This window comes from Cydia amplana, chromosome 17, assembly GCF_948474715.1.
Source record: "Cydia amplana chromosome 17, ilCydAmpl1.1, whole genome shotgun sequence".
Taxonomy (NCBI): domain Eukaryota; kingdom Metazoa; phylum Arthropoda; class Insecta; order Lepidoptera; family Tortricidae; genus Cydia; species Cydia amplana.
In genome coordinates this window covers 13057575-13119994 of record NC_086085.1, presented here as the reverse complement: position 1 = coordinate 13119994, position 62420 = coordinate 13057575, and the positions used below count along the sequence as shown (strand labels likewise).

At 39.5% G+C, this 62420-nt stretch overlaps 3 protein-coding genes across 3 annotated transcripts; 1 reads left to right on the top strand and 2 right to left on the bottom strand.

The window, feature by feature from the left end:
* Positions 1-8359: 8359 nt before the first annotated feature.
* LOC134655845 (dihydroxyacetone phosphate acyltransferase) lies at positions 8360-22782 on the bottom strand. Its single transcript, XM_063511336.1, has 11 exons — positions 22447-22782; positions 21548-21724; positions 20362-20491; positions 17767-17970; positions 16193-16344; positions 12620-13109; positions 11402-11539; positions 10666-10745; positions 10194-10358; positions 9383-9531; positions 8360-8522 (listed from the first exon to the last, which is right to left on the bottom strand). The coding sequence occupies exons 1-11, from the start codon at positions 22627-22629 to the stop codon at positions 8378-8380; spliced, it is 2013 nt and encodes a 670-aa protein (XP_063367406.1). The 5' UTR covers positions 22630-22782; the 3' UTR covers positions 8360-8377.
* Positions 22783-26782: 4000 nt separating this feature from the next.
* LOC134655855 (putative helicase MOV-10) lies at positions 26783-59814 on the bottom strand. Its single transcript, XM_063511346.1, has 19 exons — positions 59643-59814; positions 54967-55081; positions 53972-54134; positions 53298-53425; positions 50878-50984; positions 42646-42765; positions 41114-41210; positions 40424-40526; positions 40058-40163; positions 39239-39409; positions 36395-36542; positions 34915-35060; positions 34240-34374; positions 33210-33574; positions 32471-32625; positions 31299-31417; positions 29706-29817; positions 29081-29254; positions 26783-27018 (listed from the first exon to the last, which is right to left on the bottom strand). Exons 1-19 carry the CDS (start codon positions 59747-59749, stop codon positions 26791-26793), a joined length of 2799 nt encoding a protein of 932 aa, XP_063367416.1. The 5' UTR covers positions 59750-59814; the 3' UTR covers positions 26783-26790.
* On the top strand, positions 47705-49257 carry LOC134656138 (uncharacterized). Its single transcript, XM_063511659.1, has one exon. It carries the CDS (start codon positions 48016-48018, stop codon positions 49228-49230), a length of 1215 nt encoding a protein of 404 aa, XP_063367729.1. The 5' UTR covers positions 47705-48015; the 3' UTR covers positions 49231-49257.
* Positions 59815-62420: the final 2606 nt, after the last annotated feature.

The window sequence follows — 62420 nt, the reverse complement described above, 5'->3', positions numbered from 1 at the left end:
TCTGAGTAGAAATAACATAAAAAAATCCCAAGTTTGAAAAAAAAGTGTAGGGGACAACTTAAAAAAAAAAACGCCCTGAAATGTACAGAGTAGAAAAAGTGCTGTCGGAAAAATGCAAGAAATTAACTTAAGAATACGGATTATTATCAATCATAGTAGGACTAGGAAGATAATTAACGAGTCGAAAATTATTTCCATCAACATTGTCGTGATATTTTTGAAACGATGTTCACAACATCGTTTGCAATAATAGATGGAAATAATTTTCGACTCGTTAACTGCATTTGTTACCTTCAAACATTTCTACATTCTGTGACAACACAACGTTACGTAGTTTGGGTACAGCGACATCTAACGGCATGTTGGGACAACCATATTACTAAAAATACCACCATATTACAGAACTTATTAGAAGTACACAGTTAACGATAGTATAAGACCTAAGCAATTGTTTTTATTTATGTACTTCTGTCATTAGCAAATTGATATACCTATAACTTATATTACTTCTAAGTAGTTTCGATTAATTCTCGTTCACTTCTTTCGTCAGAATTTAAAGACGTTTTCCGACCATCTCGTATTGTTACAACAATTTTCTGTATCAGAACGTCCTTAAATTCTGACGAAACAACAATACTGTCAATTCGGATGCAAATCAGCCGAACAATTAATGTAATGGCGATGTTTCCCCTCATACTTATACCCGGTCATGCCTGCCTATGAAGCCGACGGTCCTGGGTTCGAATCCCGATAAGGCATTTAACCTTTTCGACGTCGTGTCAAACACAAAAGCTGTCACGCTGACGCCACGTCACCGAAGTGTCAAAACTGAAATTGAACTGTATGCATGCACGTAGGTCTATGTTGCTCTGTGATATGTGACCGATTAATCGGTCTTTGGCGTTGAACCTACGGTGCGGATATATCGGTCATTGGCGTCCAAAAGGTTAAGGCCTGTACACCAGGTGCATGGGCGTAGACGTGACTAAAGTTGTGCACGTTTCAAAACATTTTCAAAATAAGATGTAAACTGTCAAGAAACTAGATTTTTTCTGGTTCTGGTTTTGTAAAGACTAATAACGTTATACATACTGTAGTTTTAAGTAGTTTTTCTTTACGAATCTTATGTATTTTTTATTGTTGAAAATTTCTATTATATGTATTAAAATAACATACCTATAAACCCGTAAGCGGCACTTGCACCATCCCACTAACCCGGGGTTAACCAGTTAAACCGTTAACCCAGTGTCAAATTGTACTGGTAACCATGGTAACTCCAGGTTTAAACGGTTAACCCTAGGTTAGTGAATGGTGCAAGTGGCCCTAAGTGTACGGCAAATTGTCTGTGTCAGATGTCACAGGGGCTGATTATTCCATGTGGAAAGTTTGGAAATGTTGGCAGGCCGGCACATTAGTAGTTAAGCTCTTGGGCGTGTACATGGTATAATAATATACTCCGCCTGGTACTCTCTTCCGACCACGTGACTGACACAAGCCTACGTCATCATGCGACAGCGCTATACAGGCTGCTTCCTGTAACAGGAGCAATAAATTAAACCAAAGGCTGTACTCCTCAAACTGACCAACATTTGTTCAGCAACTTTTAAAAATTATGAATCCTTTAGACTTCCACTTTTTCATACAAAATAAATATTGCCTTCAATGTACGCTGACATCAGTGTGTTTAACGTTGCTTGTCACGCTTTAAACATAACAAAATTTGCAATAAATGTATTGCAAATTTTCAATTTGCAATGGCGTCTTAGAATAAACTTTAAAGTGTAATAAAAATCAAAACATGAGTTATTTTGAAAAGTTGCTGAACAAATGTTGGTCAGTTTGAGGAGTACAACCTACGGTTTAATTTATTGCTCCTGTTACAGGAAGCACCCTGTATAATAAAATGCAATAGCGCTATATAAAGTGGCAATGTTATTGTGACGTAGGCTTGTGTCACTCTGGGAAGAGAAGACCATGTTTTATTAGACTGGGCGTGTATATTATCTGTGTGATGCTTGTATTTTGTTTGTTTTTAGTGTTTACTTTTAGGGTGGGAAAAATTTATTTGTTGGAAATATATGTGCGGGGGGGGGGGATAAAGCCCTTTACCGGCAGCACTAATATATACAGCACATATTGTGGAATTGTTAAAATAACACTTGTATAGTATGTGCTATCAAAATCGCTGCCGTGTTAGCTTGGCCTGACTCTAAAATAGAAGGCATATTTAACCTCGTGTCGCCCACCATACAAAATTATAGCCAAGGAAGTTAGAATCTTGTTGTATTTTCAATTAGGTTGAATTTCATTTGCTCGAAAATTTTACGAGACAAATGAAATTCTACCTACTTTGTTTTTAATTAAGGTTGAGATTCCATGGAAACTAAGTGTACATTCTAATGTACATTGGGCGGCACGAGGTTAAAATAACTAAGCATTTTAATAAACGAAGTCCAATCTCATTTGGACTTTAATTAGTAAGTAGGTAATACTAATGAAATCTCGTTTAAATGTTTGAGATGAATAAATAGTTATGCATGGAAAGGGGTTAAAATAAAATAGCATAAGTGGCAACTGTTAGACCCCTTTTCATATATAAAGGCACATATTTGTCCATTAGGTTAAAATATGAATTAATAGTTTTCTGATTTAAATAATTTTGTATTTGAAAATTATCCCACAAACATGTAAAGATGTATAAAATGTATTTATATTATAGTGAGAAACGATCTCAGCAATCTTTAGTAATAATCGTGTAATAAATTTCCTATAGATGAAATTATATTAATAGCTGGATTTTAATAATCATATATCCATCCAGATAACTTTGTTTGTTTATCGTACATATTATAAAATAAAATGTTTTAAGTCTGCTTTCTCCTATTATTGTAAAATAATAATCATACTTTTATATTTAAATCAATTATCTTTGTTCATGTAAATATAACGTCTAAAATTATTATTTAGTTTTATTGGCACATCAACTACATTTTAGAAAGCTTAAACTAAACCCCTTGAGTTACACAATTAAAATTAGATTCCAGATTTCGTTTTTTTGGTTGGCAAATTGAGACCCTTGGGACTCCAAGGGCTTATTATAGTTTTTTTTGCATTAAAAAGAAAGTAAGCGATCTTGACATGTCTTTTTAATATACCCTAAATACCAAATTAATAACCACTGCTTAGTGTAAGGCCTGAGTGGACGCTCAAAGCGGGGCGTTCGGCGGGGCATGCAGCGTGGCGTCGAGCTCCCAAGTGATGATCTAAGACACGTTCGTCAGATTCCTTTTTCGTCAGAATAAATTATAGCCTATTTTTTTTCGGACGTAAACGGACTTTTGGTCAGATTCTGCATTTGTCAGAATTTTCTGTTCCAAAAACATTTCCTTCACAACTTAACCAGACGGGCTTGGCATCCTATTTTTGGGCGGTTTGCTCTTCGGGCGTCTGAAGCTACCTAACGAACCTAACCTACCAAAGAAGTCCAAAGAGTATTTCCGTTTTCGTCCGAAAAAAAACAGGCTATAATTTATCCTGACGAAAAAGGAATCTGACGAATGTCTTAGATCCAAGTGAGTTTGAGCAGCGTGCACTAAGGCCGCTCCTATACGTTTGCATTTGTTTAACATGCACGCCGCACGCCCTGCCCCGCTGCACGCCCAACTCGAGCGTCCACTCAGGCCTACACTTATGCAGGACTTTCACTTTTGCAGGACGCACCAATAATTGGCTGGGTGATATATTGAGAAAATTAAAACCTCACAAATTGCTTGAGAAAAGTTTAATTAAATTATAAATTATCAACACCGTTATATTTAAAACAACATAAACCGATAAATACAGGCATTACGTGACTAGGCAAGTTGTCATAGTAACAAAGCACTATGTTGGTAACAGATCAAATCTTAAATAATAACAAATGTCTGTCCGTGAGAACATTATCGTTTCTATTACAATTATGCATAATCTGGCATCAATTTATCACAAAATACTGATTTATATTTATTAAATAAAATGTTGACCGCCACAACATAATTATGGTACAGACAAAGAATTTAATTCCTTTACCATTTCGTACCTATGTCACAGTGACAATCAATATGAAAGTCGCTAGGGACCTCATACTATTGTCACGTGACAAGGTACGAAATGGTATTAAAATTAATTTCCATGACCGTGCCAATAAATTATCGTAATAGTAAACTATTGGAATTGAAGAAAGGTGCCTACATTTTAAATAGTAAGCGTTGTCATGTTCGGTGGCGGTCAAAAGGAGGTAGTAGGACAAACTACCACCTACAAAATTCCAAATTTCCATTTGTCGCGTTACAGGGCGATCGAAAATTTATCATTGTTATTATTTAAATCGTAAATATGTTACATAAGTTATTCTCGCAATTTTGGTCGAGATTTCAGTCTGTGGTGAAAATTTATAATATTCCGAGCGAAAGTAGACTTAAATTACGTGAATATGCACCAATGCCCCGTTATCAACGTATAACCGGCCAAAGACGTAAACTGACGGGCGCGGCTACAGCCTAATGTCAACCTTCGTGCATTCCGATAAGGTTTACGTTCGCGTGCGCGCAGCACACGATATGTAAGCGTGGCGTAGACTTCAAAGGGATAGACACAAAAAAACTATACTCATCCTTTTCTTTTGGGTCCTAGTACTAGTGTAAGACAAAGATAGCATCATTATCTATGTCTATGTTTGAAATGAAACAGTCCTTTGACAAACTATATTTAGTTGAAAGTTCAAATTAAATCAGTCTGACAAGTCACGCGTTGGAATGAATATTCTTCAAAGACCAAAGCTAGCGTGAATGGAATGAACTGAAATAATGACATAGATTTTGCCGAATACACATATACACTTTCTGACACTAATAAATAAAATTATGCTTCGACGAGTCGCCCTGTCAATTAAATATAAAACTTGTACTATTAATACTCACATCACAAATCATTCACAATACTTTGTCTATAAACATAATACGGCAACTCACTTTTACAATGACGTTTAAAGCTATTACTTAAAAAATATCACCAATATTTTCGTTGAGCCTTAACTTTGGAGCGAATATAGCTCACTTTACATCAAAAACAGAAAAACATTAATTACCTCTATACTCTACAAAAAGCATTTATAAAAATGAAATACATACACAGAAAAAAAAGTTTCTTTTCCTGAAAATTAAGGAGAGTCCATCACTTCCATCAGTAATATTTACGGGCCCAAGTGGCCCTTAAAGTAGTTTTTACTGTATCAAAATTGCGAGCAGTTGTGTCACTAATGCTCTTAATTAGGAATAAATGTTTCCCTAACTGAATTCTTGTATTTTTTTCCTATGAATTAAAAAACCCGTATAAATTAACCTTTTCCACGCCGTGTCAAACACAAAAGCGTGTCACTCAGACGCCACATCATTGAAGTGTCAAAACTGAAGTTGAACTTTATGTATATGCACTTGGATAGTCCTTTGACAAACTACAGCTATGAATCGTTTGTCTTTATACTCATTTTAACTTATGTGTTTGTAAGAAAGGGGTAAAACATAATTTAACTAAATCAGGCCAGTAAAGTTTTATGAATAAGGGGTTATACCGCTACAATGCACTAGATGGCACAGTTACGGCACGATACATTTATACACATTTGGTTGTTAACATTTCGTCTGTTTTATAAGGAACTTGACCGAATTTTTCGGTCATTTATTTATTCGAGAACGGTTCTTTCTACTCTATATGGCACGATCGAGGTGTGAACGATTTTAGACCATCACACATATGTCTATCACTTCGTCTATTAGTTGAGTTGTACTTGTGAGTAAACAGGCTTAGGCGAAATATAAGAGATAGTACCCTTCGGCCGTGTACGTAACCGACCTTTCGTAACTGGTAACGAAGGAAGAAAAAATGATCTTTGTACGATACTGGTTTCGAATAAAGATCATTTTTTTCTCGTACGTAATCAGTCACCATCTTTCGAAGGTGGTTCGTAACCAGTTACATAGTAAGAATTAATTTTCTTAATACGATCCTTCGCCTAGACTAAGTAAGGACTAGATTACATAACGACTATGTGAGCAAAACCAACTTAATTTCATCAGGTCTTGGTTGTAAAATGTCTAATTTTGTAAACCGTCTTAATCGATATATTCCTGAGTTGAAGATTAGACTTAACTAGCTCTTTTGTATGTATAACACCATTTAATATGTCTGTGGGGCATTGCTTAGAAATTTTACGTTTTAATTAGGTACATATTATAACACATGTAATTTTTTTCATTTCCTTACCTTTAGTTTAAAGTTATACTTGTAGACTACTATTTTGATGCTGATTGTACCATTAATTATTCCATCGCCGATTTTCAATATAAATATATACCTAAAAGAAGAAACTGACTGACTGACTGACATATGAACGCACAGCCCAAACCGCTAGTTCTAGAGATTCCAAATTTGGCACGTAGGTTCCTTATAAGGTCTAGGGGTGCACTAAGAAAGGATGTTTCAAAATTCACCCCCTAAGGGGGTAAAATGGAGGTTCAAAGTTTGTTTGGGGAAAACCTCATTTTTTAGTAGTCTTAGTACGCCGGCGAAGCCGCGGGAAAAAGCTAGTTAATTACAAAGAAAGGCTTAATAGATCTATATTATCATTTAATTATAATTTGGTGCACCTAGTACACTAGCAACTGTATAATGAATTAAAATAATTGCTTGGCGCATAATGTAATGATCCGTTTAAGGGCATAATTTAGTATCGTATTCCCAATTTAGGATCAACTCGTCACACCAAAATTTTGTTCTAACCGGTCATACTGCAGAAAGCAATAATATTTGTTTCAACCCGTCACAAGTAAATTTAGTTCTATTAAGTCACATACTAATTTTGTAGCTATTGGTCACACTGAAAATCTGTTCCTATTCGTCATCCCGTCAATAAGTTCTAACTGGTCACAAGGAGGATACAGAATATAGAGTCTTCTTTTGAAACTCATTCATGGATATAACAGTTAGTCTAGTCTATAACAGTAAGGAGTTTGAAGAGGTTTCATATCAGTATGTTACCTACGCTCAATGATGATTAAAACATTTTGACTCAGTTACGTATGAGGAATAGATAGTCTTTTTTCGTAATTTCAAATAGAAAATTTCTTCTCTCGTAACTATGGTTACGTACGAAGAAAAAATAATCTTTATTCGAAACCAGTATCGTACAAAGATCATTTTTTCTTCCTTCGTTACCAGTTACGAAAGGTCGGTTACGTACACGGCCGAAGGGGATAGTAGGGCTTTTTTTTTGTTGTCCACTTTTTTTTTCAAATTTGGGATTTTTTATGCTATTTCTACTCAGAATCACGAGCTCTTTCTATCCTAATAGGAGAAAAAAAGTGTCCCAAAATTTCCATACATTTTTCGATCTTTCCATTCCGCGACCGCCATACAAAGTCTATGAAAAATAGTGACGTAATGGCACTGACAATCCAACCTCTAGACTGAGCTTAGGCCAATTCTTTCATGAAACCGATGCTGTCAAAAATACGGGGGTGCGGTGGGACGAGGTGAGCGAATCCCGTGCCGTGATTGGTCCGTTCAAAGACACGGACCAATCACGGCACGGGATTGACTCGAAGATGGAGTAACGCTACCGTATGTGTGGCAGAGAGCGCAACTATGCTACGTCTAGAGGTTGGATTGCCTGTGCGTAATGGAAATAAAAACCTTAGGACACTTTTCGCGCCCAGTAACAATTCTTCAACGAAGGATGTAACCGCTTACAAGGCGAACTGTATGATAGTTTGCCACCGACCTATTGCAACTTAAACGACACACTACAGGGGGTAATCATTACATAGTGTTTACATGCGATTATTCCGTAAATATGTATACAAAATATCTTAAAACTTTCAACTGATATCGAAAGTAAACATCAAACATCAACACTTATTCAGCAAATAGGCCACAAGGGCACTTTTACACGTCAACATGGATGTTAAATACAGCAAAAAAAAATAACATCAACAATTATAAAATACAACTAAGCCGAAAATATCAAATCAAACTAAAGTATTACATAGAGATGTATAAAGTCTCTAAATGTCGAATTACAAAAAACCTATAATAATAGTATTGAAAAAAAAACACAAAGACACAAAAACTATATGTTACCCAATGAGTAAAATTACATCAATTACTTTTTTAAATATAACTTGAAATATGTTAAACGCCCCCATGCCTTAAGTATGACGTAAACACTTAACGATTACAACCTGTATAGTCTATAACAGGGGCCTTTACATGGCCGTAGTTTGGAAACCGGTCTAAAAGAATCATTCATGATTGTTGCAACCAAAACAACAATTAAATCAATCTATAGTCTAGAAGCGAGTTTCTGGTCCAAGATGACGGGGTTTGTTGCGGTGAAGTCGACTTCGAACTCGGGTAGTACGGAGCTGACGAGGCGGCGGCATTCGGACAATACGGCTGGTGATACGATGTATGTTTGTTCCGTGGCACTGGAAGGAATATGTTCGTGTGAATATTACTTTTGGATACTGAGAGTTGTATAAAAATGTGGTTGCAAACACTTAGCAACCCCACAACTCTATTTTTAGTAGGATTTAAACCCTATTACAATCGTACTATCATTATGTAATTTATAGCTAGTCAACTATTAAACGAATAGCCTTGGTCGCCTATTCTTGCTCGTTTAACAAGTTTTCGCTGACCTACCTAAGCTAGACTTTTGGACTTCGGTGTATGAAGTTCCCCGTCCGCCTTAAGTCGTATTATATATTATTATATCCTATCCTTGAGGATCCTGATTGATCAGGTAAAAAACTTTTCTACTTAACACACGATCTCCTATTTTTTTACCCTCAAGGACTTTAGCTTCGATGTATCACAAGTCTCCAAACTTTTTTAAACAAGGAACACTCGCTTTCTTTTCGCAACCCAGCTATTCTAGCCTCCTACGGCCCAGCCATACAAACGAAACATCCAAAATTTGCAATTGAAATTTGAACCTAAACTGTAGGAAATAGAGTTGATTTTGCTTTGTTTGAAAATTTAATGAGACAAAGCAAAAGCGACTCTATTCCAATTGAACATGGTTTAAATCACGAACTGAATAGGTACTATAGGTAGGACCTTGGACCTTAGAAGAGTAGAGTTTAGTTTGAACTGTCAACAGTGGCGACTGACCTCTTGTCCCTGAGTGCGGCCCCGGCCAGCAGCAGGCCGCTGCAGCAGCTGGCGCCGGCATCGAGGCTGAGGCAGTAGGGGTGCCGCCGCTGCGCCTCGGCCGCCGCTTGCACCAGCCTGAGGGCTTGCTCGTGTGTGCAGCTTGGTTGAACTGTCAACAGTGGCTACTGACCTCTTGTCCCTGAGTGCGGCCCCGGCCAGCAGCAGGCCGCTGCAGCAGCTGGCGCCGGCGTCGAGGCTGAGGCAGTAGGGGTGCCGCCGCTGCGCCTCGGCCGCCGCTTGCACCAGCCTGAGAACTTGCTTGTGTGTGCAGCTTGTTTGCTGTAACATAGAAACATTTTGAGGGTTAGATTAACAAACAGATGTATTGCATAATTCTTTTCCGTCGTATTTTCACGGAAACGTACGAAAGTGTCTTGCAATTTCATTCAGTATCGGTACAAAAAGTACTAACGTTGACTGAAGTAGCATGATAAATACGAATGGCTCCTAGAAAATACGATGGAAAACAATTATGCACTACATATCGCCGCTATACTTACTCAACCTCGTATCTGCAACACTCATTTGATGACAAAAACACCCGTATTCCGAATGAAAGAAAAGCGACATTTCCATCAAATGATTGTTGCAGATATGAGGTTGAGTAAGTATAGCGACGATATTGTGCGCTATACTATAAAAAAACGGTGTGACGATTCCATTCAAATTCATTATATTATAACAAATTCTTCGAAAATATAATTGCTATAGAAACTTCTCTAATTGATACCCTTCGTGAGACAAAAACTCGTTAACACGACTTCTTTAACGTTTCCCTTGAGATTATATAAGTTCCAATGTACTTTTAACTCTTGGAACACCACGCCTATCGTGTGCGGCGCGTTATTGTGAACCTTATCGGAATGCACAAAGGTCGAAATTGGGTTGTAGCTGCGCGCGTCATTTGACGTCTTTGGCGGTCAACTGGTTAATGAATTTACCTGTGTCATGACGTCAGCACAGATGAGCAGCGTGGAGAGAGCGGGCCAAATAGCCCATTTGAGCAAATACGACAATTTCCCGTCCGAGCCTGGTGTGAAGGTTAGGTCGTCTTCTGTGTGGAGTACTCCATTTTGCAGGCAGTATTCTAGGGCTTGCGAGAAAGTCTGAAATTAGAGTAAAACTACCGTTAGGTGGCGAACTGTGGAAGTAGGCTAAGAATGATAATTAAATTTACAGAATGACAATTCATGTTTTATAGTAAGACAAAGACGACTAATGTAGTGCATAATAATTATTATAGCTTAGCTGCCGATGCCATTCGTTTTATGGTAACTGAATTGTCAAAAAATGCTTGAGTATGTGCGAAATATCTTAGTTGCAATAGTTGTATCTGGCCATTGCGATTGATAGACATAGTAACCAAATATTATTGCATATAAAATTGAGAATTTTGGTTACAACTCAACTTACCTCGGCTTCAGTCTTCTCGAGGTGGAAAAATTCGTGTCTAAGCATCGTCCTGATGCGGTTGTAGTCTGCCGCCAACTGTTCTGTGAAATAAAATACATTTAACCCTTATATTCTATATAATGTACCTAGTTAATTACTCGAGGAAACCTCTGACTTAGACTCTAATTTCTGACTATTTTAGATAGATAGAATACCTACTCTTTATTGACACCCCTTAGTAAAACATACAGGTTAAAGATAAACAATTGATTAAAGATAGAGGCACCGACGGAGCTCTCGCTAAAAAGCGATCTCTTTCAGGCAACCTTTGGGTAGCGGAAACAAATCATGTTATCAAAAAGAGTTGGTGTTACAAAAACGTTTTTATTGGTAACGTCCAATTTACTTTTCGCAATCCCCTGATCTATTGGTTGTATTGTAGTTTTTCACAGGTTGTGTTGTTTTTTAGGGTTCCGTACCTCAAAAGGAAAGACGGAACTTGTGCGTCTGTCTGTCCGACCACTCCCCCCCTTTATCTCCGAAACTACGGAGTCTAAACTTTTGAATAAAATACACAAAGTAGTTCTTTACCTATAGATGATAGGAAAACCTATTAGCAATGCAGTCAAGTGTGAGTCGGACTTAATGTACGGAACCCTTGGAACCACCGAGACCGACTCGCATTTGGCCGGTTTTTTTGGATTCTTGAGCTCACGTGAGCCCATTATAGAGGCAAAAGTTATCACTGTGAAATTACCTCTACTAGTTGGTCCCCTAGCAACAATGACGCACAATACGGCGGGCGGCACGAGGTAGTGTAGGACCGGGTTCACGTATAGTTGGAGCTGGATTATAGGCACGGCGTTCACCATCGTCTCCGCTTTCATTATGTGGCCTGAAAGGAAAATTATAATAAAATATAAGCTTACAATGTTAGTCTTCATACAATCTAATGGAGTCGATACCTGTTTTGTTCTACCTATGGTAATGGAAAGCACTGAGGTGAGTAGAATCTATGGCTCGCTGCTATGTCCGAAATGTTAAAGTCACGGCCACGGTTTAATATAGTTTTATTATAGTTTAGTTTTAATTTTAATGTTTAAGTTTATGTATTCAAATTTTAAGTTACAATTTAAAATAAATATGTTAACATAAAAATAGGTACTATAGAAATATGTACGTAAACAAGATTGTTAATAAAGGCTTTTATTATTATTATTATTCAAATTTTAAGTAACTTATATAGGTACCTAAGTGAAATAGAGCTAGTTAACAGTATATCATAATACGTACTGTTATTTCTTTACGTATCTAAAAACTGTACCTAATCTCAACTATTTTTACCATTTTATAACACATACATCAGCCCAATGAAATCAAACAGTCAAAAAGCGGCCAAGTGCGAGTCGGACTCGCCCATGAAGGGTTCCGTATTTAGGCGATTTATGACGTATTAAAAAAAAACTACTTACTAGATCTCGTTCAAACCAATTTTCGGTGGAAGTTTACATGGTAATGTACATCGTATGTTTTTTTTAGTTTTATCATTCTCTTATTTTAGAAGTTACAGGGGGGGGGACACACATTTTACCACTTTGGAAGTGTCTCTCGCGCAAACTATTCAGTTTAGAAAAAAATGATATTAGAAACCTCAATATCATTTTTGAAGACCTATCCATAGATACCCCACACGTATGGGTTTGATGAAAAAAAAAAATTTTGAGTTTCAGTTCGAAGTATGGGGAACCCCAAAAAATTATTGTTTTTTTATATTTTTGTGTGAAAATCTTAATGCGGTTCACAGAATACATCTACTTACCAAGTTTCAACAGTATAGATCTTATAGTTTCGGAGAAAAGTGGCTGTGACATACGGACGGACAGACAGACGGACAGACGGACAGACAGACAGACATGACGAATCTATAAGGGTTCCGTTTTTGCCATTTGGCTACGGAACCCTAAAAACAACCCACCTTTCATCTTCTTCTGCACATCCGCCGACACCTCCATGACCTCACCAGACACCAGCCTGAGTCTCCCATGCTGGTCCACTCTCATCATGCTCCTATGAACCACCAGCACTCTCTCCACGCTACTCTTTACGTCATTCTCAAACACCGACGCGCCTAGTTGCCTCAGCACTGCCACCATCCATTCAACTTCACTATAAACTTGTGAGATACTTAATACCTCACTTTTCATTAAGCTCTGCATGAGGACTAAAGCTAGTAAATTCGAGATAGTCGCTACAGTATTTTCCTGTTGCAATGTTATGACGTAATTGGCTAAGTCTTGGACGTTTTGGAACTGTGCTGGAGTGAGTTGCTGGAGGTGTACGGGTTTGAGGCGCTCGGCGCTTTCGGTGGGGGCGTGGAGGTACTCGCGGACGGAGAGGGGGGACCCCAGGTTGATGTAGATGTTGCCGAAGTGGTCGTTTAGGCGGTGGAGGGACCTCAGCAGACCCTGGAAGGAGATGGTAAATGTTAGAAGTATTTTAATAGTTCAATAACAAAAAAGATTCCCATAAATTAGGAACCTCCACTTTTTTAAAACCACGTGATTGCCATTCCGTCGTTTCGATACATTATATGTATACAGGGCAGGGATCGGATACCGGTATTTTTTGTATGGGAACGGAAACGGTATTTTTTCGTTCTTTGCTAATTACTTCATTTCTAATTGGGCCATCTAATAATACGAAGTCGTTACCTAAAAACACAACTGAGTGCTACATTTCAAGTATAAAATAATTCGAAAAATATGGTTATTTCTATGTTTTTGCAAAAAACCGGTTCCGATCCCTGATACAGGGTGTCCCTAGCCATTGGACAGAGCCAAAATGTACAGATGCATTAGGGTATTTAGAACCAGTATATAAAGTATCATAACAATCGGTGTAGCGGTTATATATGAATTATATCATTGTTCGAATATCGAACGACCAAGTCACATGTGTATTTATTTTGCGTTATTTTAAGACCTCAATGGTAAAATTATTGTAAGTACATATAATGTGGTTGACATTTCACCTTTTACTTTATACAGAAGATAAAGCTTTGTTACTTAGAGTACGAATATTTATTGATTTAGTGCTGGCAACGTTCAAAAGTTCAAAGTATCAACTATTCAAATCGAGGATAATTTTTGTATATAACCTTTTTTTACCTTAAACATTGTTTAATATATTCTTACAACTTCATACTTAAATATGTACCTAATTCATCAAACAGCCTTTTATCATCAGCTATAGGTACCTATATACCTATATAGGTACACGTATTTTTCTAATTGTTAAAGAGGTAGGTAGTATCTCCGGCGACATATAGTCGCGGCGCACTCCGATTATGCCTCGTGTGCAGTGTAAATAGCGTTTGAGAGTGAGGTATGTTTACATCGCGTATACTTATCACATGCGCGCGAAAACGGAGGTCAACACGCGAGTTATTGTTTACTATGTTACATCAGCGTGTAACAAACAAGGCAAAAACATGTTAATAATAGTAACTTGTCAATCAGTTATTGTCGGCATTTCGTGCAGAAATACTTATAACACACGTAATATAAAAAATAATAATGTTTGTGAGTTCTTTGTATTCATTTTGAGTGTGGGCTTCGAAATTATCCAGATAATTATAGTCTTTAATTATCAGGCATAAAAATCACGATAATTATCGAGATAACTATCATTGATAATTATCCTTTCGAACCCTGGTTGGCAGTTAAGAGTTCTCAATTCCTCCGCTTTCCCCTAGAACCGGCGTAATAGTACTAGAGTTAGACCAAGCTTAGTTAGCAGACAGTACAATTGTCATTTTAAACGTCAAACTTCTATGAGATTATGACGTTTAAATTTTTAGCGTGGTGGTTTGGTTTCATACTTTTCTCTAGCGGGTCACACGTTTATAGCATCTGTGTTTGTTACTTGAAGTAGTTAAAGCCGTACTTTTTAATCGAATGCTTGGACCTATTAAATCTAAAGCCACGGCAGTTTCTTGATAACGTGTAGGTATTATTACATTTTGCATAACATACTTAGATCTGATTGCTGATAAAAATTGGTCTTTGATCACATCTAAATCGTATGATTTAGTAGGTATCTACTTAATGGCTTATCGGCTTACAATCTATTCTCAAATATAAGACAAGATTATTTATGAATAACTAGAATTCAGTCGCTAAGCATATACCATTAGACAGGGTGGATGATGATGAGGGTGGATTTGTAAATGGGGCACTGAAGGTAGGTGCTAGATCCAGTGCTGCTACGCCAAAATGGTCTTAGGAGACCTTCCGTATATTTTTAATAACGGCTATTAAATTAACATTTGCAGATTTTGGAAAAAAAATACATAAGTAGGTACAGTGAGATGCCAATCGATTCTATTTCCATCCAGGATCAAAAGCTTCTTTGAGACTAACCTAGGTTTACCCTTATATTGAAGGGGACGATTGTGATGTCGCTCACTTCACGAACCACGACCTTAGCTCATTGTAATACGGACTATAATCGTACTCACCCCGGTGGATTCTTTAGGTTTGGGCACGCCCAGATGCTCGTAGGCAAACAGCCCGTGTTCCATGAGACGGTCGTAACTGATGTTGATCGGGACGATCGTGATGTCGCTCACTTCACGAACCACGACCTTAGCTCATTGTAATACGGACTATAATCGTACTCACCCCGGTGGATTCTTTAGGTTTCGGCACGCCCAGATGCTCGTAGGCAAACAGCCCGTGTTCCATGAGACGGTCGTAACTGATGTTGATGGTAACGATTGTGATGTCGCTCACTTCACGAACCACGACCTTAGCTCATTGTAATACGGACTATAATCGTACTCACCCCGGTGGATTCTTTAGGTTTGGGCACGCCCAGATGCTCGTAGGCGAACAGCTTATGATGGGTTCGATTGTGATGTCACTCACTTCACGAACCACGACCTTAGCTCATTGTAATACGGACTATAATCGTACTCACCCCGGTGGATTCTTTAGGTTTGGGCACGCCCAGATGCTCGTAGGCGAACAGCTTATGATGGGTTCGATTGTGATGTCACTCACTTCACGAACCACGACCTTAGCTCATTGTAATACGGACTATAATCGTACTCACCCCGGTGGATTCTTTAGGTTTCGGCACGCCCAGATGCTCGTAGGCAAACAGTCCGTGTTCCATGAGACGGTCGTAACTGATGTTGATGGTAACGATTGTGATGTCGCTCACTTCACGAACCACGACCTTAGCTCATTGTAATACGGACTATAATCGTACTCACCCCGGTGGATTCTTTAGGTTTGGGCACGCCCAGATGCTCGTAGGCGAACAGCTTATGATGGGTTCGATTGTGATGTCACTCACTTCACGAACCACGACCTTAGCTCATTGTAATACGGACTATAATCGTACTCACCCCGGTGGATTCTTTAGGTTTGGGCACGCCCAGATGCTCGTAGGCGAACAGCTTATGATGGGTTCGATTGTGATGTCACTCACTTCACGAACCACGACCTTAGCTCATTGTAATACGGACTATAATCGTACTCACCCCGGTGGATTCTTTAGGTTTCGGCACACCCAGGTGCTCGTAAGCGAACAGTCCGTGTTCCATGAGACGGTCGTAACTGATATTGATCGGGACGATCGTGATGTCGCTCACTTCACGCGCAAACCATGGCACCAGACTCATTGAGAGCATACCTGATGAAATATATTTATCATTATTACCTAATAAACGTGTAATTCATTTTGATTGATATTTTGGTATCGTCTTGGGTCGTCCCATTCGTTTTTCGTCAAGTTCTGAAATTAGTCCTATTCTGCTTTCGTCACCCATTCTACATTCGTCACAATCGTTGGTGGCTTTCAATGTAGAATGAGTGACGAAAGCAGAATAGGACTAATTTAAGAACTTGACAAAAAACGAATGGGACGACCCAAGACGATACCGATATTTTGATTTGATTCATTATAATTGATCATATAGGCTATGGCAATGGGTTTAGATACAAAATGTGACGCTCCACGGGTAGAGGTACCTTATGGTGCTCGGCCCTTACCTCGCGCAGTACCGCATTACTATTGATTGTAACCTCGTTTATAATAGCGTAAGCGCCAACTGTCATAAGGTGGCTTTACCTAGATTTCCATCTCTGGATCTAAAGTGTCATTCAATAGAACTTGCTAACTATGTAAACAAACCGCCATACTAAAATTGACACTGAATGTCAATTTACTAGTAACTTTTGTTTACATAGTTAGCAAGTTCTATTGAATGACACTTTAGTGGCTATTATTGAGAGCAAAAGCATACTCAATAGGGATGATGACACATGTTGAATTTATAACAAAATCTAGTAAAATCGATAGCAACTGAGCAATTTATCACCCTAATGTGGATATTAAAATAATATATGGAAATTATACAAAAACACTCTCTCAGTGACAGTGACGTCACGTTCACATATCAATTTGTTAGGAGCGTTTCACGAGTGAAGTACAACTATCGGACTTTGTCTATCATTTCTGACGTTTGTATTGCTTTTAATGCAGTGGGTCCCATATAGACATTTGATCCCAAAAACAAACCTGATCGATTGATACCATTAAGGCGTCACACATGCGCGTTTTCCGGGCGGGGCGTGAGCGTGGCGCGCCGCTTTTACATAAAAACCGGCCAAGTACGAGTCGGACTCGCGCACGGAGGGTTCCGCACCATCAACAAAAAATACAGCAAAACAAAAAAAACAAGCAAAAAAACGGTCACCCATCCAAGTACTGACCCCGCCCGACGTTGCTTAACTTCGGTCAAAAATCACGTTTGTTGTATGGGAGCCCCACTTAAATCTTTATTTTATTCTGTTTTTAGTATTTGTTGTTATAGCGGCAACAGAAATACATCATCTGTGAAAATTTCAACTGTCTAGCTATCACGCTTCGTGAGATACAGCCTGGTGACAAACGGACGGACGGACGGACGGACGGACAGCGGAGTCTTAGTAATAGGGTCCCGTTTGTACCCTTTGGGTACGGAACCCTAATAAAACGCCCACGCCGCGCCCGGAAAACGCGCCTGTGTGACGAAACCTTTAATAAAAATGTGTCATGTAGCCTATTCCTCACCATATTTAGGAGGCAGGCTTTTATTGCTCCTGCTTCTGGTCCCTTCGAGGAAGAACTCGACGGGCGAGCAGTGTTTGGCCACCAGCGTCCGCACGTACTGCTTGAGCGTGGCGGCGTAGAGGGGAGCCCCCACCAGCGTGCGGCGAATGTAGAACGCGCACGTCTCGCGCATGCGTCGCCCAACCACCGCCATGGAGTAGAAGTCTGCTCAGCAGTCATTAAAATTAATAAATATGACGGGGAGTACATAAATTAAAGATACTCCATGAACGCACAGCTAAAACGACAGAACTCATAAAATTATAAATTATGGGAATGTAGTGAGGTTGGCTGCGACTCTTTCCTATTCAAATCTGACTGACGGTTCCACTCAGGACGCCATCTCATTTCGGGCTGTCCTCAGAATCAGCCAGGAACCAATCCGTTAAAGCAGCTGTTCGGGTCATTCAAATAAAAGTCACTGCATCGCAGTCAAACACACTTAGCGCTAGCGGTTCGCCAAAAAACGCTCAAGCTATTTCAATACTTGACATTCCATTAAACGCAGCCGTCATAAATTCATAATAGACGGCCTGCGACAAATATATAGTTGTTTCAATGAATAGAATCTGTGCGGAAAGAGAAGAGTCGTGAAATGTATGGGATCTAATACATTCTACGACTCTTCTCTTTCCGCACAAACTCTATGAATGAATCATAAGGGTATTTGGCATTAACATAGTTATGTAATGCGTGAGTGCGATGTCATTGTTTCATTTATTATATTAACTTGTCATAGTCAAGGTTAACCGGTGAATTTTAAACGCATATAATTTTTGAAGTACAAATGGTACTTGCCATTTATTGACCTGTTTATCTTTGTTCAACCTTGTATTCAACCTGTTATTTCTTACAAATATATTCTTTTTTTTTTCACAGCGGTAAATAATTTACCTAACGTGAAAAATATAATAAAAGTACCTTTATATTGAGTGTAGTTTTTTTGACGTTAGTTACCTAACGTTTCTGCGGGCTCAGCACGGTTCCATTTTTATCGACTATCACTATGCCCGTCACTTTCGCACTTACATACTTGTTAGAACGTGACAGGCATGGTGATAAACGATAAAAATGCGACCGTGCTACTAGGGCTGTTTACCTAAATAAAATGTTTGCGTCAAGCGAATAGGTATGTACGTCAAACCTACATCAACCTTTACTTTGTTTAGTTTGATAGCTATATATAGCTGGCCTTTGCCAGAAGTCAAACTGACAAGGAAACATCAAGCTAAAAACACAATTTAAAATATGTATATAGATTAAGTTTAAATGTCAGAAATAAAGGCTAAGGTTTATTCGGGTAATTCCGGAAATCGGGTAATTCCGAAAATCATTGTAAAATCACTCATATTCCGTTGTAGTAAGAGTCAGCTTTCGGAATTATCCGCCACTTTCGTTCATTCGGAAATACCTGAATACACCTTATATTATTATTATTAGCTATATATATATTGTAGACAAGTCTGTACGCTGTACTCGCTGATGGTACAAAATTAAGCTTTAATTGCGAGATATAAGTTTCAATTTACTATACATATATTGATCACCTTGCCTCTTGCTTTGAACCTGAGAATCTACCGCGAGCATCGAAATTGTCGTCGTTAGCGTGCTTCTCTCTCACTATTGTATATTCGAGCGAAGGAGAGGCAAATACATAAACGAATGAAGTATTTTGCGGTTATAATAGCTCAGGCGTTTAAAATACTACAATGTCAGCCTTGATGCGCGTACGCAACGCAGTTGTTTACAAGGCTACATTACGCGTAAACATTTACTTTGCTCTGCTGTGTCGTAATTCTTATGGTGTATCGTACTTCGGACTATACGCTCCGTGCATGACTATATAAGCGCAGCCCTAGTGGGTGAGGTACATTGCTTATTTGACAGCTGCCAAGCAATATGAAGAATTGAAGATGTCGTCCCATGAAAGCAGTCGGGAGACACTCCTGACTTCGGGAAAACTCGGCTCCGTTCGGCTCAGCATTGCTCCGAGCAATTATTAGGGTTGACACAACTTGACGTGTCTTTGCGTGCACTAGATAATGACTTGAATTTTGACAACCCTAAATAGCCGAAAGCATAGAGAAAAAAATACATAGAGTGCTCACTCCATACATCAGTTTTAGTACCAAAAAGACTATTAGCATCTAGCATCGAGTAGCGGAACTATCATTACTGCTACTTGACAATAGATGTAGCACCGATCGGAAAGTCTTATGCTGTTGAGATAAGACTTTCCGGTCGGTGCTACATCTATTGTCAAGTAGCAGTACTGATAGTTCCGCTACTCGATGCTAGATGTAGACATTGAAATTAATAGTCTGAACTGATGTATGGAGTGAGCACTCTATGTATTTTTTTCTCTATGCCGAAAGGGATTGTGCCATAAGTTAGAAAGGGATCATGATTCGACCCTGAATCGCTGTCATAGTTCGGTTTTCTAGGAACTTAGGAAGTGTCCTTTCTGTACGGTAGTACTATTACTTATTCTGTGATGAAAGTTCATATTTTCACCACGTGGTGGTGTGACCAACTAGGTATTTTAATAAGACTTACCCATTCCAGCAGCGACGGCCGGAAAGTCTATATCATAGTGGTAGCACAGGTACGTCATGACACAGAAGTCTGCATAGCTGCGGTGTGTGGGCAGGAAGAGCACTGGGTTTGATCCCATCACGTCTTTCAGCTGAAATTAATGTCACAGTCAGTTACTGCTGTCAAAAAATAAATTCTAGACCAAAATAGCCATGATAAGTTTTAGTATAGGGATGAAGAACACATGTTGAATTTTATAATAAAATCTAGTAAAATAGATAGCAAACGAGCAATTTATCACAATAATGTGGATATTAAAATAAAATATTGAAACATTAAAAAAGTTTCGATTTTTTTTTTAACTTCCAAAAACGATTAAAGTAAGGGTACCTACCATTCGATTCCTTACATTTCATCCAAAAAAATATTGTATAGCAACTATATACATAAACGTAATATTTCACCGACAAAAACGCAATTTTCTTGCTTTGTCCATACTAGAAGATGGGCTCCCAGAGACCTTGACGTCACGTTCCCTTATCGTTTTGTTTAGGGCGTTTCGCGAGTGAAGTGCGACTATTGGCATTTGACTACAATTTCTGACTTTTGAGTTACTTTAATGCAATGGGTCCCATATAAACATTTGATCCTAAAAACAAACCCGATTGATTGATACCATAAATGAAAATTAGTCAAGTAGCCTATTCCTTGGTTTTTTGCATACATGAGAAAATCGCGAATATCGCGATCCCAAAAGAGTCTTTCACTGGATGGAAAAATCTTTAAAAAAATTACAGTATCTTTGAAACTAGGTTAAATCCAGAAAACTTTACACAGTATTAAAATCTCAGAATAAACTGTATTCCTATGAGGTATGACAAAGAACAACAAAACAAACAATAACTTGAATAAGCAATTATTTTAGTATTAGTATGTAAATATAATTAGGAATAAATTGTTTGAATGCTTTGGTTTATTTATTTAATTATTTATGATATAGGAGGTAAACAATCAGAAAAATGGTAAGCGTTACCGTACAGATTACCGTCGCCCATGGACACCTGCAACACCAGAGGGGTTGTAGTGTTACCGGCCTTTAATATGGGTTGCTTGCAAGTACCTTTTATGGTTAACTCACCTTTTTTAAATGTTTAATATTTATGTTGTAAATGTATGTAGTTCAATAATAAATATCATAAACACTCACCTTTAATACTGCCGGTTCATTGACATAAATCCCGATCTTCATCATGAAGGCGATCTTGAGGAATACGATCCCCATCCATCGGATCACGTGCAGCTTCTTTTCCAGCCCCATCTCTTCCAGGTATTGCTGTACTTCTTCTTTTAACTTCTCTTTTGAGACACCCGTTCTTAGACTTTCCTGGAATAAAAAATAATATATAATTTGGGGATAATCTTACACAGATCGTCCTAGCCCCAAACTAAGCAAAGCTTGTACTATGGGTACTAGACGACAATATACATAGTAATATAGATAAATACATACTTAGATACATAGAAAACACCCATCACTCGGAAACAAATATTTGTGATAAACAGACAAAAATAAATGCCCTGACCAGGATTTGAACCCAGGACCTCTTGCTTTATAGATTGGGACACTACCAACTAAGCTAGGAGCACAAGAATGCCATTGGAATTGAAATCTTATAGAGAAAGTCTTCCAATTGGTATGGTAGCCAGATTTACCCAGACTTATCCATGAGTTTTGAATAAGAACCATTCCATAAAAAAAATGGATTGAAAATGCCTTTTAAGGGGTTGAGGTGCATGAAGAATTAACTCCTGTACTTAATTTTTTTTTTCAATGTATGACAATCCTTCTTAAACTGAAATAGATACCAAGTTGGAATCCTTCTTAGTTGATATTTATACAAAGAATGCCTTAGTTATCCTGTAAATCCTGTTCTTTCTGAATTCTGTGTCAATTTCATACAAAATATTTAAAGAAATATGTCAATATTTTTTATGTAACATAACCCTGATATCAGCATGTAGCACCTACAAAAATTACTAGCCGGTTTTATATAAAAAAAAATACAGGCTGATATTAATTTACAAATATAATTCTTAAATTCTTACCGCCTCAATCACAGTTTCTAAGAAGACCGAATTTGCAGCCGCATCCTTCAGATCCTGAGGGCTCAGGTACTTTTCCATCACCAGGGTCCTCTGCGGGTACCAGGCCCGCGACATGAACCTGAATATCCCACTCTCAGTCCTCCGCGGCTCCATAATATCTTTAAAACTCACGTTATCACTCATTTTTATATTCTTTTCACAAATACCTTTAATAAATGAAAATTAGAAATCTTCTTACGTTAAACACATGTCACATCAGTTTTTAATATATTCATTATATAATTATCAATTCTTTTATTTTATTAACAGCGGAGCGCATTGAACAAACGCCGTACGAAAAGCACGACCTGCAGACCTGCAAGACTCGTTGACAACTGCCTGGCTGGTTGACAGTTGACACTTAACTGACTACACAGTGACAGCTGAACTTTGACAGCATTTTTTTTTCTTTGCAAAATGCTACATCGAGCCTTTTAGTCGATTTTTAGGGTTCCGTAGCCAAATGGCAAAAAACGGAACCCTTATAGATTCGTCATGTCTGTCTGTCTGTCCGTCTGTCCGTCCGTATGTCACAGCCACTTTTCTCCGAAACTATAAGAACTATACTGTTGAAACTTGGTAAGTAGATGTATTCTGTGAACCGCATTAAGATTTTCACACAAAAATAGAAAAAAAACAATAAATTTTTGGGGTTCCCCATACTTCGAACTGAAACTCAAAAATTTTTTTTTCATCAAACCTATACGTGTGGGGTATCTATGGATAGGTCTTCAAAAATGATATTGAGGTTTCTAATATCATTTTTTTCTAAACTGAATAGTTTGCGCGAGAGACACTTCCAAAGTGGTAAAATGTGTGTCCCCCCCCCCGTAACTTCTAAAATAAGAGAATGATAAAACTAAAAAAAATATATGATGTACATTACCATGTAAACTTCCACCGAAAATTGGTTTGAACGAGATCTAGTAAGTAGTTTTTTTTTTATACGTCTTAAATCGCCTAAATACGGAACCCTTCATGGGCGAGTCCGACTCGCACTTGGCCGCTTTTTTCCTTGTCGACCGCCATCTTGGTCACATCGGGTCGTGATTAATTTCTTTGTTTTTGCCCATTAATGTTGTTTAAAGTGTAATACTGATAGCTTATTATACAGTAAACTAATATGGAAGTGTGCGGATAATGAAGAATTAATCTTGATACGAGTTTAATCGCCATTCTGGCGTCAACGCCAGGTAGCCCCACGTGGCCCTTGTAAAGTCCAGCTATCGCCTTACAAGAGCTCATAATACAACCGAACAACGTCGTGCTCTACGAGCATTTGGTATTTCTACCTCTAACCGTGGCTGGCTAGAGCCCTAGAGGCCATAATTTTATAATTTTATATACCGTACACTGGCTGAAGTTTATTTATTACAAATAATATTAATTCGATCCCACGAGGGATCCACTTCGACGTTGGCGAAATCATCGACAGTATCGATGGAGCCATATTACCCAAAGATTGATTGATTGAGCCTTTTAGTCAAGGGCTTCACGTACGCGCGGTTAATCACAGAGCGAAGACTTCGCATACGCACCAAACTTGGTTCCAAGACTTGACCCACTCAAAAAATATAGTTTGGTAAGCCATTTTCGCCAGTAGAAGAATTTAAAAACAGTAGGTGCGTTGGGTTGCCTATAGAAAATTTGAATTTTGCGCCTTTTATTACTGACAAAGTGGGTTTGCCAGAAAACTAGGTACAGAAGATTCAGCCTCACAAAACGCGTCTGTTACGATTACAACAGATATGACCGCTAGGTGGCGCAAGCGCCACGCGCGTCCTATGTCTAGCCACCAATGGTGGGGGACGGATGTACTTGTAGGTACTTGTTCAACTTGTTGCGACGCGACGAAATCGCGGAGCGAGCCACGCCTGATACAACGGAATGTGTTATCTGCTGAATAACACAAAAAATATAAAAACACAGAATTATCAAAAAAATATACTTTATTGTAATACAAAATTTCTAGTAGGTACACGTAGTAGTCTACAGTCCGACCAATTGACCTTGCAAGACATACATTGTCACTGCGAAGAGTGTCACAGTCGGTGCAAACTATGATCCAACTAGTCTAGCCAAACGTTTTAAGTTTAAAGCTCCCTGCCCAGAAATATTTTATTTTTATTTTATTGGCAACACTGATGCCCATGATGGGGGAAATACTTAAAATAAAGACTTGGCTTAAAGGTCTCGTAGCCAGGCCATAGAATAAAAAAATGGGAAATATAAAAAAAATAACAATTCTTTCCTTATAAATACAGCTTACATTACTTTAACGATATTTAATATACAGTGAAACCTGGATAAGTGAGACTTCAAGGGTCGAGCAGATTTGTCTCACTTAAAGAGGTATTCCACTTACCCAGGCTCTCAGTTAGCCAGGTACAAATAAATTTCTGTCTCATTTACAGAGGGTCCCATTAATAGAGGTGAGAATAGAGGATATATTTCAGTTATAGAGGTGGTTATAAGGTATTTTGTAATTATCTTGTTGTTGTCCCTAAATATTTTCTAAGTTTGTTTAAATATTTCTTTGGATTTATTTTGAATGATTCTCCAAAGGATATATTTTTTCAATTAAATTCGATATGGACTTCATTGTGTCTTAGAAATCTATTAAAAGAAAATTTATTTATTTGTGTTACTTATCAAGATTTCAGCTTTCGTTTCGATAGTTTCGATAGTTTTAACTACATAAAGTAAGTAGTAAGTATACGGAAATTGATTAATAAAGTCCAAGTTAGAGAGGTCATAGATTGACGTTATCTCAGATACAGAGATCAATTCCTATAAAATTCTAAAAAAACAATTAGGAAAATGTAATCTTATAAATAGTCTCAGTAAAAGAGGTAAAATACACTCTCTGTCTCAATTATAGAGGTAAATGTGACTATAAAATCACAATAACTAATCCCAGTTACAGAGGTTCGTTTTATCTCACTAACAGAGGTAATTCAGTGCTAAAGTGTCGGGACCGCACCATGAGTCCCAGCTATAGAGGTTTCTCACTTATCCAGGTCCCACTTAACCAGGTTTCACACTAGAGAATCTTACTAACAAAAACAATCATTAATCTTTTTGATTCTTAAAGGCTCTATAATTCTATAATACCTACAAACAAATTTAAAAAAAGTGATCATAGTAACAGGTTTGTTGATAGGTGGGTACTTTGTTTGTTACAATACATACTTTTAATTAACCTATTTGTTTAAAAAATTGCCGTATCAAAAGCAACATAATTACAGTATATCTGTTTACAAAAATGTAGCTATTTTAGTATGTTCAAATAATAGTTATAAAAAACTGATTTGTTGCAAAAGTGTCAAAGCTAACATCAAATAGTCAACTCAACAATAATATTTCAATGTTTTTTAAGTAAGTACAATGACTACCTAAATATTTAGATTATATTGATGTGCTCAAGAAAGTATAGGTAATAATGTATTTAACAAAAACACAACAATATAGCCGTACACGGCGGGAAGAAGTTGATAACTCGCGGGAAAAAATGGAAGAAATTTGAACCTTGTGCAATTTAATTTTAAGTTCAAATTTCTTCAATAAAATATCTCGAGTTATCAACTTCTTCCCGCCGTGTACCGATTAGCATAGAGAAAAAAATACATAGAGTGCTCACTCCATACATCAGTTCAGACTATTAATTTCAGTGTCTACATCTAGCATCGAGTAGCGGAACTATCAGCATAAGACTTTCCGGTCGGTGGCTACATCTATTGTCAAGTAGCAGTACTGATAGTTCCGCTACTCGATGCTAGATGCTAATAGTTTTTTGGTACTAAAACTGATGTATGGAGTGAGCACTCTATGTATTTTTTCCTCTATGACCGAAGATACTACAGCTAACCAAAATAGGATAAAGCTTCAGTCAAGTGCGATAACCTCATTTTTATTTTAAACTTAGCGATTTGTTAGTGTCATTTCCGATTTATTCCGGCCTAAATTTTATCACGGTCTCAATAATGCGTTTTGTCAACTATACACAACTACGTGCAAGAATTGCTTTAACCAAGTTATTTACCTATCGTGAAACAACCCAACTATAGCCCATAGAATGTAATATCATAGTTCGTTCAGGTGTGATTATAGTTGGGTGGTATTACTGTAACTGCCTTGAATACAATATAAAGTTTGGCAAGCCATTTCCGTCAGTAGAAAAAGACTTTGAAAAATGAGAGAGTTTGAAAAATGTAGGCGCGAACCATACATAATTTTAATTTCGCGCATTTTCCTACTGACAAAGTGGGTTTGCCAGAGTACCTATATGGGCTATATGTTCTGTATTCACACCCTCATATTCTCCAGCGCCTTAGTCAGCCGCAGAATCTGCGTGATCTGGTCTATAGCCTCAGTTTCCCCTGCGCCCGTCTCGCCCAAGTCGAAGCCGCAGTAGGTGCCGAGCTCGCGGCACTTGGTTATGTAGCGGTGCCACTTGGCGTCTTTCTGGAGGCAGGCGGGGTTGCCGATGACGATCAGTTTCGCTTTGGCGCGAGTTAGGGCGACGTTGAAGCGCTGGAAAAAGAGTTCATCAGATATTATTAGGGTCTGTAGAGCCCATGGTATAATAATATACTCCGCCTGGTACTCTCTTCCGAGATTCGCGAATGACCTAACTGTCACTTGCCTACGTCATCATGCTGTTTACAGGTTCTCAAACTTTAAAATGTGGGAGAATTTTAACCAACGGTGAAAATTCTTTTAACGGCATTAATTTTAAGTTATTCATGTAGAAACATAGTAAAATAAAACAAATCTATACTGCACTTTTCACTCCTACTCTTACAGTTCCGAATAGAGCAGCCAACCATTTTCGTAACAAAACATTAATTACCAAGCTTACGACGTGAAAAGTTTGGAAAACACTGCGACTGCTGACACTGAGCGAGAAGGAAATAACAATTAACACGCGTTCGACAAGGACGGTCGGTCAGGGACAAAATGGCGGATTGTCAAATGTGACAGCGCTATCCTGTGTTGCCAATAGTGTAAACAGAATTACCAGAACGTCGTAATTTCTTTCGTGAATCGGAAGATATTGCTAACGAATAATTAAAAATGACGTGTTATTGTAAAATTTAAGATAAAATACATATAAATGAAAATTATTAAATTATAAAGAAATAAATTAACTTATTAACCATAGATATAATGTACCCATGTAACATGTTATGTTGAAATAAAGTGGCAATGTTATTGTGACGTAGGCAAGTGACACTCTGGGAAGAGAAGACCATGTTTTATTAGACCATGGTAGAGCCTCTAGCGGTAGGCGGTCTTCACACTGCCATAGCAACAGAATGCGACGACGCCAGTGTGAGTGTGAGGTCGCACCGGGTAGTGATTAGGGCTTCCAAATACCGGACTTCTCACAATACCGGTATTAATACCGAAACTGTCTTCATCAATACCGGGATCCCGGTATTGGATATAAATCGCTTAAAAATATATAGTTTTCTTAAAAAGGTGAATTAGACTGGCTCACTGGAATAACAGATATGTCCTAAAAGCTATTACAACAATGAACAATCAATGCCGCCATCTGCAATAATTTTATTTCACACTCCAGGTTGGCAATAATTTTATCCAATTTGTTGACTTCACCTCACCAGTCACATTTGTAGTCCAACTTAACCAACCAGACAACATTTTTTCAAATTTCCGTCAAAATTGGTTTGCCATTATTACAATTATCCTTGCTCTTTCGTTTTATTTTTTGATAAAATTATCAGAACTAATTATGTTAATGTTTATGTCACTATCATCATATTCATCACTCACATAAGTTCAGGATTCATCCACCACCAACCACCAAATATTTATCTGACGCACTAGGCAACGATCTTGTTTCAATAATAAAATGCGGGCTAGAGACCAGTTAGAGTTAGACCAAGTAAAGTCTGCAACGATTTTGATAGCATACGCAGTACGCAGTGCAAGTATTATTTGTACGTCATAATTTCATAGAAGTTTGACGTTTAATATAACACTTGCACTGCGCGTGCTATCATAAACGTTGCAGACTTTTCTTGCTCTAACTCTAGATGCGTCTGACCTTTAGTAAGCTTTTTGATACAGCCGGATATAATGGATTTAAAGGGTTTATACTGCGCATTTCCCTAATTTTTTTAAATACCGGGATCCCGGTATTGCCTTTAAAAATACCGGTATTGAAAAATGCGTTTAAAAAGACGGGATCCCGGGATCCCGAAATACCGGGATCCCGGTATTGGAAGCCCTAGTAGTGATGAGTTTCTCGGTTCGAATTTCGTACTAAGCAGAATTAGTCTGCTAACGAAATCACAAAGTTTGAAACAAGGAATCTGTCACCAGGCTGTATCTCATGAACCGTGATAGCTAGACAGTTGAAATTTTCACAGATGATATATTTCTGTTGCCGCTATAACAAATACTAAAAATTAAATTTGTAGGAACGTTCGGTGGGCGAGTCCTACTCGCAATTTTCCGGTTTTTTAACGTAATGGAGTCGGCAATCTTTTCTTGTTTTTGCTATTCTCCAACATTATTTGCAGAAAATGTCCCGCGAAAACATAAATGTATACATATACGGAATTACCTTGGCGTCGACAAGGAACCCCAGCCGGAACTTGGCATCGTGTGCCAGCAGCTCGCACCTGGCCCGCACAGTGGACACGAGGATGACGCGCTTCTCCTTGCCTTGGAAGCCTTCCACGGTGCCCACTTCGATGTTCAACTCACGTTCTTTGAGCCACTGCTTCATTTTATACACCTGTGAAAAGTCAAGTAGAAAATATAGTTTAAAATCGATAGTAATTCAGGCTGGCAGATGTATAAAAAAAATTTTGAATTGAGAACCTCCTTCTTTTGAATTTTGAAGTTATTTGGGTTTAAAGATTTTATTTCTCATAATCATAAATCATAAAGAACAAAAGTTCACTTACAATGAGCTTAAACTATTAAACAATTTCATGCGTGATTTACAGCGTGATTTATATTTAAAAATAGTATTACTTAAGTATAAACTTTGATTTAAAGCATTACAATCAATTCTAAAAATATGAAAATATCTTCCTTTAGTTTTTAGTCACTTCCTTGGGTTATTGAACTTGTAGGATATCCATCTGTGGTTCAGTCTTAAAAAATAGCCACAAAACTCTGCAGAGTTATTTCTAACGCAAAAAAACAATGTACTTATAATGGGTAAAATGTATTACAAGTACCTGGCGAATATAGGGCGTGACCACGCCTATATCCTCCTGAGCCACGCGGTGCACCTCTAGCAGCGCTGTAACATGTCTTTGTACGACTTCCAGCTCAGAGTCGTTGTAGAAGCTGCAACAAAACCGGCCAAGTGCGAGTCGGACTCGCGCACGGAGGATTCCGCACCATCAACAAAAAACAGAGCAAAACAAGCAAAAAAACGGTCATCCATCCAAGTACTGACCCCGCCCGACGTTGCTTAACTTCGGCCAAAAATCACGTTTGTTGTATGAGAGCCCCACTTAAATCTTTATTTTATTCTGTTTTTAGTATTTGTTGTTATAGCGGCAACAGAAATACATCATCTGTGAAAATTTCAACTGTCTAGCTATCACGGTTCATGAGATACAGCCTGGTGACAGACGGACGGACGGACGGACGGACGGACAGCGGAGTCTTAGTAATAGGGTCCCGTTTTTACCCTTTGGGTACGGAACCCTAAAAATGGCGTACCGTAACATCAAAGATAATTTGAAATAGAGGCGGATTGTCAAAGTAAATTATGCAGCCACAGTAAATTTACTGCCATCTTTCGGCAGAAGATTAAAACTGTTAGAACGCCATTTGACTTTGATCCTTATTCTTTCACTGATATGTGTCAATTTGTTATATGTCAAAAATTAACACCATCTATTCGACAGTAGGCCAAAGGTACGGTGCAATCTTTTCGAGCGGTGGCGCCATACCTTTGGCCTACTGTCGAGTAGATGGCGTTAATTTTTGACATATAACAAATTGACACATATTGTTGCAAAAATAGGGATCAAAGTCAAATGGCGTTCTAACAGTTTTAATTCTGTCGAAAGATGGCAGTAAATGTACCGTGGCTACAATTCACCATGACAGTAACAATAAACTCCATTATCTTTGGTAACATGAAAACGTTCAAAGCCTTGGATGTACCTACAGTAGGTTATGGGTGTAAAGGCTGGCTGCAAAGCGAGACCATAGCATAGAGAAATATAAGTAAGACAAGAGTGCTCACTCCATACATCAGTTTTGATACCAAAAAGACTATTAATTTCAGTGTCTACATCAAGACTTTCCGGTCGGTGCTACATCCATTGTCAAGTAGCAGTACTGATAGTTCCGCTACTCGATGCTAGATGTAGACACTGAAATTAATAGTCTTTTTGGTATCAAAAGTGATGTATGGAGTGAGCAATCTATGTATTTTTTTCTCTATGACTATAGTGTATAGTTTGTAGCTTTCTAGTAGAACCCGAAGGCTTATCCTAATGTCTATTGTTCAGTAAAACCGCACGTGCTACTTACCTGCAAAAAAGGGTCCTAATTATTCTATTTGGCACCTGAGCGCGGGCTAGTCTAACGCTCAAAAAACCAGTGTAGGTGCGCTCTCCGATAACGCGCCTTTGTTACGCATCTCGATGACACATTTTAGACTGGTTCTGTAGCGTTCGACTCGCCGGCACTCAGTAACCGAAGTACCGATTTTTTATGCAGGTGGTTGTGGCACGTGGCACGAGCGGTTTTACTGAACAATAGACAATAGGATTAGCCTTCGGGCTCTATTAGAAAGCTACAAACTATACCTGGGTGACTTCCCGATCCTCTGTTCCTGGGCCGGTACGCCGTAGAACACGATGGCGCGGCTGGACGTCCTATCTCCTAGGATGTCCACGCCGCTGATGTAGTCCACAGGCGCCATGGCCTGAGAAACACACGATTTCTTGGATAAAAGGCACAAAACAGTTGAACAGTAAATATGAGATCGCTCTTAAGCGATAAGACTGCCTGTTGTTACCTCTATTGTATTTGTTTATGTTACTGTACATTTATTGTTTCACGAGTTTGATGAGGTGTGCAAGGTATTGTATTGTATACGAAAAATGTTGCGAGGAAGGGGAAACAGCAACGGTCGATGCCAAGCGGCTGGTGAAACATGGCTTGGGCCTTGGCCATACGTTATTTTAGACCCCGGATTCTTGTCGCGATCACGTGACAAAAGGGTGATTTGGGGAGTAAATGGAATGGTAGAACAAGATAATACTTAAATTATAAGATAACTATTATCATTGATAATAGTTAATTCTAATATATACACATATTATATATACCATTTCCTGAATGGAACTGTGGGACGAAATAATTGTATACCAAAAAAATATGACGTACTTTTTTATGTTATCTTATAATTTAAGTATTATCTTGTTCTACCATTCCATTTACTCCCCAAATCACCCTTTTGTCACGTGATCGCGACAAGAATCCGGGGTCTATATTATCATTGTCAAGACTAGAGACTAAACCTTTTTAGGATACATGGGCTAGCACTTGATCTTGACAGTATCTCGCGGTGAGATAGAGGCGTCCCTCTTTAATTAATACAGTTAGAAAAAGACGGGTATTCTATCTCGCGGCGAGATACTGTCGCGCCAATCATATGCTAGGCCTACTGTTGTAATTTTTATGTACTGCTTTCGAACATTTCGGTTTGAGGGGTCGCCTACCTCCACACTGATTTAAACTTTCACGATTTTTACACATTACGCCCGCATACGCATTACGCGATTAAGTCCCGTTGTACAATTTAACACATTCATTGCCACCCAACCAAACAAGACATCCGCGCCAGGCCACAAAAATTTCGTCATATAAAGCTGTAGTGCCACGATCCCGACTATCGGGTCGACCGGCCTGGGAACGAAATCATAAAATACCCGAGTCGGGTTTTCGGCACTGAATGTGTTAATAATGCGCCTACCTCCAGTTGTCCGTGATAGAACAGCTCGTCGGGGATGCTGAGGATGTCGCGGTGCGATCGGAAGTTCTTCTTGAGCATCATGATGTAGTTCGGGTCTCGTCGCTCGTCGCTGTAGAGGGCGCAGTTGCGCTTCAGCCGCTCCATCAGGGAGATACCTGTTGATAATTAATCAAAGTGAACCAAGAACCAAAATAAGTTTTTCGCAAAAATTTCATTTTTGGTACACGCTTTTAAAGCTATTAAAACCTTATTGGTAAGAGCGGCCAATTACTATGTAATGGCCCATAACTATAGCAGTCACCCTATTTACTCCCAAAAAATATACAGGAAACAATTCAGACTCACTAGAAAAAGTTGCAATGATCAACATATTTTTCGAGACTTTAATGGTGACCTTGAAGCCGTTTTTTGAGTTCTGCAAATGCAAGAAGTACCAGGGTGATAGAGAGTAGAAGGGCTCATTTAGACGGCGCGCGAACTCGTATACGATTTTAGTTACATTGCGGACTATTGAGGTTACATCAATTCAGCCGACCGATCAAATGACGCAATGTAATGAAACTCGCATGCGAGTTCTCGCAGCGTCTAAATGAGCCCGTAGATGGTACACTCACCGAGGCCCAGCTTGCTGGCCTCCCGGGAGATCCGCCCGGCTGCAGGAGGCCGCAGAGCGGGATGAGGCTGGCCGGCTCGCTGGCCTGCGCGGCCTCGTCGATGAACACGTGGGTGGTACACTCACCGAGGCCCAGCTTGCTGGCCTCCCGGGAGATGACGACGGGCCCCAGCTGCTGCGGGTCCCCGGCCAGGAGCAGCGCGCCGCCCGGCTGCAGGAGGCCGCACAGCGGGATGAGGCTGGCCGGCTCGCTGGCCTGCGCGGCCTCGTCGATGAACACGTGGGTGGTACACTCACCGAGGCCCAGCTTGCTGGCCTCCCGGGAGATGACGACGGGCCCCAGCTGCTGCGGGTCCCCGGCCAGGAGCAGCGCGCCGCCCGGCTGCAGGAGGCCGCACAGCGGGATGAGGCTGGCCGGCTCGCTGGCCTGCGCGGCCTCGTCAATGAACACGTGGGTGGTCACGCGTTCGTGTTTCTTCTGCTTTAACTCCCTGGTTATGATGGTAAGAAAAAAGGTGGTGAGACAATATATTGTGTTCATTTATTTAAAATTTTATTTAATTTAAGTACATGTAAAACCAACAGCGCTATATATATATATATATATCCAAAAATTACAATAGAATCACAGAGCCAATTATAGGTTCTCACTTATAAAAATGAAACGAATGACTAATGAACGACACGATGAAGAATCACATGCACAATTTTCGAATACATTAAATCTAATAGTACTACGAAACGATCCATTATAGATTTCTATTATATTATTTCACTCCTATCTATATTTTTCTTCGACATACGTGTCTTACTGTCGGGCTAACTGCCTTTACTGTAAATAAGTGATGATGATTTCGAAAATCTAATTTGTGCCCAAATTTGCCGAATGAGAGATATAGCTGGTCAACCAAATCTTGTCAGTAAAAAAAGGCGCGAAATTCAAATTTTCTATGGGACGATATCCCTTCGCGCCTACATTTTTCAAATTTGCCGCCTTTTTCTACTGTCAAGATCTGGTTGACCAAGTATGGTTACCCCTTGCGCGGTGCACAACATACTACTAAAACGGATTTAGTGCAAGTGCGAGCAGTTGGCAATCCTCTCGCAAAAGGGTCGGCAGCGATTCGCCAGATCACGATAACAATTTTATACTCACTTGGCAAACTTAGCGGCGTGGACGAGCGTGGTGATGACGATGCTATATCTCATGAACTTGGCGATGGTTACCCTGCTCCAGGACTCCCGGCTCGTGCCGTTAGAGTAGGGCCCCAGGATCGCTGGCATTGTTTCCCTGAAAATGTTTCAAATTAGAGAAACTGTTGATACTTCGGGTTGCTGAAGTTGCTGGTGCGCTGAGGGTAAGACCTTCCGCCGGGAGCTGGGTCGTCGCCTGATTGAAAGGGGCCTTAACCCCTGCTCCGGGTTTTTCCCGATGCAATGGCTGGCCATCGCCATCCAACGCGGCAACGCAGCGAGCGTGATGGGTACCTTTGCGTTGGGGGCGGCCCGGGACGGGTTTTAGTAGGTATTTATTTTTTATACATATAGTTTGTATTTATATTTAAGTTTCTTTGAATAAATTACTATTTTATCTATATTTAAAAAAAATACAATAATAATAGCTACATCCAGCGGGTCAGAACTTTCTACGCACCAGCATCGGAGGATCGGATCGGTTAGATCGTCGTTCGGATTTCAGAAATAAGTTTCACTACATAAAACCACGAGGACAGTGGACCGGCCGAGGCCGGGTTTGACAATAAAAAAAAGCCAGTACAATTATATCTGACTATGCTCCATTGACAAGCGACTCTTGCCTAACTATACTAACCAAACCCTGAACTCGGAGTTGGCGCGAAGCAGGAACTCCTCCTCCGGAAACTTGTCCGCGTACTTGATGAGCAACGTGGCCACGTGGTCGGCCGCCATGTTGGAGTCCGTGCACACCAATATCCGGTTGGTGCGGGTCTTGGCCAGCTGGAAAAAAAAAACATTCTAACCGTGCGGTCTGACCGTTCATTCGTCATTCGTTCCATGCGCCTGTCTTCAAATCATCAGTACTTTCAGATATGAGGATTCAACATAGCAGAAGAATAAGAAAGTGCGAGCTATTTACATAGGACTGTGCTACTACTCGAATTTCTAACTGAAGTAACTATGTAGTACAGTCACCACACGGGATTGTCAACGCCATTTAGGGTCCTAGCTAAATTGGGTATACCATACTTACGCTATGGAATGTCTAATTTAGCTAGAGCCCTCAATGGCGTAACAATCACGGGGCGTGACTGTACCTATAATATAATAAAAGCCTCTACCAACTCTACGATGCACATCATTGACGTATATCTCAGGATGGGCCTTAAGCTTTGGATTCCTCCGAAAACGGTGCCGTCATATTACGGCCGTAATATAGCGGTGAATGACGTCACTAGAACGTTGTCTATGTAAACAAGATGGCGCGGTTTCCTAGACGGAGTTGATTGTCAACGTAACGTAATAAAGCGGTGCCGTCATTTGGATGACGGCCGCCATGACCTTGTCAATAGTTTCGTGAACGTTTTATTAGATAGCGGTGACGCCATTTTGAATAAATGACACGAGATTTGAATAAATGATTCCGTACTACGATTATTTTCCTCTTCTGATGATATTTCATCCTCCAAGTAAATTATAGATGGTCAAGCAAATCTTGTCAGTAGAAAAAGGCGCGAAATTAAAATTTTCTATGGGACTATATCCCTTCGCGCCTACATTTTTCAAATTTGCCGCTTTGACCTTGGTGGTTGAAGGTGTGTTATGACGCCGTGGTACTTTCCACATGTCGTCACCGTAAAGACGGCCGTCTTTTGCTGCCGCTATATGACGGCCGTCATATGACGGCACCGTTTTCGGAGGAATCCAAAGCTTTACAGGCACTAAAAATAGTACTAGTTCAGCGGTGTCACTCACGAATTCGAGCCAATCGTGCAGTCTAACGTACCTAGTTGCGACCAATCGCGCGCGTGATGCGAACTCATCAAACAATCGTGTTATAGCGGTGTCACACCGCTGTGCTGGCCCCAATCATGCCCCATTCTTAATGCCCGTACGGCCCGTCCTGAGATATACGTCAATGATGTACATAAGTTATTCCACAAATCTCAGAGGTAGAAATTACATGTACCTCAAATCTTATGAAATTCTGCAAATTTATTTTCTCATTGGGGACATACATTTAGTCAAGGCAGCTGAAGTGTGATCAAGGCTAAAGCACAATACCTATCGCTATCATTCGATTTTAAGGTTTATGTCGAGCATATTATCCACACCTGCAGTATCGCCTCGACGATGGTGACCGTCTTGCCGGTGCCGGGCGGCCCGTGCAGCAAATAAGGGGCAGTGCCACTGCTCCCGGCCACGATGTGTTCCACCACAGCATGTTGTTCCGGGTTGTTCGCGATCAGCGGGTTGTAGAAGCTGTAGCACACGCCAATATGAAGAGTTTTACGCAGAAAGGGGATACACAAGCAGTATATTCAATATTTGATCATTCTCGGACAAATAATGCAGTATCATACATACATGTAGATATTGCAGATGTAGTGAACGATCCTTTGCCGTCGTATTTTCACGGAAACGTTCGTATTTGTCATGCTACTTCAATCAACCTCTGCAGGCTCAGCACGGTTCCATTTTTATCCACTATCACTAAGCCCGTCACTTTCGCACTTACATACTTGTTAGAACGTGACAGGCATGGTGATAAATGATAAAAATGCGACCGTGCTACTAGGGCAGTACTAAGATGCTGATGTCAACTTAAGCCAGTCTCCTCCGAGACCACGGGGACAACGCCGTCCTCGAAACGTCGGGAGGTAAATCTTAAAATTTAGATACGCGATTAAGTCCCGTTGTACAGTTTAATAATGTGTAAAAATCTACTGAGAGAGGTACCTACTGAGACTGACTGAAATAGTATAAAGGATGACTCAAGTCACCGGGCCGGAGCTTCGTTTTCTATGGAAAGCATCACGAGATCACCGGTCATCTGTCATAGAAAAGTAAGCGCCGGAAGCTCTCTGGTCTAACGTGAGTCATCCTTAACACGTTCGTGCGTTTCCTTGAAAATACGATGGTAAAGGATTATTTTATACATCTGTACATTTCGGTATAGATTAGGTAAATCGTGACATTTAGTAATTTTAGTACGGACTAGCGACCCGCCCCGGCTTCGCACGGGTTAACAAATTATACATAAACCTTCCTCTTGAATCACTCTATCTATTAAAAAAACCGCATCAAAATCCGTTGAGTAGTTTTAAAGATCTAAGCAATATATAGGGACAGACACAGCGGGAAGCGACATTGTTTTATACTATGTAGTGATATGCACTGCTGGACATGTTAAAATGTAATTGTAAGGCCCGAGTGGACGCTCGAGTTGTAATTGTAAGGCCCGAGTGGACGCTCGAGTTGGGCGTGCAGCGGGGCGGGGCGTGCGGCGTGCATGTTAAACAAATGCAAGCGTATAGGAGCGGCCTTAGTGCACGCTGCTCACATCACGCGTGAGCCCACAGCCACGCTGCACGCCCCGCCGAACGCACACGCACGCTAAAAAAGTTCTTGGTTGAAAACTCATTTTACAATATAAAGGAGTATCTTAATTATAAGTCTTAATAATGTTAATTGCTAGTGTGTGCTAGTTAATAAGTACGAGGGTGAATCAAAAAGTCCTTAGAAATAGGGTCAAAAACAAACGAATATGATTTTTATTTTTTTTACTTTTCAACATAATTTCCTTCTTGTTCTATACATTTATTATACCGTTTTTCAAGTTTTTTTAATCCATCATAAAAAAACGATTTTTCTTGAGCCTCAAAAAACTCCTCTACGGCACCCATGACCGCGTTGTTGTCGTCAAATTTAGTTCCGCGAATGTGCTCCTTTAGTTTCGGAAACAAGTGGAAATCACTAGGAGCTAAGTCTGGCGAGTAGGGCGGATGATCAAAGATCTCAAAACCAGCTTGGCGGATTGCAGTGAGAGCCATTTGTGATCGATGAGCCGGAGCATTATCATGGTGAAAAAGCACTCCCGCACTCAATTTTCCTCGACGTTTTTCTTTGATTGCTTGACGCACTTTTGGTATCAAATCGGTGTAATAGGCACCTGTAATGGTTTTTCCTTTAGGCAGATAATCAATAAAAAGGATTCCTTCTGCATCCCAGAAAACTGAGGCCATAACTTTACCTGCTGTCGGAAATACTCTAAATTTCTTTATTGGAGGGGAGGATGGCCGTTTCCAGGACATGCTTTGCTTTTTTGTTTCAGGGTCAAAATGGTGAACCCATGTTTCGTTCATTGTTACGAAACGACGATAAAAAGTGTCCGGATCATGTAAGATTTTCTTTAGATTCCGCTTCGAAACTTCTAAACGCAAGTCTTTGTTAGCCTGCGTTAACATTCGCGGAACCCATCTTGCTGACACTTTTTTAAAACCCAAAACATCGGTTAGTATTGAATGTACGCTACCAAATGAAATCTTTAGTATTTAATTTAATTAATAGTATTTAATTGTTAGTCGCCGGTCGTCCAAAACCATTTTCTCAATTTTTTCAACGGTTTTTGCGTTAACTGAGGTAGATGGCCGGCCGGAGCGGGGGTCGTCTTCGCAGCTAGATCTGCCTCTTTTAAACTCGGCAACCCAGAAAGCGACGGTGGAATAGGGTACAGCACTAGTGCCTACGGTTTGCTGAATATCCAAAAAAAATTCCTTGGTAGTCATTTTTTTCATACACAAGTACTTTATCACGGCACGTAACTCATTTTTTTCCATAATGGGACGTTTTAGTCGACTTATTTCGCAAAATATTGATTTACCATGTAACGGCGGGAACAATTCGAATGAAACCAACTGTCAAATATTACGTTATAATGACAGTTCAAAATAAAAAAAAAACTTCATTTAAAAACTTTTTATAAACAGCCAGTTCTAAGGACTTTTTGATTCACCCTCGTATTAGTTTTTAAGTCTTTATGTATATTGCTGTGCCCCAACGGGGTTTATGCTGGAACATGTAAATACTATAAAATCTTGTAAAACCCATAAAAGCAATGAATAAATTATGAATTATGAACGCTCCGCTTCGAGCGTGCACTCAGGCCTTAATCTTACCTGGAGATGCGTTTGATGGGAGGCACCCGCTCGTTGCCCTTCGGGAAGGTCTTGGTCAGCATATGCTGCCGCCGCATGTCGTCCACCGCCACATGCATGCGCTCCAGAGGCATGCGGGACATGCTGAAGCGAATGTCGAACTTATCATCGTTCTTGTAGAGCTTGTGAAACCTAAAAGAAAATGTTACTTTAGGTATCTTAGCGCCACTTGCACCATTCCACTAACCCCGGGTTAACCGGTTAAACCTGGAGTTACCATGGTTACCAGTACAATTTGAGACTAAGTTAACGTTTTAACCGCTTAACCTTGGGTTAGTGGGATGGTGCAAGTGGCCCTTAAAAGAGAACGGCGTTATGGATCCAGATAGTGGCTAGAGTGCATTCAGCTAAGCTCGGTCTCATCTTCGTGAAAACCAGGAGTCTCTTTGCAGGGTACGTATACCTACCACCACGCGTCTCTATATCAAAAACAGTTTCTTAATTAACCGAATTTGGTACTAAGTTTTAATAGTTTACCTACCTGTCTTACATTTGCGTTGTTTTTCTTGTTTAATAGATACCTTAGATAACTGAGGTGAGGAAATATGTGACGATATCTATGAAAAGGGTACCTTATTGTCTATGGCGCTTACGCCATTATTAACGATGCGCTGATATAAATACAATGCCGCGGGACGCTGTGCGGCGTAAGCGCCATCGACAATAAGGTCCCTTTTCATAGACAATGCCCCATACATTGTTATTAATAAATGTACCTTTAATAATGTACCTACCTATGTATTGTTTTTCTCGATACACCAAACACACTGAATGACTTACTTAGCAGATATCTTGCTGAATTGCGCGTAGTTGTCCAGGATGTCAGTGATGATGGCTTCGTACATCACTTCGGTTTTGTTGTGTGGTCTGACGTAGACCAAATCTCCTAAAAGAAACGTAATGTATGGTAAACTAAGTCACAATTGCCTTTTTAGGGTTCCGTAGCACCGACCGGAAAGTCTTATGCTCAACAACATAAGACTTTCCGGTCGGTGCTACATCTATTGTCAAGTAGCAGTACTGATAGTTCCGCTACTCGATGCTAGATGTAGACACTGAAATTATTAGTCTTTTTGGTATCAAAACTGATGTATGGAGTGAGCAATCTATGTATTTTTTTCTCTATGGTAATACGTAAATACTTACCCAGCATTAGCGATGGTCGCTTCTCGGCCAGACCCGGCACAAGCAACGAATACGATTTGCCTGAAAGACTGCGCCTCAGCGTCACGCCAGACATGTTGTAATTCTGTAATATTAGCAATATTACAAGTAAGAGGAGCATACTTTGACATATATATATATATATATATCTCAGGACCAGCCTTACGGGCAATAAGAATGGAGCATGAATGGGATACAGCGGTGTGAAAACGCTGCAACGCGTTTGGCTGATGAGTTCGCATCATACGCCGCGATTGGTCGCAACTAGTTGCGTTAGACTACAGCTACACGATTGGCTCGAATTCGTGAGTGACACCGCTGAACTAGTTCCATTTTTAGTGCACGTAAGGCCAGTCCTGAGATATAAGTCAATGGGATCATACAGTCAAACTTAAAGTTAAGGGTATCCCTGGATTCCCTCGGAGAATCGAGGGTTTCTTCTTTCCGGCTTCGGCATATAGGTTCGACAAAGACAAATTAGAATTTAAATTGGCGTATATATTTTCGACCATGATCATTGAATTTATTCAAACACGGATAAAGCACATAGGATTTAAAAAAAAAGTATCATAACACATTACAAGTATAAAAATCATAATAACTAAAAAAAATACATTCAGAGTTAATCCAATCCGACGCTCGAAATGTTGCGATATTGCGTAAATTACAAACCTTCAAATTAGCCCCAATAACAGTTTCCTCATACCAAAGTAAGTTATGGAAATACCGTATGTAGTTTAATTCGTCCGGTCCAGCTTCGAAAATAGCCCTGTGGAAAACATTGAATTGTTAAGGTAATTTAGATAAAGTAGTATGAAATTTAAATTTCAGGCTTGGTTACTTTCTGACGTCATATTAGATGCAGAAAGAGACAGCCCCCGAAATTGACATTCCAAGAAAATTCTTCCTCAAAAAGTGACGTTATAAAGGCAACGCTCCGAATTAGCGTATCGCCGGTCAGTTTCCTAATTCGTCAATTTTGCTGATTCAACAGTTTACCTTCTGGTCATTTTCACTAGGTTGACAATTTCGCTAGTGGGTCATTTTCCTAAACCTTCAGTTTACTCTTTCGCCAGTTTTGCTAGGCTTCAGTTTCGTAAATTTGCTAGTTTCCTTATGTGCTAATTTAATTATTCGTCAGTTTGGTCAAATGGTAATTTCCCCTAGATAATCGGTTTCTATATTCGCCAGTTTCACTAGTTGCCAGGGTCTTATAGTCGTGTTTCGGTCAGGTTTCGGTGTATCAAATATACAAGGTGATTTCAGGGTCGTGTGGCAAGTAGCAAGAGACCAAGGCTTGATGCAGAATCAAAAGATGAACCTATTGATGCTTCATTGATGTTTCTAGTCACCTTATTAAATGTTATTTTAAAACTATTATCCGACACCATACAAAGTTATGTCATCTGCTATTCTCCTGTAGGTACAGTCAATAAGACATGACTATGTTTTTTTTTTTTAAAGAATACGGCAATGTGATTTAAAAATATTAAACTTACATTTCGTGACTTTTAGCCGAGTACAAAAATATGTCTTGTATCGCCTTAAGATCGCCTTAAAAACAGCTGGGTTCCTAGTTTACTACGGAACCCCAAAAAAGTAGCAAATCATAAACATGACGAAATAGCAAAACTGACAACTTAAGATAATTGAGGAATAAGGAAGTTTGCGACTCAAGAAACTGGCTTAATAGGGGCTCTGACAATTTAGTGAAACTGGCAAAAAAGGAAATTGGCGAATTAAGAAACAGTCTAATCATTAAACTGTTGAATCAGCAAAATTGACGAATTAGGAAACTGACCGGCGATACGCTAATTCAACGACACTTTATCGCGGCCAATTACAAGTAAAACCCTCAAAAACCCTATACATACTAAAATTTTTGCAAATCACTCTTTCTTCAGCCTCCATAACATCAACCACATTCTGTACTTGACCGAGATTATATGTGACGTTATCTATGAAAAGGGACCTTATTGTCGATGGCGCTTACGCCATTATTAACGATGCTCCGATATAAATACAATGCCGCGCGCCGCTGTGCGGCGTAAGCGCCATCGACAATAAGGTACCTTTTCATAGATAATGCCCCATATTAGTACCTATAGTCCAAATCGAAGTCTTATTTGAGTCGTCGAGATTTCGAGATCCTGACCCACGGTGCCTGGATTTTGTAACTCCAGGGTCTCTAAAGACCTACTTACTTGACTTTTTCGACTAGGGCTTTCTCCTCGTCGGTGACGTCGTCGTTTTCGACCTTCAAGTCTCGGGCGAAAATTTTCTTCAAAGCTTTTAATGGTATTACGAATACGTCGTCTTCTCCCCTGAAGAAAGACAATGGAAACATGAACCACAATACAAGGTGGTAAGGTTGTTTTTGGCTGGACGTAGTTAATGACGTCCACCAAAAACAACCTTACTGCTCAGTGTTTTAAAGATAATGGGGTCCCGTTGTTTCCCATAAAGTTTTAAGTCATAATCATAGAGAAATATAATAAGACAAGAGTGCTCACTCCATACATCTGTTCAGACTATTAATTTCAGTGTCTATGTTTGTATGATGACCTGGATCATGGAGCGCCTACGCAATATCAATGCGCAAACTGTCAGGGAGGCCAACCGCCGCTCATAGATAACTAAGTGTAGCTTCAAAAATTTGCATGTCATTTTTTCATTCTTTCTGTACCACAATCAAGAAGTACACGTCTCATTTAATTATTCTGGAGTTTCTTTTCTATAAGTCCGTCAGCCCCTTGAACATGGTCCACACGAACCGGATATAAAAAGGAACCAGCATAAATATTGAAGGAAAAAAGGGAAATACTTATAAAATACCAATTTACCACTGAGGATATCATCAAGACTGCCGAGGCTCTTTTGAGGAAGATCACCACACCAGGACATCGGAATCCACCAGTGTTGAGTGTTAGGTGTATTAGGGCCAGCACTCTTTATTAAGGTAGTAGGTATAGGATTTATAGTGAACTCCAGGTTAGTGAATTTTATTGTATAAAGTGTATTGGTAGTTATTAAAGTTAGATTCATTTGAAATTTAGTTCGTTGTAATTATTTAAATGTGATATTCGTCTAGTCAATTTTTAATCATTACCTATATCAATTGTTAACTTCTAATCGATTGAATTGGTTGGGTATATTCCTTTAAATAACTTACTTTTGTCAACGCAACATCTGACCGTTAATTTACCGTTATTCGTGTAGGTACGCTTATTCTATTCACTAGAGACTAGTCATTTAGATTTTAATTTATTTGTATTGTGGATTAATTTTAAACAGGAATTATAGGTATTACTAAGGATTTCAAATAATAATTGCATTTTAAATTGATTAATTTTATAAATTTTACATGAATGATAATTTGTGTAGGTATGTATAAATCTTTGTTAATAAGTACAGTAAGATAATAGTTTAGTATATTTTACATTATTTTACACGAATCAATCAATTATTCACATTTATTCGTGATATCGAGTTATTTATTATATCATTTTATTGTGAAATCTCATGAACTAGACTATTTTAGCTTATTGACTAAACTGAACACAAAGTGCAATTTTCATTATTAAATTATTTGCAATAATCCCGTTAACATCTATTAATTGTTTACATTCAAGGTCTACGTACACCAGCTTCCCAAAAATGGCCGATGAAAAGGATTTAATTCGCAAAAGAGGCAGTTACAAAGGTCAACTAACATTATTTACTACATACCTAGGCACAGTGAAGGAATCGTCATTGACTCAAGCTGAAGCTAGCCAATTGCAGATGCGTATAGGTAAGATTGAGGCATTGTATGAACTTTACGATGATGTGCAGACACAGTTAGAGTGTACCAGTGAAAATGTGGATGCACACATGGTGGAGCGAGATGAATTCCAAAATAACTATTTCTCTGTACTCTCGCGGGCCCAGGATATGCTCAACAATTTCAATAAAAAGCGTGACGAATTCGAGTCGTGCAGCAATCGTGGGTCGCGAAGTGGTTCGAGTAATCGTAAACTGGTTAAGCTGCCAACTATTCAGTTACCAAAATTTCAAGGTTCATACGAGAATTGGCTAGGGTTTCGAGACACTTTCGCAAGTCTAATTCATTCCAACGATGACATCGATAACATTAATAAATTTCATTATTTAAGAGCATCGTTGGAAGGGTCTGCGGCCTTGGTTATTCATTCAATTGAGTTTTCTGGGAGCAATTATGAGGTCGCATGGACCCTCTTATGTGAGCGGTTTGATAACAAAAGATTACTACTGCAAAATCATGTATCTGCACTATTTACCGTCGAGCCAATCACAGAGGAGTCGTCCATGCAACTGAAACGGCTTATAGATCAAGTGAACAAAAATCTAAGATGCTTAGAATCCCTAGGTGAGCCTGTCAAACACTGGGACACGCTTCTTATTCACATTATTAGTAATAAGTTAGACACTACAACTTATCGTGAGTGGGAGGAACACAAAGGAAGCCTAGATAAAAATGTACCTATTTCGTTTGATAATTTTATCACCTTTATGCGTAATCGTGCAGACTTAATTGAAACTTTAGAGTTATCGAGCGCCTCAGGCGCCGGTCAATCGAGTCAGCCGGCTAAAATCGCAACAAAACATAGGACTTTGCTTTCTACACAAACCACCAAACACTGTGTCACTTCGTCGTCTACGACGTGTCCGAAATGTAATGGTGAACACAATTTAAATAACTGCGCTCAGTTTCTCGCCTTAAGCAATGCCGAGCGACTTAACTTGTTACCGACTTATAAGATATGTTTCAACTGTTTTCGAGCCGGTCACTATGCAAACCAATGCAAGAAGGCCGGGTGTAAATTATGTAAGCGCAAACATAACTCGCTTATTCACATCGCAGAGCATAAGCATCTAAGCATGGTGCCGTGCTACTAGCAACTGCACTAATTAAGGTCTATGGGCATAATAACAGCGAATTTATAGTAAAAGCATTGTTAGATAATTGCAGCGCAACCAGTATTATGACTGAGAAGATGTGTCGTCAATTAAATTTACGTACTGATCAGGTAAATAGATCGATTGTAGGAGTAAATAAGTTAAAGACGCCTGTAGGTAAAATATGTCAAGTACCGATAAAGTCGTTAGATGATACCTACTCGACCAGTTTAATTTGTTCTGTGCTGCCATCTATAACTGAACCCACACCTTATCATCAGATTGACTCTCACGATATATTGCGATTAAATATCCCATCCGATTTGTGCTTGGCTGATCCTAACTTCCACACCCCATCTGAAATTGATATTTTGATTGGAGGTGACCTATTTTGGGGGTTGTTGGGGTCACACAAAATTGAGTTAGGTGATGGGAGAACAGTGCTGTGCGAGACTAAATTGGGATACATAGTCGCAGGTCCGTTAATCAGCGGTCACGCATCGACTTCGTCGCATGCCATTAAATGTAATTTTGCGAATGTCATCTCTAATACGAGTGCAGATTTGACTAATGATGAGATTCAAACCCAACTTACAAGATTTTGGCAGCTTGAAGACGTCTGTCCTAAAGACTCCCATTATTCTTCGGAGGAGAAGTCATGTGAGAAGCATTTCACCGAAACTGTCACTAGGCTGGAAAATGGGCGATTCTGCGTACGGTTACCATTGAAGGAGGATCCTAGCGTTCTAGGGAATTCGTATAACCGCGCTAGGCAGTGCTTTCTATCACTAGAGCGTAGAATTGATTCACGTCCAAAGTTCAGAGACATGTATAAGGAATTTATGGCAGAATATGAGTCACTGAATCACATGACTGAGTGCAAAGAGTCTAGGTTAGAGCAGGAAGCATACCATATACCTCATCATGGAGTTTTAAGGGAGAGCACTACTACAAAATTGAGGGTAGTTTTCAACGCCAGCGCTCCCACCAGCTCAGGGATATCCCTGAATAAGATTCAGATGGTAGGGCCGACTGTACAGGATGACCTTTTGTCTATACTGCTTCGATTCAGGCAGCACAAGTACATTATTTCAGCGGATGTAGAGAAAATGTATAGGCAAATAGTAGTTCATCCTGATGATAGATATTTGCAGCGGATTTTGTGGCGAGCTGATCCATCTAAACCTTTAAAAATCTTTGAATTAAACACGGTTACATACGGGACTGCTAGTGCACCTTTCTTGGCAACACGGTGTTTAAAACAGCTGGGTATTGAGTGTAAGGATGAGGTCGTTCGCGAGGTCATTATTCACGACTTTTATGTCGATGATCTGCTCACTGGCGGGGATGACTTGCAACAAGTGCTTTCCATTAAGAGTCAGGTTACTTCTACTCTAGCATCAGCTGGTATGAATTTAAGAAAATGGAAATCAAATGAACCCCAACTTATGGCGGACTCTGATTCGTCTCAATTAGATTTGAATATTGGCACTAAACCCAGTAAAATCCTGGGACTGAGCTGGCAGCCAGAGTCTGATGAGTTGTGTTTCCCGGTTGGTAAATGTTCACTTGTCGTCAATACTAAACGGGATTTGCTATCAGCAGTGGCGCAAATATTCGACCCCACTGGTGTGCTGGCTCCTTGTGTCATTCTCATGAAAATGTTGTTGCAAAATTTATGGCTACAGAAACTTTCATGGGATCAAAAGTTAACTCCTGAGATTATCAAGCTTTGGGAGGGAATTGTCCGCGATCTACCTTGTCTCAATGATATTCGTACTCCACGGTTAGTTTTATGTGAGTCATACGAGGAAGTTGAATGTCATATTTTTACAGATGCATCTGAGCGGGCGTATGGTGCTTGCTTATATTTGCGGAGCATTAATGAGAAAGGGGACGTGTTGGTTAGGTTACTATTAGCCAAGAGCCGCGTGGCTCCCATTAAACCCACCACAATCCCGAGGCTTGAACTTTCCGGTGCGCTAGCAGGAGTTAGATTATATGAAAAGGTAGTTGACTCACTACGAATCAGTTTTAAGAGTACAACGTTTTGGACCGACTCCACAATTGTGCTAGGATGGTTGCGGATGTTGCCTAGTAAGTTGCAACCTTTTGTTCGCAACCATGTAGCGGAGATATTAGAAAAGACGGGTAACTGCACATGGCGACATGTGCCGACACATGAAAACCCTGCTGACCACGTTTCTCGTGGGATGCCTGCCAGTCTTCTTAAGTCTCTCGATATATGGTGGTCTGGGCCTACCTTCTTAAGACAGGATAAATCACACTGGCCGGCAAGTCCGGTAGTAGTGGAAACACTACCTGAAACTCGGTCTAAAATTGTACTGCACGCGAACGTTACGAACAACCAGGGAGAAGAAAACGGTGACGTTTTAATTGATTTCTCCCGGTTCTCTAGTTTATCACGGCTTATTCGAACAGTCTCTTATATTGTTCGCTTTGCGAGTGTGTGTAGAAAGCAAGTTGCCTCAACAATTTACCTAACTGATAGCGAGCTGAGAACCGCGTTAAATATAGTTATTAGGGTCTCTCAAGCGGAATCATTCTCAGAATATAATATCCTGTTGAACAGTCAACGTCTTCCAAAAAAAGGTCCTTTGCTAAAACTGAACGTATTCTTGGATGACAAGAAAATAATGCGCGTAGGAGGTCGAATCGATAACTCTAACTTTTCATTTGAGAAAAGGCATCCGATTGTGATTCATGCTAAACACCGATTCACAAAGTTATTATTTGAATCTGAGCACAAGAGGTTAATGCACGCAGGCCCGCAATTACTATTATCCTCTGTTAAGGATGAATACTGGCCCATCGGTGGGACTAATTTAGCGAAAGCATGTTTCCAGAAATGCCTTAAATGCATCCGTATGAGAGGCCAAGTTGTAGCACCGTTAATGGGAAATTTACCAGCGTCGCGTCTTATCCCAGGTATGCCATTCAAGAGCGTCGGTGTCGATTATGCGGGCCCTCTGACCTCTGCCAGTCGTCAGGGTCGTGGATGTAGACTTGTGAAGGTGTATTTAGCCATTTTCGTATGTTTCACCACAAAAGCGGTGCATCTGGAGTTGGTTGGCGACTTAACCAGTAACAGTTACTTATCAGCATTGCGTCGTTTTGTGTCTCGTAGGGGTCTGCCAATCGACATTTATTCTGATAACGGCACATCATTCGTGGGTGCATACAATGAGCTGTCAAAATTCTTAAAGAGCAATTGTGATTCGCTGGCTGAGGCTGCAGCTCATGAAAAAATTAACTTCCATTTCATTCCGGCATATTCTCCACATTCAGGAGGACTTTGGGAAGCTGGGGTGAAATCGACCAAATTTCATTTAAAAAGAGTGCTGGGAGATTGTAACTTAACGTACGAGTTACTTAACACTGTGCTGGTCCAGATTGAAGCGATCTTGAACTCTCGGCCACTTACTCCCATGTCGTCGGACCCGCAAGACCTGCTGCCGCTCACTCCGGGACATTTTCTTATAGGGCGTCCTATAACCTCATTGCCTGTCAAGGACATCAGAGAGCGCGAAGTCACTTACCTTAACCGTTATCAACGCGTTGAGCAATTGCGGCAGCATTTCTGGAGCAGATGGAGTAAAGAATACATCTCGGAGCTCCAGGTCAGGACAAAATGGCGCACTAACAATGAGGTGTTACAATTGGGCACTTTGGTGCTCATTAAAGAGGACAACTTGCCGCCTTTGAAGTGGAAATTAGGCCGCATCGTCGCTGTTTACCCTGGACGCGACGGCATTACTAGAGTGGCAGATATAAGGACTGCGGGAGGACTAGTTCGCAGGTCCTTCAGTAAAATTTGCCCGCTCCCGGTGACAACAAACGAGTCTGGTTGAAAGGCAAGCTTCCAACGCCCGGGGGCATGTTTGTATGATGACCTGGATCATGGAGCGCCTACGCAATATCAATGCGCAAACTGTCAGGGAGGCCAACCGCCGCTCATAGATAACTAAGTGTAGCTTCAAAAATTTGCATGTCATTTTTTCATTCTTTCTGTACCACAATCAAGAAGTACACGTCTCATTTAATTATTCTGGAGTTTCTTTTCTATAAGTCCGTCAGCCCCTTGAACAGTCTACATCTAGCATCGAGTAGCGAAACTATCAGTACTGCTACTTGACAATAGATGTAGCACCGTCCGGAAAGTCTTAAATTATCTCAACAGCATAAGACTTTCCGGTTGGTGCATCTATTGTCAAGTAGCAGTACTGATAGTTCCGCTACTCGATGCTAGATGCTAATAGTCTTTTTGATACTAAAACTGGTGTATGGAGTCAGCAATCTATGTATTTTTTTCTCTATGACTAAAGTTACTTGATTTTACGGTACTGTTTTTGAACATTTCTGTTTGAGGGGTCGCCTACCTCTAGTTGTCCGTGATAGAACAGCTCGTCAGGGATGCTGAGGATGTCGCGGTGCTAATAGTCTTTTTGGTACTAAAACTGATGTATGGAGTGAGCACTCTATGTATTTTCTCTATGGTCATAATGTATTGTTTGTCAATTATCATTAGTCATAAAACTGAAACCGTTAACATTTCAGGATTTTCGTTAGGTTATCCTACAGATATTAGGTTAGGTTTGTTTTATGGCAATCCTGAAAAGTGACGCGTTTCTGAACCAAATGAATTATGAGTAACGAAAATGCGGGCAAACAATACATTATGGATTAAAACTATTTGGTAAACAATAGAGACCCAAAGATAATATATATGTGTCTAGGTTAAATTGAACAATTTACCGTAGGACAAAACCCAAAATCGCAGATAAAATCTGTTATTTCATACATTTCCGATATCAATGTTTTCGATGGAGCTTACATATAAAATATTTTAAAATAAAATAAAAACAAACCGATTTGACGTTTCGTAATTTAAAAAGTAACTGTTTTGACTGGTTAGTAAACTACCCTATTGGATTGAACACGTTTTCGACTGGCTACAATTGTTTAGTTTGGTAGAGCAGTAGGTATTCATCTCGCAATATGGCAAATCTACACAACATTTTAAAAAATCTGTATGTAAGGGTCGGTTGCACCAAACTGTTCGTATCGTTAAAGAGTTCGCTAAATTTTGATGTATGGAAAGTTCATACTAAAGCGCCGGGGCGCGCCGGCTGACATTGATCAGTCTGTCAAATATAGTTGGTGCAAGCATAGAGAAAAAAATACATAGATTGCTCACTCCATACATAAGTTTTGGTACCAAAAAGACTATTTATTTCAGTGTCTACATCTAGCATCGAGTAGCGGAACTACCAGTACTGCTACTTGGCAATAGATGTAGCACTGACCGGAAAGTCTTATTAGAGCATTGGACTTTGCGGTCGGTGCTCCATCTATTGGCAAGTAGCAGTACCGATAGTTCCGCTACTCGATGCTAGATGTAGACACTGAAATAGTTTTTTTGGTACGAGTGACCACTCTTGTCTTACTATACTATTTCTCTATACCCTAAGTAAGGTAAAGGTAAAAGGCGAGATTACTTTTTGTGCGCAGTGGTCCTCTCCAGTATGTCAGCCAGCACCGGCTGCTTCGTGTACGGGCTGTCTACCTTCTCATGCTTCCTCTTAACGGCCTCAACGAACACCAGCTGGAACAAACATTCATCATCATCACACAATGAATACCAACTCGCCGCTTTGGACTCAGTGGAGCGCAGAGCCAGGAGGATGATTGGTGACAAGAAGCTAACGGGTAAGCTTCAGTCTTTGGCCCATCGGCGGAAAGTCGCCAGTCTGTCGGTACCTATTCTACAGGTTGCACTTCGGGGAGTGTGCTCAAGAGCTACACGAGCTTATTCCACCGTCCCCATTCTACCATCGGACTTTTAGACGCACGGCCGGTTTCCATCCTTACTTGTTAGATATTCCACCAATTCGCACGAAGCGCTTTGCTTCCTCGTTTCTTATGCGCACTGCCAAGGAATGGAATTCCTTGCCGGCATCTATATTTCCGAGCTCATATAACCCGGCAACCTTTAAATCAAGGGTGAACAGGCACCTTCTGGGCAGGCTCGCTCCATCGTAGGCCACGTCTTCGCCTCGGCTAGTCTGTGGCCATGAGTAAGCCCATTTATAATATATAAAAAAAATAATCCTAGGTACAGAAGATTCACTCTCTAACAAAACGCGCCTGTTACGATTAGGAGAGATATGACCGCTAGGTGGCGCAAGCGTCACGCGCGGCTTATGGCTAGCCACCAAAATTGGTGTGGGGCGGATGTACTTTTAGGTACTTGTTGCGACGCGACGTAATCGCGGAGTGAGCCACGCCTGTCATCATTACCATCTACACTTTCCTGTTAGGGTTCGAACCCGCAACTAGTTTGTAAGCCCGCTTTACCGGGTGTTTCAAACAAGAAACAGATGATTTTTAAGTAGCCCCTTTGATAAAATTGTATCAATTCAATTTACATTTGTTGAGTTGTTTTGTCAAAATATGCAAAATCCTAAAGCAGTTTCCATGTACCTATACTTTATCCCCTCCCCCTAACATGCTGCCTGTCAAATGTGATCATTGAAAAAGTGACCTAGACATCTAAAACAATAGATTTAATTTTCGGCGCACGGATGCGTGATGCGTGTCTAAGCATACGAGGGGTTAAAGTCAATTCCAAATTTAGCTTTAGTACCTATATTTTACATTTAAAAAAACCGGCCAAGTGCGAGTCGGTCTCGCGCACGAAGGTTTCCGTACCATTACGCAAAAAAGACATTTATTGTATGGGAGCCCCACTTACATATTGATTTTATTCTGTTTTTAGTTTGTTGTTATAGCGGCAACACAAATACATCATCTGTAAAAATTTCAACTGTCTAGCTATCACGGTTCATAAGATACAGCCTGGTGACAGACAGACAGACGAATAGTGCATTGGAGTCTTAGTAATAAGGTCCCGTTTTTACTCTTTGGGTACGAAACCCTAAAAACTGACATCCACTGCATAGATTTATTTTTCTATTGCATGGGACGATAAATTTCATATTTATCTACGTAAAACACAAGTAGGTACGAACGAATATATTCTAAAGTCCAAAGTCCAGACCACTAATCCGACACATTTATTATAGTCTTGATAAGGAAGTAGGCTCAAATTATTGTTAATCCTAAGTACATTAATTAATTTTGACATTAGACAGACGTGCTAAATAAATCCCTTGCCATTTTCAAAAATCTTTTGTAAACTCATTACCTTGCGCTGCCTTAACTTGCCTTTATTTATGATCAAGGCTCGGAACCGGTTTTTTCTTCATACAAAAAATACCGGTATTATTACGTTCTTTTTCGTTCTTTGCTTTATTATTTCATTTTTAATGGGGCAATCTAATAATACGAAGTTGTTACCTAAATACATGATTCAGTCCTACGTCAAGAGCATAAAATAATTAAAAATATTGGGCTATTTTGGGTTTTAGAAAAAAACCAGTTCCGAGCCCTGTTTATGATAGTATTGATAGTATAATATATTATGTATGTATACATATATGTATTTATAGTATTATATTAAAGTATATAATTGTTTGCGTCTTCAGTTTGTTGAATTAAATGTATATAGAATATTTTTTTAGCAAACCAGCGACCCGCCCCGGCCTCGCACGATACCTAAACCTTCCTCGAGAATCGCTCTATTGGTAGGTCAAAACCGTATTAAAATCCGTTCAGCAGTTTTAGAGTATATCGGGGGACTTTTTTTAATAATAATACTAGCGACCCGCCCCGGCTTCGCACGGGTTAACAAATTATAAGTACATAAACCTTCCTCTTGAATCACTCTATCTATTAAAGAACCGCATCAAAATCCGTTGCGTAGTTTTAAAGATCTAAGCATACATACAGACAGACAGACAGACAGCGGGAAGCGACTTACTATGTAGTGATGTGTATAGATTAATAGTTTACATACCATCTCCTTTAAGATCACAGTGTACTCCTCGGTATCAGCGTGGATGAATATGAAGTACACAGGCTGCTTGTAAACGCCGTTCACACTGTTCTCGAACGTCACGCATACTTCTTCCTCCATAGATGTCCCTGAGACCACAAAAGACAAATGAAGGCTAGACCACACCGGCCGTGCATGTGAGTAGACGTTCACGTGCACGTGCGCTTAAATGTTGGAGCCGTGCGCGCACGATTCACGCAAGCGGTGTGTCCCGTAGTCCCGTCTCTTCTAGAATTTAGCTATACATATTTGAGTTCATTGCAATGACGTATACATACTTATGTGTAGGCAGCTATACCGGATTCACGTGCGTAGATGCATATTTTGAATAATGGTATAAGTTATAAAAAAAAGAATAAAAGTTAAAATAAGTACTAGTAATGTGTTATATTCGCTATTTTTAACAAGAACAATGTCTAATTTAAGTGCAGATAAAGATGGCCATTACAAAGTTGTCTAATGACTAATCATGATGGTTTTATTATCATAAGTAGTTCAGCAACACACGAAATGAAGGAGTAGTAGCTACGAAACCTGTATCTATAGATACCGTTCACCGTTTGCCACTTAATATCTGTTCGAAAAACAGCTTTATCCTAATAATCATAAGCCACAATTTCAAAAGCTGTACTTACTTGAATGTATACGGCAGCTTACGGAACCGAAACTTAAGTCTTCGCTGAGAAGAGTGAAGTTGAACTTGTTGTTCGGAATCGAGATTCCTCTGAAGATAATGTCGGCTTCGGCATTGTCGTTCTTTATTTTAAATGTAAAGTTGACCCCTTCGCGCGGTTTTACCTGTAAGTATAAATAATACTATACAAGCCTCTGCCCGCGACTTCGCCTACGTATTAAGGATGACTCACCCTAGAAGGGTCCGGGTTCCGCTTCCGGCCGGGGCGTGCGACATTTCGTTTCCTATGATGGGTGATCGGTGACAGGTGATCACGTGATGTTTTTAACGACCATCACGTGATTACGTATACACCGTGTTTTTATTGAATTCCGTTAACTTCGGGGTATGGTTAAGTACGTTTAAGATAACTAAATGGCATAGTTAATTTTCAAAAAAAAAAAATTTTTTTTTGCTTTTTTACAAAGTAATTAAATGTAATTAAGTTTAAAAAGTAATTAAATGTAGCATATAGCGTTGTTGTAACACGGGCATTACATTTAACTCAACCAAACAATTGAAATCTGTGACATATCAATGTCATTTCGAACATCGATTGACCGAGATTGTACTTAAGTTTAGTAGCAAATGTATGAACTCATTCTAAACACTAATCAATATGTAAACCGGCCCTAAGGCAAGTGTACACGCTTGTAGAGGCCTTATAGGAAAAAAATAAATTATTGATTATCTCCGAAATGGAGTTAATCAGAATATCGGTGTCTTTGAGAAAGTTACTTGTTTTAAGCTCAGGAATGTACCCTTGAAATTAACGGAAATAAAAAAAAACACGGTGTATATAGAAAACGAAGGTTAGGTCGCCTCGGCCCGGACCCGCACCATTCTAGGGTAATCAATGATCATCCTTAAGCCACACTATAAATAAGTGTGCATACATAGGCCATAGGGGTATACTCGTATATGTACTATGCTACAGTACCTACTGAAGATACTTACGGATGCTTTGAGTACAGATTGCTCAGTATCAACGTGAAACGGCGCTGCGTTGTATGCTACTGGGGTCACGGTACTGGACACCACTATGCCGTTTCTGTTCTCTGCGTAAAGCTTACTGTGAACAAAATTAGAAGTGGTGACGATGACGGTAAATACTAAATTGAAGTAAATACCTTCATTTTCACCTATTCATTGCATTTTAGGTACCTACTTATGATTACTAGTGTTGATCAGAATAAGTTGGTGCCTCTCTGGTAGAATGCTCTTAATAAGACCAGGTTCCTATCCCGGACCCTGGAAATTTGACCCTCGAAAGGGGACAATTTCCATACCGTTCGGCAAAAACGTATAATATTTATTTTCTATTTTTGACGTTTGTCTATGTAAGTACGATTATCATCTTGGCTTAAGGATGACTCACGCTAGACCGGGCGGGTGCCAGGTCGGAGCTTCCGGAGCTTCGTTTTCTATGGAAAGCACCACGTGATCACAGATCAGCCGTCATAGAAAATGACATGTCGGAACTTCGGAAGCCTCGGTCCGGGCACGGCTCGGTCTAGCGTAAGTCATCCTTTATAGGCCCTCTGCTCTTATACTCATCATCTCTATGGTAGATGGTATGGTAAGGTAGGGTTTACCTTTGTTTTGTCGCCAATTTTTCTGTAGATTTTTGTTTCACAGAAATTTTTTCAACTAATTTCATATTGCAAAATAATCATTACACAGAATATTTAATTCAAACAATTTTAGTTCGGTTTAGTTACATTTCACAGAAAAAAATAAAAAAATGTTTCGTTTTAAGGATAATTTATCCATGTAATTTCATTTCACAGAATTATCGATATGTATAAAAGTTGCTTCTTATAAATATGGTTTACCAAAATTTAAAATACAGAACAGTTATATAGTCGAACATTAATTTCATAGAATAATATTATTAAAGTATTCTGCATACATATTTTTGTTAGGCCGAAAGTCATTGCAACGTTAACAAAAATATTGCGGGTAAAATCATATGAAATGAAATGTTGACGCAAATTAATGTAAATGTTGCGGAGTTGTTATTGTTGGGGTTATATTCTTTATCGAGTCGTGGTCCGCGTCTGCTCCGGCGCTACGGGCAAAGCAGCCCCTTCGCCCTTGCGTATCAAAGCGCAGGCACAAATGCTCGCCTCCACAGCTTCGGCTTGCTGGTCGCCTAGGCGACCAGCCTCAGCCGCTACGGCTCGCATTGTGCTCTGCGCTTTGTTACGGCGGGCGAGGGCTGCTTCCCCTCCGCGCCTCCGGCTTTTTACATACACTCTAGGGGTAGGACAGACAAGACCACGTGGATAGTGGGGTGCTCCGATTCGGATTTTGGTTAGTTAGACTTTTAAGTCTAAGTGCGATTTAGTGCGTGTATGTGTATTTGAAGTGTGTTTTATTTAAATGAATACTAGGTGAAAGGTAATTTAGTGAAGTAATAATATTTGAAATCAATATTCTGTGAACTGTAGTGTCGTACAAATAATACTCAATGAATAATAATTCTACAGTTAGTATTTTATTTAATTTAAAAATCTTTCAATAAATATTCTGAATTTTAATAAAGTTACATAGTATGTTTCTTTAAAATGAATAATCGAAGAAACAAAATTAATTGTAACAAAAATGTGGGATTCGATTATTCTATGAATAATTTTCTTTAAAACAAAATTCGGCAAATAATTTGACGGTAAAATAAGGATACACCGGTAAGGTAGGTCGCACTTGTTGCACAATCGGATTAGGTCTAACCTCGAAATCTCTAGAACAGTCCTGAAATTTGGTATTTCTACTCGTCGACTGCAATGCTTGAATTAAGACTTCGTATACCAAAGTGAAATCGTATACTTTTTTCACTATGGGACCCCAACTCAACTATAATATTTATTTCGATACAGTTTAGTCAACTATAATATTCATTTCGATACCGTTTAGTCAACTATAATATTCATTTCGATACAGTTTAGTAAACTATAATGAAATTGACCAATCGAAAGCGCGGAGCAAGTACCAGGGCCTCATGAGTTACGAGAAGGTGTCGTTGACCAACCGGCCGGTGGCGCGGGGCGCGGGGGCCGGGTCGCGTACGACTATGAAGGTATCGCGGCTGCTCGCGCATCTTAGCTGTATACTTTTGGTTTTTTTACCTACATATATGATTCTTCTACTAGTTTTAAGTATTTTTTTTGTTGACTCGTAGAAAAAGTATTGTATACAATAGTGATATAATCAAGCTTTTCAATCTCGTACCTTTACTTAGGCAACTCAGCAAGCTTCGTTGCCTAAACACGGCACTCGACTGAAAAGCTCCCCATTATATCACGATTGTATAAAATACTAACATATGTTAATTAAAGGTCTCTTTTTCATGGTAAATTTCTAAAGCAACGGTTGGAGGAATTTAACGTCCTACTACGTTATGTTTTCATGCTGACTACAAGTTATTTCATGGAATCAAACCGTAATCACTCAGATTTATCATTATCAGATTACATATCTGTTCGCCGAACTAACAGACCGTTGCAGTTTTTGAATTACCTTACGTTTCGTCGTTTTGCAGATATACTGAGTGTAGATACCCACCAAATAGCACTCTTTCCTGACAGATACTTCAGTTACCTAATCAATTATCTAATTACACCTACCCCGCTACTTTACACCGAATACGTCGACATAAATTCGTCATAAGGAAACCCAAGGATATTTTTATAGCCCGTAAATCTGGAAGTATATTTTTCGTAAAGAACTTGGTACACTCTGTAATCTCTGTATACAGCGTTACGCCTATAAAATTATCATAATTATCATTTATTTATTCATCGTATAAAGCCAGCTTTACAGCTTCTAACGGCTTCTAACATCGTGCTCTATTACGTATGACATTTATAATATTATGTTTTTTTTTAGTTCATTATGTTTTTAAAATTATCGATATTAAACTTTTGTGAGACATATTTTAAACTGTTTATACGACAACGGTTTCACTCACTTGGCCCGAAACATGTCGCCAATAGCGACTAAAAATTCAAGTGAGTGAAACCGTTGTCGTATAAACAGTTTTTAAAATTGTTTCTCAAATTAAGTTTCTAATTCGTCTCAAAAGTTGGGTCTGCCATACACTTTCTATTGTTGACCTTAAATTAAGTATACATAACCGTTCCTTTATTTAAAATTTACCGAGCAGCCATGTACTGCAAACATTGCTTTTTTTATTACCTACCACGAATAGATAACTTTGAGTAAAATATATCTAACCTTGTGAAGGACATCGGTACCTATCTATACTAGAGATGCCCCGAATAGTGGTTTTGCCCGAATACCGAATATTCGGCCCCTCTCTCGGCCGAATACCGAATATTCGGCGACCTAATATTATGAAAACTGATCGCTAACAAAGCTCAACGTTAGATGACGTTAGCCGAGATATATTTTTATTGAACAGCATTAATGAATAGAGTCAAACAAAACAGACTCGTGATAAAAACAAAATGTTTTTTAATCAACAAATGCTCAAAAAAGGGTATTCGTATTTAACAACTTTCCAAGAACACATTCTAAATATATGTATAGCTGGTCAACCAAATCTTGTCAGTAAAAAAAGGCGCGAAATTCAAATTTTCTATGGGACGATATCCCTTCGCGCCTACATTTTTCAAATTTTCCGCCTTTTTCTACTGTCAAGATCTGGTTGACCAAGTATACCTACCTACATAGTTTTTGGTTATTTTTATTGTGCAATTTTAGTAGGTGCAACAGATTAAACAGATATTCGGTATTCGGCCGAATAGTAGGCAAAATTCGGCCGAATACCGAATATTCGGCAAAGTGGCCGAATAGGCCGAATACCGAATAGTTGCCAAATATTCGTGGCATCTCTAATCTATACCTATATAAATAAGTGTTACGTCAATACAGAATTTAATTAATTACATAATGAAGCCAAAACATAAATGAGAAAAAAAACCGTTTTAGATCACCTACGTCCTACCTACGCTACCCTGCCTCTCTCCGTACTCCCTAGGTGCCCTAATTAGGTATCTAGGACCTAGGTACGTATTTACACTGCCCGATCCTAAAAATGGGTAGGGCTTTAAAATAAATAAAAGATAAAGGCGTTAGTACTCAACTTAATAGATAGGTAGGTATTCGCAATTTTACGTTACGTGAGATTTTTTGCAAGGCATTTGTTGAATGAGTCATCCATCCCCCTCCCACCCGTGAGATTGACTGATAATGCAGGCAGCGATTGCTTTTAGCTTCAGCAATCGTTTGTCGGGATTTATCAATCAAGTACAATTTTAGAAAAAAAACGCTTGGTGACGGAATTTGCCGTATGACGGAATTAGCCGCCGCATTGACCTTACCTACCTACAGCGAACCGCAAAATTGCATTGACATCTTATGAATTACCTATTTCATTTATTAAAGTGTCAGCTGGGTGTACCTACCTACATACAGCGCCTACCTACATTTTTTCCATAATACTTGAAACTGTTTGTATAGGTACTTATAAATACAAATCTACGCCATGACCTTGACTTCATATGGGTAACTAGACTAGTACTACGTAGGTACTTTTTTCGCTTTTGCGACTTACAACTCTTTAATAAAATAAAGTGTGCGGTAAATATTTGTAAAGAGTAGGTACTCACTTGATTTTCCCAAGTTGGTCCAAGAGCAAGTTCTTCAAATGCTTCTGCGATTGCTCATGGCCTGCTTCGACGTTTTCTTCCAAACACACGCCACACCGCGGAGCCATTTCGACAATTTCTACAAATACAAAACGACAATTAGAGTAAACACGACGAGCTACCGGCCGGGCCAGAGTGCTGTCCAGTCCAGAATGAATTACGCAATAATATCGAAGGTAAGAACGACAACACATGGCAATTTGTAAGCCTTAAAACAACAGCATAAGGTTCAGTATTGGCCAGTATAACACTGTTTTTACTTTACATTTCCTGGAACTCTCGAGTCTCGACTATCGTAGGAATCGTGTTCGCCCTGTCTTGTTTAGCTATTCAGATTGCAGTTTGGTCACCCACACGTGATAGAATAGGTACTGTTACATTTATTCACATGAAATTGACAAGCAATAATATTTAACAGCTATTTATACTTTACAAAACAAAAGATGTAAACATAACGACGGCAGACGTCACGCCGCGACTAGTTTTAAAAACCAAATGAATGAAATGAAAGAAGAAATAATAAGTTTATTCAATGAGATGAGTCAACTTATCAACTAGTAAAAGTAAAATAGTAAATAAATCCCAAATTCGGAGATTAGTGTTACCACAATTATAAGTCACTATAAAAAAGCGGTTTTTTTTAAGCCTGATTCAACAAAATATTGCCAGCAAACGGCACTAAAATAGGGGTGGGGGAGTATAGATAGACCGGCTCGCTCGACTCAAGGGCTAGTTTCTGGGCCACGTGACGCGTTCGGCCAATCAGAGAGCACTTCCGATGCAATTATTAATGACGTAGTCAATTGACGTTTTGAAGATTATTTTAGTGTACAGTCTGCAGCAGAAGTTGCTAAGCGGGAGAGGTATTCAAAATTACCTTGACACGCACTTATTCCCTTAACCTTTTCGACGCCGTGTCAAACACAAAAGCTGTCACGCTGACGCCACGTCACCGAAGTGTCAAAACTGAAATTGAACTTTATGCATAATGCACGTAGGTCTATGTTGCTGTAATATGTGACCGATTAATCGGTCTTTGGCGTTGAACCTACGGTGCGGATATATCGGTCATTGGCGTCCAAAAGGTTAATACAGTTAATAAAGTCGTAGATTCTTTTATAGCAAAAAAGCAGAAGGTCAAAGAGAAGGCATAGGATAGAGATACTTGGAATCCGCTCCATTGACAAGAGCGAAGCTTACGTATGATGATGATGATGGACGATAATTTGAGATATCATCTGAATGAACCATTTGAACACCATGCCTGTCGTGCACGGCTCGTCATCGTGAACCCTGTTATAGCTGTTTACATTCGCGTACGAGCCACGAGACGCGAGTGTAAGCGGTGGGTAGGCTCGTCTCGCGCTCGTCTGAGGGGCTGCCGCGAAAACCGAATTTTGCAAATTGCGGGGATCTTTCTCTTTTACTCCATGAAGGCGTAATTAGGGTGATAGAGCAAAATGCCCGCAATTCGCGAAATAGGTTTTTGCGGTAGCCCCTCTGGCTCGCGTGGAGGAGCGGTTTTTTGGGCACGAGTCAAAAGGGGATGCGGGGGACGCGCGCTTGCTGTTTACATTCGCGTTCGGCTGTCGTTCGGTTATAAACCTTATACCGTAGCGTTTGTGTTTAAAATCGACGAGCTGGGTCCGAGACACGAGGCGAGAGTGTAATCATTAGCTCGACGAGCTTACGAGTTCGAGGCGAGACACGAGACAAGCTGCGAGCCGAGCCGCGAATGTAAACGGCTATAAATTAGCTATGTCAGACTGCGCTTAGATTCACATTGGGCTGTAGCCGCGGGCGTCAGTTGACGTCCTTGGCAGTCAAAGGGTTAAGGTAAGGGTAGGGGATACTGTAGTGTTTTTTTTCTAAGATCACATATTTGACAGTTACAAATTGACCCTTATATATATATGACTTTAAGGCTATCAGTTAAACGGTAGATCTTAGCTTCATATCTATAAGGGTGAATTCATAACTGTCAAATATGTGATCTTAGAAAAAAACCACTGTAGGTGTGTAGGTGGTAATACAGTGTGGTGGTAATTCGCCTTTCTTGATAAACAACAACACAATGTTTTTAATTTTCTTTTATTAAAAAGTAAATTTTCAAACTTTCAGCCTTTTTTCGGCATTCATTCACCAAATAATTCTACAAAAAAGTTTCTTTAGTATATAAATGGCCTTCATGCCCGGTAGGAATGATTATAAAAACATCAAAAAATATTCATCTTAACATTAAACGATCTAACACTAACTTTAAGGTCATCACAGACATACTCGTTATAGTTCAGTGGTAGTGCATCTAAGTTTTAAAAATCTACATTTTCCTTCAATGAGTAAAGATTATTTAGCCTAGTTTTTACAGTTGCCAGGTGCAAAATTATAAGAGAAGTTCTCAGGAGAAGTAGGTAGGTACAATAGATAAGTAAAACAAAAGTGAATTGACAATGTAGATTTTGAATGAAATATGTATAGTCTGTGCGGAAAGAGAAGAATCGTAGAATGTATGGGCTCCCCTACATTTCACGACTCTTTTCTTTCCGCACAGACTCTATTTAGGTTTATAAATTTTAATCGGATAGTACTGGCCGAGTCTGAAACTTTTTTATTGGGATAGATAAAGTTAACATAGCATGCTCTTGCTTTGAAACCAGTAGGTATGTACTCTCAAAATAATGAGGGCCTACCGTGAACCATTCGACGTGTTGCCTCCCTGTCACACTTACGTACGAATTT

Bases quoted from the DNA above. Each gene is read 5' to 3' on its own strand.
- LOC134655845 (XM_063511336.1), bottom strand. From the start codon at position 22,629: ATGAGTGATAACGTGAGTTTTAAAGATATTATGGAGCCGCGGAGGACT. The intron at 20,492-21,547 runs GTGAGTGTTTAT...CATTAATTTCAG, and splicing joins ATGAACCGGCAGTATTAAAG to CTGAAAGACGTGATGGGATC. The intron at 10,359-10,665 runs GTAAGTTGAGTT...CTCTAATTTCAG, and splicing joins TCGAGAAGACTGAAGCCGAG to ACTTTCTCGCAAGCCCTAGA.
- LOC134656138 (XM_063511659.1), top strand. From the start codon at position 48,016: ATGCGCGTAGGAGGTCGAATCGATAACTCTAACTTTTCATTTGAGAAA.
- LOC134655855 (XM_063511346.1), bottom strand. From the start codon at position 59,749: ATGGCTCCGCGGTGTGGCGTGTGTTTGGAAGAAAACGTCGAAGCAGGC. The intron at 39,410-40,057 runs GTAAGTCATTCA...ATTTTCTTTTAG, and splicing joins TTCAGCAAGATATCTGCTAA to GTTTCACAAGCTCTACAAGA. The intron at 36,543-39,238 runs GTAAGATTAAGG...CGTGTGCTACAG, and splicing joins CCCATCAAACGCATCTCCAG to CTTCTACAACCCGCTGATCG.